The sequence below is a fragment of the Podarcis raffonei genome, chromosome 8, assembly GCF_027172205.1.
Source record: "Podarcis raffonei isolate rPodRaf1 chromosome 8, rPodRaf1.pri, whole genome shotgun sequence".
NCBI classification, from domain to species: Eukaryota; Metazoa; Chordata; class Lepidosauria; order Squamata; family Lacertidae; genus Podarcis; species Podarcis raffonei.
This window is the reverse complement of record NC_070609.1, coordinates 36,212,012-36,282,271: the sequence shown is the minus strand read 5'-3', so window position 1 is coordinate 36,282,271 and position 70,260 is coordinate 36,212,012. Positions and strand designations below refer to the sequence as shown.

Here is a 70,260-nt window from a genome sequence, read left to right as displayed (position 1 = left end):
TTTCCGGACAGTTTTGCCATTTCGGTGTACTCCCAAAGGCTTGGTTTGCCATTCCTCTCCGGTAGGCACTTTGTCTTCTTTCCATCTTGGATCTTTCTTTCTGGAACCCTACAAGTGCCTGGACAATCTCCCCCTCATCCAGGGTCCAGTCCTACTACTCTTGCCAGCCCATGGTTACTCCTCAAGGGCCATCTTGCGCAGTCTTGACCTGTTATCTGCAGATTCAGAAATGAATCCAGAGATTCATGTTTACTGGTCCATCTTTGGAAAATAGATCTTTGCATTCTCACGTCTGAGGCCATTGCAGCATCAGTTCGTTTGGATGTGTGTGTGGAAGAAATGTGACTTGGATGAGCCACTAGTCAGACTCAAGTAATGCCTAGCATAAGGATAGCAAATGCAGGTCATGTTGAGCCGGGGATATAGAACCTGGGAAGGGCAGAGGTCAAATGACCATTTCCCCCCCATAAATGGCATGGTTTCATTTCTTATACAAATACTGTGGTACCTCAGGTTAAGTACTTAATTCGTTCCGGAGATCTGTTCTTAACCTGAAACTGTTCTTAACCTGAAGCACCACTTTAGCTAATGGGGCCTCCTGCTGCTGCCGCGCCACCGGAGCACAATTTCTGTTCTCATCCTGAAGCAAAGTTCTTAACATTTGGGTTAGCGGAGTCTGTAACCTGAAGCGTATGTAACCTGAAGCGTATGTAACCCGAGGTACCACTGTACTGAGGCACTCTGTGTCATCTGTCTATGCAAATATCTGGCCTGTAGAGAACCTTTATTCTAAATAATGTTACAACTCACAGGAGGAGAATAGTTATTAAAACGCAGCAGCACATCCTCCATTTGTGATTCCGGTAACTGGCATGCAGAGACGTTAGCCATCGTAACTAGTAGCTATCAATTGCCGTATCCTCCATGTCTAATCCTTTTTGGTGGTCATTTTTGCCTCCTATGGGAGCAAGTTCCAAAGTTTATTCACTGCATGAAAAAGCACTTTCTGTTGTGTGCCCTGAATCTTTCAACGTTCCGCTAATGCAAGGAAACCTAATACAACTCTCAGGAAAATGAGTGGTGGAGATTCAGCTGCCAACTATACTGTGCTTTAAAAAACAGCCACCACCCTGAGCATTGTAATGCAGGCCTGCCAGAACAGCTACAGCCTTTTGTATGGAAGCCACTCAGTTAATCTGGGAGTGGTAGTTAACTGGCACAAAGTTTATAATCCTCTTTAAGATACATGCTTGGGCCTGGCAAATAATCCTACCTTTATTTATTTAAAAACCTGCCAAAGGCCCCCTTTGCACCACTTTAAACAAGCATGGCTTCCCCCAAAGTATCCTGGGAACAGTAGTTTGTTACAGTGCTACAGTTCCCAGCGTCCTCTAAAGGAAGGATGGATTGTTAAACCACTCTGGGAACTGTAGCTCTGTGAGGAGACGAGGGGTCTTGCCTAACAACTCCCAATACCCTTAACAAACTACGGTTCCCAGGATTCCTTGGGGGAAATCCATGGCTAAAGTAGTGCTTTAAATGTACAGTGCAGACCGGAGTCGTAGTCCAAAAGAAGTGGAGAACCTTGTACCTTGAGTACTTGTGAGTACAGATGGCCTTGCCCCATTTCTATAGGTGGCCTCCCTGAATAAGTCTTTCCCCTGGGGCGCAACGAAACACATTGTGACAGGAGGCACTTAATAAATGAATGTTCAGCTCCCCACCCTTAATGGACCCAGAGGGCATGTTGGTTTCTGCAGATCTAAGATGAAAGAACTGAAATGGAATAAAAGAAAATAAACAAAACGAAAGCCATACCCAGTTGCAGGAGGGGCGGACCTTGGTAATATAGCACCCTGTGCATGCGAGGCCAGAAGTTCACACACACACACACACACACACACAGCTCAAAGCCACCTTCCCAAACCAGCTAAGGGAGGCACAGGCTTTAGGAAGGAGGCACGAGACTCTGGCAGGGTCTTAGAGCCCTCCTTCCCAAAGCTGGGCAAGCCCTAACTAGACTTTGGGAGAGAAGCAGGAAGGGTAGCTACAGACTGCTTATTTGGTGAATGATGGGAAGAAAAAGTAGCGAACACCCAAAATACCTGGGGATTCCTTTTCCCTTTTCAACATGTGGCTCTTAAAACCAGATTAATGTTTTAATCTCATCAGCTATTTGGAAGTGATGCCAACAGAATAAAATATTTAAAGAATTTAAGGGGTAAGGGGTGGTGGAGTAGAAACAAGCAAGCATTTCATGATTAAAGACCAACATTGTTTTCCTGCTACTTAGCCGGTTAATTGGCTGCTATTAAAACTTTCTGTTTGGAAACAGTGCATTAACACATAAGTTTATTTATTAATAATGCATTCTATGCAGAAAAGAAGAGTTATGTTTTCTATAAATACACAAAGTAACTAGGTTCCACGCCAAGGGACCAGCTAAATTAATAAAGACACCAATTTGGATTGGATAGAGAACCAAATTCTAAGAATATGCTGCAGTTAAATCAAAATAACAACACCAAGGACCAGGCCTACCTTGAAATCCCTACATTACCTTAGAACAGGTGTTGGGAATTCAGGCTGGATCCTGGACTGCAGTGAGTCAATTTGACTAGTAGGTGGCGCCACTCACAGTCATCTGATGTCACCGTGTCAGGCAACCTTTTTTCCCTTTGAGGTCAAACTGTGCTGCAGAGGAACTTCCCAGTGAACTGAAGCAGGGGTTGAAATTCAACTGGTCAGCTGGCTGGCTCTGGCTTCAAGCCCTCATTTCAGCAGGTTGTCTGCATTACAGAATTCTGCAACAGGAACTCTGCAGTGCAGTCAATCTCCACACTGAGCAGTGCCGACTTCAAGACCAGCTTTCCACCGGGGTTGCCTGCACTAGTTTTCCATAGGAACCTAGAGAGTCATGTCCCAATTCCAGGACCCAACTTTACCAATCTCTTTGCAGGCCACCCCCCCCCCCCGAACAAGCAATAGTGTTCTTTAGAGTGGTTTTTAAAAAACTCATTCAGTGTTACAAAATTTCTTTACTCGACCTCATTTTAAAACTGTTTTAAGAATCATCACACAATTACCGGTAGTAAGGAAGAAAACCTGAAGAAATGTACCCTAATTTTTATTTTTTTTACAACACTTAAAATTTTATTGGACATGAAATCGTCTACAGAGGTATAATCCTGAACCATGACACCTTGCCCCACCGGGGCATACATTTAAGAAGTCAAAGCTTCATTACAAATCACTGCCGAGGCACCCAGGAAAGTGACGTATTCCTGGAAGTTCACCACTTGGTCCCCATTGCGGTCCAGATTTTTCATTAATGCCTGTATCTCTCCGTCCTGCAGTTTCGGCCCAAAGGTCAACTCGTTCTGGATCAACTCCTTCAACTCCTCCTTACATAGGCTGCTCTTATCACCATGCTTGCAAGCGTATTTGTGGAAGGTGACAAGCAGCAATCCAATAGCTTGGGTCAAGAGGTGCTGCCATGGTGAGAGATCTGAAGTAAGATGGTCTAGTGCCGAGTGGCAGGAAGTGGTCAAATGCACCCTATTTTAACCTCTATTATATGACACCAGTTTATGCACTCAAGTTTCAAAGCATAGGAACTGAAACCTGCAGGAATGAGTTAGCAAGGGTCACCAACCTTTTTTGCACAATTGCAAACCAGAAAAATTGTTGTGGGCACTGCACACAGCCCACAATGCAGGCCACACAGCCACCTATTCCACTGGCTACCATAGAATACCTCTCAAGTTCCAATTCCAGTAGGAGAGCTAGTGAAGGTCTCTGTGGATACATGAGCACTCACAGGTGCTGCAGTAGCAACCTCTGTAGGAGGGATTGATCTGCTGCTCTAAAGCCTTTCGCAATACCAGTGACTGAAATTGATACAGTATGGGTCTGAAAATTCAGCATCTCAGCAGGTGAAACAGCAGGTAATTCCCAGCTCTTTGAAAACATAAGGCATTTAAAGTTATTGCTACTTCTACAAGTTAAATACCATCTGGCTCCTAAAAATGAATAGGTCTCCAATGGGACCAGTTTTCCACATTCTTTTGTTCTTGGGGAAGAAGGTTCAAGAGGCTTTGGACACTGTTGAGCACCCAATAGCAAAGTGAGACGATGGTTGAAAAGTAAGCAAAATGTGAAGGCTAGCCGATTCCTACTTATACTGACACAATGGGCCTATACCACTTGTGAACTGCTTGCCAATTGTCTCAATGATCCCTCTGTTATGTCAAAGGCAGGGAAAGAAACAGCTTAATTTAGCCTCTGCTGTCCTGCACTCATCTTGATAGATCAAAATGGCCCAGTTTGCTTGGCTTAGTGTAAATGAGCAAGTTACCTGGCCTGGTTGAACATGGCCTTGTAGTTAGTCTTGCTCCAGACAAGAGACAAGTGGCAAACCAAGAACAAACCTTGGCAACAACTAATGGTTTGTCTGAAGTGAGACAAAGCACAAGCCTAGGTTCACCTGAAATCCTAAGCCAGACCATGGCTTGGTTCAGTGTTGCGTGTCAATTGAGCCATCATATGGATTTGCATGTCTAAAACAAAACATTTCTTGGTTTAGTCAAAGCTTATTTCTTTTTCAAGAAGCATCCACTGTTACCCTGAAAAGCACTAAATCCATCTCTGTTCAGCCTGCCTTTCAACTTACATGACATAGCACTTTAATCATCAGAGGAACGGTAGAGTATTGCTGGGAATTCTCAATTTGCTGCATGCACAGACATTATTAGAGGATATCATTGTCTCCTATGGAAGTCCAGCAGAACACCCCAAAACAAACAGTTCTCCATCAAACATGCAGTGAACCAGCCCATATAACTGACTCTCCTCCTGCTTTCCCATTCTAAAAGAAGGAAACATTATGAAGAGGGGACGGAAAGCAGGAATGCTTCCTAAAAGCCTCCGTTCAATAAGACTGTCACCAGCTCAAAGTAAAACCCGGCCCCTGCTCAGGTAGCATCTCCCTCTCCTTTACTGAGTCCTCCAACACCCACAATAGAGAAGTTTTCTTGGCAGTGATATACCAGAAGAACCGAAGAAATGAGATAGCTAGTTTCACAGGTTTAATTTCAGAACCTCATACATTTCAGTTGCACAAAACCCTGGAACACATAACTGTGCAACTGGGATTTCACAATCAATCCTTCTCCTCCCATCCCCAAAATGTAATTTTGGTGCTGCGTTTGGCCACAAAAAATATACGTAAAAGGATTCTTGGTAAGACAAGCTAGCACTTGAAGCTGCTTCAGAATTCCCAGGATAATGTGAAGACAATTCCCAGTATAGCCATTTTGTCTATAGAGCATGTTAGGATGGCCAGTCCCTCGATGTTAAATCATACTCATTTTTTTAAAACCCCGATGTCCACTAATCTATGTTAATGAACAGGACACCAAGGAACAAGTAATAGGTCAGCTAGTCAGAGATGAGCCTAGAATGCAGGCCTTTCCCTTTAGCTTACAGCAGCCCATCAGCTTGTCTTCCCTGACCCCAATAAAGTTCCTTTCCCTTTATTAGAGACCTTCCCAGAGTGAGAGTTATGGCAGCAAAACAATGCACAGCCTAAAAAGGCAAAGAACAGCTGTGTATGTGCCCCACAAGGAGGCTTGATTCAGTCCCTCTCTTAGGCATCATGGAGGTTATTCTCATTCAGGAGGATCTTCTCGCCAGGTTTGAAGGCTGGCAAGCCACGGTAAGGGCAGCTGGAACAGCGGAATGCATCCCCCAGGTAACACTGCAGGGAGAAGAGAGGCCAAGTCAGTGCCCTGCCAAGAGGGAACGTTTCACAGTTCCTGTTCATTTTCCAAGTGGGAAGGGGCTGACTTCAAAGTTTGTCTCAAGGGGTGAGGGGAAGAATTTGCCTTAACAAGACAAAGTCAGTCAGTATTGAGGCTCAATGTACCACATTCTCCCCACCCCCAAGTGGAAAAAATATTTTAGTGGCTGCATATAACCTTCCGGATTATTCTCATTCCACCTCAACCATAGCAGTTGAACAAATCTGAACCAAAGGCTATTTAGGGAACAGTCCACATGGCTTGGGGAACAGGCAAGATAGGAGTCACATTTTTACACTCATCTTGCACAATGCTTCTTCACGTGACAAATTATTCTACGGCTTTCTCTTCTGTGTTAGAAACTGTATATACCCTGCACATACACCTATGATGAACACACTTAACTAATTTGCCATGTACACAAGCTATCAGAAATCACTGTGCTTTGCTCTGCATTTGCAAATGGCGGAAAGCACATGTGGGTGCTCTGGAGTGTAGTTGATCTCTGCTGAATGCGGGTCTCGAATACAGCAGCAACCAGCTGACTTGCAGTGGCTTCAAGCCCCACTAGGATCAGCTATAGTCTGGAGCTGGCAGTCAGGGAATCTAGCCGATCCAAGCTGACCATGCTGACTGTCAAGTGACTGGGAGGAGGGCAGCCTGCCAGGATGAAAAGCGGCTGCCATGATGGGGGACCAAAGGATCCAGCACAGCAGAGTGAAAATGTTCCCCACCTCCGACCCAGATATAAATCCAGTGTTTTGATTAGCAAGTAAATGTACATCCTTACATTGCCACATGCGGATTTGGGTTGTATGTTGCTCTTCTTCTGCTCTAGCTCTTCAGCAAGACCACAGGTACTGCAGAAGGGAGAGGCTTTATAAATCTACATATAAATCAATTTATTTAACAAAGAAATCATTATATAACAGTTTGCAAGCAGGCAGTGGGTGGCTTATTCTTCCTTAGAGTGTCTGTATAGCACTCCAGACATGCTAGTTCTTATTTCTCTCCAAGCTGATCACAGCAGTGCTGTGCAGCAGAGAGTATCTAAGCTGCTACAAACAGGACAGAACACTGAGAAATGCAAATTCCAAGATCTTCCCTATTATTTAGGGACCTCCGGGCATAGGGCTGTATATAAATTCAATAAAATAAATTTAGTTGAAGAATTCCAGCTCCTGGCCTAGGTTTCAAACTTAGGAGAAACTACATTTCCAGCAAACTGACCTTATGTACCGTTATTTGGAAGTCCTGGTTTCCATGTGGACTCATTTCCAAGTTGATGTACATAAGCTTGCAGTGCACTCTCTTCATTTCTTACCTGGATTTCCCCCAAGGCTATATTTTGAAGATTCTCCCCCCCCCCCAACTATCTTATTTCAGATGCACGAGTTGCATAACTGATCTCAAACAATAAAGTTCAGAAAGTTTGTAAATAAATAAATAAAACATCACTACTAGTTAATACAAAGCAAATCTTATAAAAACAAAGCAAAAAGAAGAAATTCTTAACCTGAAAAAACCCACATTCAATTCGAGCAGCTTGTTTGCAGTGTCACAAACATTTGTTCATGTCACAAAAAAGTCACTTCTGTTGAAAGTAACAAGCTGCTGGGCCTATGACCATGGAATCAAATTCATCTTAGGGCCAGAATGTCCATGTACCTCGGTTTTCGAATGTCTCAGAAGTGAAACGCTTCAGTTTTCGAATGCCAAAAACTCAGAAGTAAATGCTTTTCGAACAAGCCTCGGAAGTCGAAAATGCTATGCGGCTTCTGCTGCGTGAAAGATCCAGAGGCATAGCTGTGGGCTATTGAGGTTTCGGTTTTCGAACGTTTTGGAATTCGAACTGTCTTCCAGAACCGATTATGTTCGAAAACCGAGCTACCACTGTATTTCAGTACTCACCAGTTCTTACACGCTTTCTTCTTTCCAGAGTCCTTACATGAAGGGGCTTTAAGGGAAGCTGGATCTGGCTTTTTCAAATCCTCAGGGTCCAAAAGCTCGTCTGAATCCAGAAGATCCTGGAAAGAAGAAGAAGACCATGATCCATATGAAACTAAGATGTTTCCCTCTCCATTAAGACAGTCCCCATTTTGGAAGGTTTGTTCCAGGTGTGCTTCTGCACAGTCCTAGAGATATCTCAGAACAAAACAGCAGAAATAATGTGGCACTGGCATAGCCGTCAGAACACAGAGAAATGTATAAAATAAGGGCATTCCTTTGCTTGCATTTGGTGATTTTCATACTCACTGCATCCTCATCGTCCATATCATTGGCAGAAAGAGTCCAGAGCTTTGCAGCCATGGGATCCACAGCTGGCTTTTCTAAGGAGAATAGAATAAGGAATTATAGAGAACAGAACAACAGTGGGGTCCTAGCACATATTTTGTCTAATCCATTCTTGGCACCTTTTAGCTCAAACTTTGTTAGAGAGCACCTCAGTGTATTTTCAGATCTAACTATGGAAAATCTCTTATAATGCATCCAATATAAGGTCTGCTCCCAATATAGATATAAAATCTTTACGTGGCCCTCTAACGTGGTGGCATGACAATGAAAACACATTATACTGTGCTCTGAAGCACATCACTCTGTGAAGTTCTGTGAGACGCTGTCATGATAAAATAGGGCTGCCACAGCTGAGATATTGTACTTTCTGCTTTGATTTTCTTGCAGATCCTCTTACAGAGAAAGGGGGTGCTCAACATAAAGGCTTGTTTTTCCCTTAATTGCTCCCCACTGAACAAATGATGGGCAAGAGACCTAGAAGGCTGGCTGAAATTAAGCCACAAACCACTCTGGCCAATGGAATGTAGATTCCACACCCTAATATAAAGCAATGTGAACATGTTCATCATTAGTTTAGCAATTTGCTTTGGAGGCTGAAATGAAGGCTACCAACAGACATTACGCTTATAAGCTAGAGGGTAAAGAGCATTGCTTTCAAAGACCATGTGTCAGTAACCACCTTGGTTATTATATTGACTTCTAAAGAACAGAGTGAATTCACATTCTATGGACAAGTGAATGTATTTCCTAAGATTACACTGTGAAGAGGAGAGATCCCTATTCACCTCTCTCTTTCTTGACAAAAGAAATTTTGAGTTGACTTGAAGATCCCACTTCAAAGTTGGGTTTCTTGCCTTCCATCTGAACAGAATAAATTTCATTGCACTGGAACCCCAGATGTTCCTGAAGAGATTGGATTTGTTCAGAGGTTAAGGGCTCTTTCTGTAACTAAAAAACAAGACAAAGCAAAGTATTAGCCTGGTGTCAAATCCATGCCAGAGTACCCAGAAGAAATGGCACATTAGCACCATGATACCCACACAATATGTTTCCCCTTTGTAGAAACCTCATCCAAAGAAACCTAATGGTAGTATTCAACTAAGTCCTTCTTAAGTATAGACCCACTGAAATTAATGACCCTTAGTTAGCCATGCCCATTGATTTTACTATGTATACTCTGAGTAGGACTAGCAGTGAATGCCACCCAAAGCAAGCATTTTCAAGGCTACTTTTGCTTGCTCCCTAGGGAAACCCAAAGCTTTGTTGTCTCCAAATATATTGTGCATAGTTAGGTTTTCTGGAATAAATGATCTATAGAAGTCTCAATATCCACATACGTACCTCCTTTATTTCCACCAGCCCTGAGAGTGTCAAAGCTGCAGGTAGCTTGGGGATTGTCTTGAGCCCATTGTTGTTACCTGGGAGGTGTAGGACAAGGAGGAAACAGCATCAATAATCAACTATGTGCAGTGCTCAAAGTATGACTGTCCCACAGAAGAGTGTCCCACAGGCCTCATTCTTTGCATTTCCTGAATCACTTTAGGAACTGCCAGACATCAATTCAATTAATTAGGAAATATAGTGGCCTCTGGCCCTCACTAATATAAATGGGCTATTTCTAGCAATCTCCCAGTAACTGAATCCCTAAAGCCCTCTAGCTGATCTTAATTAGCATAAGGAAGTGATTATTAGGTCAATCACTGAATTAACTTGTTTAAATATCTTGTTCTCTTGCACCACAAGCAGGAATATTGGCCCTGGCTTGAACGTGGTATAACTTAACTCAAGAACGCACAACTTCCAGCAGTGCTTCCACTGATACCCAGTAATATTCAGTTACAGATGCTGTATCAACATCTGGTTAAATCAACTCTGCCGTGACCATCTGACATGCTCAGGTGTAGACAAGCTCTAAGCTATGGCAGCTTAAATTCAACGAAGCCGCGGGCAAAACTAACCAGGAGACTCAGGAATCAAGAGGATAAGGACTTTTAAAAAGAATGGGAAAAATTAATAATTTACCTAAGAGAACATTGTAAGCAAATTAAAACATTAGCTGGACATTAAGAATCACTTGTAAAGCAATGAGGTTTATGCATAACTTATAGTAATGAAAAATATGGAGAATATATTATGTAGATTGGTAAAAAAAATTGTTATTAGGACCCATGTTAGGGATGAGGGGAAGTCACGAGTTTCAGAGAATCTCATGGATTGATTATATAAATAATTCTGTTATTAATATGTATTCACAAAAACCAATAAAAAGCATTTCCAAATAAAAAGTTAAAAGAAAAAATGAATAAAAATAAAAATAAACTCAACAGAGCCCCATCAGTCAAATTAATGTTTGACACCCACGGTCCAGAGGTAAGAGAAAAGGTACCCCCTTACCTGTTTCTGTCGTCACTACTTCCTTCAGAAGGACACGGCCCCCTGGCTTGACTATCCGAGCTATTTCAGCCAATACTTCTGCACTATGCACAGTCAAGCTGCCAGGTAACAGGCCTGACAGAACCACATCAAAACTGGATTCCTTATGGGATGCTGAAGAGTTAAAAGAAGAGCACACATTATCCCTCTACATACATATGCATGCCGTCATAACTGATGGGGTTTTACACCATGACCTCAGCAGAATTTTTTCAAAGCCATTTTAAGTGGTAATCTTGGAAAACTCTTACTGAGTCAGTCACTGAACAGAACTTCTAGATTTCTTGAGATTGCTACACACAAGGCTGCAATGTGTTATTCTGGCTGTCTCCTTGCCTCTGCACGCTGCAGTCAGAATCAGGCCACTTAGGCAATTCACATATTGTATGGCAAAAACCCAGGTACACTAAAAAAAGTATAACATCCTTTGCATGGCCACAAAATCTTCCCATGTTGTACAGGATGTCATTGCTGTGTGTCACAAGCAGCCTGACAGACAGGCAAAGAGACAGCAGTCACTGCCCCATCCCTGTTTAGCAACTTTGCCATGGCACAAGAGTAGTAAGGGCTTTTCTCAGGCTGTTAGTGACTTAACAAGGAGCTCAGTGCTGTTTCCTTCTCTACACACAACACTCTATGATGTCCAACATGTATTGGTTCAGTGCTACGATGAGACCTTAAAACCAAACACAGCAACGAATACTTTTTCAACACTTACATTGGAGCAGCTGGTTGATATTTTCTACGGATACATGACCCTCAACTCCAACAGCAGCCTGGATGTTCTGCACAAAACTTTGCAGAGCTTCAGCAGGAGAGTGCCTATCCCAAATCACTGCCACTTGCTGGCCCACTGAGATCCCATGAGCCGCCATGTCTGAAACAATGCAGAACTTGAAAGAAACAAAAAACAACTGTTGACAAAGTGCAATATATTAAGCGCCAAGGAACAGAGACTTAAATTAACAGGAATTTCTGGAGATTTCCTGGTTGTTAATATTGACAGCATTCTCTAAAGAGAACGTGTCAGCCAGTCTCCCCAAATGGTACAATTCCTTACAAAAGATGGTTTCAGTTTAGGGGACTTTGCTTCTATTTTCAGTTACAGCACTGTTACCAAGATCTAGAGAATACAGGAGTAGCATCATCATCATCATCATAATTTATTATTTATACCCCACACATCTGTCTGGGCTTCCCCAGCCTCTCTGGGAGGCTTCCAACAAAATATTAAAATACAGTAATGCATCAAACATTAAAAGCTTCTCTAAACAGGGCTGCCTTCAGATGTCTTCTAAAAGTCTGGTAGTTGTTGTTCTCTTTGACATCTGGTGGGAGGGCGTTCCACTGGGTGGGTGCCACTACCGGGAAGGCCCTCTGCCTGGTTCAATGTAACTGGGCTTCTCACAGTGAGGGAATCGCCAGAAGGCCCTCGGTGCTGGACCTCAGTGTCCGGGTAGAATGGTGGGGGTGGAGACGCTCCTTCAGATATACTGGACCGAGGCCATTTCTTTATTCTTATCTCATCTGCACACATTTGAACCACAGATCTGTAGAAGGCACTACTCTCCCCCAAATGGTACAGATAAGAGTTTCAAAACATGTGCGTGTACACGAAAGCTCATAACAATAACAAACTTAGTTGGTCTCTAAGGTGCTACTGGAAGGAATTTTTTTTATTTTGTTTTGACAACAGATAAGCAGATCTTAAGCAACCAATGAAAATGGAGTAATAAGAAGTCTAGAATCAGCGGGTAGCAAGTAGTGAGACCATGTCTGCACATCAACTGATCAGGGTCTTCCATTTCCACCAAGGTTCTCCCCTTTTTGCTGAAAGTAATTGGGCCTGGTAAAGAGTTCAATCATACACATCTCTTTAAAGATCCATCTCAAGGCCTTTTGCTCACTTTCTGCACCTTCAGCTGTGGCCAGCTTCAAACGAAGCATCCTTACCACACGGAAACTAAGCTACTCAACTCTCAACTCGAAAAGCAAGAGACTTTTATGCAAACTGGGAAGGTGATGCCTTTTTTCAAAAAGACCTGCAGGGCCTCTCTATGAGGTTCCTCTCTCAGCTATCACCTATCCTCTGCAGTTCTATCAAGGGAGGGCTGCGACTGTAGGGCCTCTCCATTGCTGCTGCAGAAAGACCACCTTTGTGAGGTTTCTCTATTGCCTCTGCTGAAAGACCAGCAACTTTGGGTTCCTTTTCCTCAAATGGCTGCATTCCAGCTGGCCATCGCAAGAACTTTGTAGCCTGGCGCCTGAACTTGAGTATGCTTTGGGCTAAGCAACAATTATTATGGTGAGTAAGGCTGCAATTAAATTCAATGACTAGGTAGGCAGGAGGGGAAAGATATAATCCCAAGAAGAAACTGAAGGACGCTCTCTGGTGAACCAAAGAGGATGGGGATATATGAAGTTACTTAGTGAGGAGGTGACAGCAACTGAAGAGCAGCACAGCTGATAAAAGTATTGGGAGTAGTCCGCCAACCTTGTCCCTTCCAGGCATGTGGGACTATAATACCCATCAGCCTCAGCAGGAGGCCAAAACACCTGGAAGGGGGCCAGCTTGGCAAAGGCTGGACTAGAAGCTGAATGACCCAAATTCATATCCTGACTCTGCCACAGACTGACCTGACCTTGGCACGGCCAATCTCTCAGTTTGGCCTACTTCACAGGGTTGTTTTGGGGATTTTAATGGGGATGGGGGAGAGAGAACCATGTACATGGCACCTCGAGCTCCTTCAAGCCCCCCCCCCGCTTCTTTCCTCCTCCACCAAACGGGGAAGGGCCGAAGTGACGTCACGAGCCGCCCAAGTGCCGGGGAGATGGGCGGCCTCGGGGCAATTCGCGCGTGCGTCTGTGTGGGCCGGGTGGACGGACGACGACGACCCCCGCCTTCCGTTAGGCAAAGGTCTAAAGGCGACCCAAGGGCAGCGAGGAAGACCATCGCCCATTTCAAGCGCAGGAGGGGAAGAGAACGTGCCCAGGCTGCCCCTCCCCGCCCGCGTCTCGTCACGTACCGCCTTTCCCTCTTTCCTTCCCGGAGCCGTGAGCTCAGCAGCAGCGGCCGCCTCCTCTTTCCAGCCGCTCGGGACGGACCTTTCCCGACTCGTCACGAGCTCTCGATCGGCCCTTAGCTAAGCCCGCCCCCCACTCCAGCTGCCCTTTGCAAAGATGGCGATGAGCAATTAAAGAGCGGCTCCTGACGCCCCGTTGCCCGTTCCAAAGATGGCGGCCAAGGGGCGGACATTTGTGAAACATAGAGATAGAAGAGGGGGGGGGCGGGGAATGGAAGAGGAACACAAGACTGAATTTTCCAAAAGCCGCCATTGTCCATGATTCTGAGTCATGAGTGTGGGGTGTTTTTTTTAAATCGCCCCTGGCCATTGATTGGGCTGGGTGATCTGGGAGCTGGAATCCCACAATTATCTGGGGGGGGTAGCAGGTAGCTCCTTGCGTTCTAAGGGAGCATTGTGGTCCCACACTATTCCTAGGCATATTTATTTACTTCATAAATTTATACGCCGCATGATTGTAAAAATAAGAAGCTTCTCAAAGCAATGTGAGTTGCAGCGGAAAGCCAGTAAAGCCCGGAAGTGTGGATTATAAAGACAACTCCAGTTTCTCTCTCTTTGAAGCCTGCCAGCAGGGGCGGTTCCTCCCACTGCCTGTTTGCCCTCCCCAAAGATGGCGACTGGCCCTTCGAGCTTCCCACTCCAAGGCGCTTCTTATTGCTCTCTGGCCCACTGTAAAGATGGCGGCGGCCGCGGCGAGTCTGAGGCGAGCGAGTTGGGGGCTGCTACGCTGCCAGGCGGGTGAGGAGCAGCTCGGGCGGCGCGTGAGGGCGAGAAAGGGAGGGGGCCACCTGCCGACCCCCCACCCCCTCTGCGCCCGGGAAACGGAGCCTGCGGCCGGGGCCTGAGCGGGGTTTGTGGGGCGGGGCGGGGAAAGGTGAGGCGAAGGGCAAGTGGCACCCAAGGGGCAAGGACGCCCCTGAACTCGCCTTGAGGGGCCGGGGAGGCGATTAATTGTGGTTCATTTGCGCAGTTCATGCAATCATTATACGCTGTTGTGTTAAATAACGCTCAGGGAAGGGAAAGAGCCACCGGGGTTTCTGAACCCTCCGAAACTGAACCCTTGTCAGGCTGGTGTTTGTTGCTCATGTATTTATTATTAATCATGTACAATCAAAATGATAAATCATTTATTTAGTTGCTTTCAACCTCTTTACACCTGGTTTGAACGCTAAGTCATAGCTAAGCTTGGGCCGTATAAAATATTATTATTATTACCACTATTATTTGTTTCATTTATTCATATTTATTTGTTGCAATTATATCCCACCTTCCCCTCCCCACAAAGGAGCTTAAGGTGGCATGCATGGTTTTCTTCCCCTCCTCATTTAAATTCCCCACAACAACCCTGTGAGGTAGTGACTGGCCCCCAGGATCACCCAGTGGGCTTCATAGCTGCCTGGGGATTTGAACACAGCTCTAGTCTAACACACCACTTCATCAAGGTGTGCAGGATGCAATTCCCCGAGTTTACTGCAGCCATTCCTCACACGCCTCTTGAATTTGGAGGAAGGGTAAGGTTTTGACTTCCTGGGCAAGTTTAATCCTGAGATTCTAAAGGGTCTATGATGCAAATACCAGCTTTAATTTGATTACTTGGAGTATGGCTTCAGATGAATATCTGTGTCTACATATATGCATTATCCAAATGTCTACTGATCTGTTCACCAAAGAGCAGGAACTTACACTGAAGGAGCCTGATGGACGTGCCAACAAAGCTAACCAACCAACCAAGTTTCTTGCATACTTACAATCAAATGATTATTTGTTTAACCCAGACTTTTGCAGTGGCATAAAGCAGCTCAGCACATTCACTTGTTCAATTTCACTGAACAGAAATATGTCCTTCTGCAACAATAAAAGAACTGGACTGACAAACATATAGATAATTGCCAGTGTAATCTGGGCATGGGGCAATTATTGGCTAACATACCACTTGCATTGGCTAACTTCTTTTGGCATGTTAGGAAAGAGGCTTTCAAAGGTAATACTTGTTTGAAGTATCAGTGATGTGTTGTAAAAACAGAACCCAGCCCTTTTGAGAGGACTAGAGCATATAGGCTTAGTTTAGGTCCAAATCTCTGCTCATCCTTGCAAATTTAGAAGGTAGCCTTGAATAAGCTATTCTCTCTTGGTACCAGGCATTCCTATCTCAATGGCTAGTCTCATTGGGTTGCTTTGATTCTAACTTTTTATAACTGTATGTCAAAATTGAAGTTGATGTGGTTAATAAAGACGATAGTTTGTCTTACTGAACTGGTTTCTGTTTCAGTCTTCAGACGCCAGCTATACCCAGTGCAACGTGCCATTCAGTCTGCAGCTGTGCTGCGGAGAGCGTCAGATGAGCAGAAACAACAGCCCCCACAGTCTTCCACCCAGCAGCATTTGGAGTCAGAGCCAGTGGGGGAGCAGCATGATCAAGAGCATCCACACTTACACCCCAGGTAACCTGCATTCTCCCACCACCACTTAAAGCTCTGAGAGATCTCATTTCCCACAAACTCACAACCAGTTCTGGCGTAATGCTTTGTATTGCAAGCAGGATGTGATATTTCTGCATCCCTGGGGAGGCATGTTCCTATGTGTTCTTTTGAAGCTGGCATCTCCTTCCCATGCCTGTAATCCCAGGATGACGTGAGCAGCATTGCAGTGTGTCTTCTTTTACTGCCCCCACAAAATCCATACTGATCTTGTGATGCGCAGATCCCTGGATTTATCAGAGGAGGCATCAATGCCCTTGTAAATGTTAACAGACTAGCATTGTGTACACTGAACAAGCAAAAGTTTGAGCACAGGAAACTGGGGGCAGCTTTTAAGTTGGCAGGAATTATGAAGGCAATGGAAAAGTGATATGGAAGACCAAAATGGGAGACTCCTTGGTATTTGAGGGTGTGACTTTGTATTTTTATTCTCCTAGTTACACGGATCAGGGAGGTGAAGAATCAGAGGGCTATGAAAGTGAGGAACAGCTGCAGCATCAAATCCTGACAGCAGCTCTGGAGTTTGTCCCCACTCATGGCTGGACAGCAGATGCTATTGCAGAGGGAGCCAAGGTAGCTATCAAGAGGACTGATGTGCTAAGAGGTGCAGGGAGCATCTGCATGAGGTGCTAAACACAGCAATGCTAACCATGTCTACTCAGAAGTAAATTCTGGTGAATTCAGTAGGGCTTAAACTCAAGTAAGAGGAGTTAGAATTACAGCCTTAGTAAGCTTTTAACTGTTGTGGTGGTCCCAGAACAATTCTTATTTTATGTGGGTGCTGAGAGGTTTGCGACAAAGAACTTAAAACTTTGCAGAGTTATAACTCTGAGAGTTGCCTGGTGGGCAGCCACTGCAATTAACGCATATAAAAAGTTTGTTGACCACAATGGGTCTTTACCCACAAAGCACATGCAAGACATGACGTAAATCTTGCCTTGAGGGCTCCTACATTCTAGGAATCTGTTTCTACTTTCTGCAGATGGAAAACAGTAATTTGGAGGATGTCTTTGGATGACATCATTGCAATGCAGAGGGATTAGCTGTAGGATCCTTAAAAACATAGTGTAGAGCAGAACTGCCTGAGTTTTAACAGCAGCATGAAAGCTACTCTGCACATGAGATAGGGCCATAATGTAGAACGACAGTGTTGGCCACAGCATTGTTGCTTTGCTTGGAATGCTTGTACCAAACAGGCTGTAGAACAGTATTGCCTGCTTTCTGGCTCCTGGGTAATTTACCTGTTCAACCTGTTTCCCTTCTTCCTTTTAGTCACTGGGTCTCTCTGTTGCTGCAGCAGGGCTCTTTCACAATGATGGCAGCGAACTGATCCTGCACTTTGTAGCACAGTGTAACTCCAAGCTGACTGAACTTTTAGAGGAGCAACACAAATTGGTGCAGCTCGGTCAAGCAGAGTGAGTACTGGTCACCACAGCTGCTGTGGGAGGTTAGTTATTGTGCCATCATTTCAGGCAGAAACACAACAGGTGACAATTGTATGTTGCCACAGAAAGCCTAACCGTGGAATCTGGTCACAAGGAGGGCACTTGTGAGGTAGTTTCCCTAATGCATCTTGCTACCAATTTTTAATTAAAGAATAAAATCACAATAAATGCTCCTTTCCTTTTAAAGGAAGAAGAAGACAGACCAGTTTCTGAAGGATGCTTTGGAGGCCAGGCTGCGAATGTTGATTCCATATATTGAAAAATGGCCCCAGGTACAAACCTAACATTATTTTTGAAAACATGGGATATCCCTTAGTGTCACCTATGTTCATTGCTTTGTATAGCAGAATTGGTATATTTCTTATAATTCCCTGGGAAGCCAGGTGGTTGACATTAAAGTAGGGATTTCCACATATTAGGGAGGTATTGGAAGAGTGGAGGGGAAAGAATGTGTCTTCCCCCCTTCTCCCTTCCTGAACAGCTGTCCCTCTCCCCCTTGAGGCATGAGTAGCACTACTAGGCTGCTATTCTAGAATGGATGGAACCTTGAACAGAAGCACTTGTTATGGAGGGCAGGGATATGCTACAACATTGAGTTGCAGATCACCCTTGCTGTTGTCATTGTCACCCCAAATTCCTTAAAGGAAGAGTGATTGATTATTTAATTCATGTACCACTTAATATATTTAAAATATTTCTAAGTGGTGTACAGAAAACTGAAGCGACATCATAAACAAAATATTTCAAAAAAATACAGTTACATATAAAAATGTTACATTAATTAAGATTCTAATATATAAAAATCAGTATCAATTCATTTCCCTTCTGACACACTCTCCTCTCTCAGCCTCCGAGTTCTCATCCAAGGACCAAACAAACTCAGCTTACTATGTCCAAAGTCTTACTATGAGAAGAGTTCCTGGAAACAGCAGACATCACCAGGGGTGCCCAAACTTTTTTCAAAGAGGGCCAGATTTGATGAAATGAACATGTGTGAGGGCCGACCAAAGTTGAGCTTTTTTAAGGATTTTACCCCAGGACATATACTGCCATGGGGGCCGGATTAAATCGACCAGCGGGTCAGATTTCTGGGTGGGTCCAAGGTGGATGATACTTCCTCAGGCTGCCCATAGCTGTGTCCCATTCAGCTCCACTCTCCACACTCAATTCCAGGTACAGCAGGTTTATTGAGCTTTCCAGGGGGTCCAGAGGATGGAAAGAGGGCCCCCTCCACTCTCAATGGCTCTTTCTTCACCCTCTGTCCTCATCTCCTTCCCCAGCTGCTTATACCTCTCTCTGTTTATCCAGTCAACAGTGCTGTCATGTTGATTAGGGTGAGAGATGGTAACCTGACCGGAGTGCGGGGTGGGGAAGCAATTCCTTTCACTTTTTCAGATCCTAAGGGCCTATAGTAGCAGTCATCTTCTTGGAATCACAAAATAGCAAACATATCCATAATTTATTTTTCCTATTCAAGTATGATAGGAAACTCAAGCTTGAGTTAGATTGCTCCTGGTATCAAAGTTTGAACTGGATTTCTCTGTGAATTGCTTTAGGGCTCTGGTGGCTGCCATTGCTAGGCTTTTACGGTAATAAAAAGCATTACCAATGTTTTCTGTCCCATAAGATGGGCACAGGCAGTGGAGTTGAAGCTATGATGTATGCAGAAATGGCAAGGAATCAGTACTGGGAAGACTTGTATAGCAGGGATAGCCAACATGGTGCCCTCCAGATGTTGCTCCCCTCACCCCTGACCATTGGCTATGCTATCTAGGGTTGATTAGACTTCCAAAAACATGATGTTGGATTACTCCTGCTGCAGATGAAAACAAGGTGTATAGAAAAGGGGGAGGAAAGTGTGGGTGAAGAGTGTTTCTCCTTGCCTCATTAATTTATCTGGCTGTTCCTCCTCTCTAGGCTATTAGTGTGCTGTTGCTGCCGCACAATATCCCAGCCAGCCTAAACCTCCTGACGAGCATGGTGGATGACATGTGGCACTACGCAGGAGACCAGTCCACCGATGTAAGTCTGAGCAAGACACAGATGTTGATAAGACTTTGGGGAGCAACAGGAAAGCTTGAAATGTTCTGCCTGGCATTCTGGGTTGTGCTTGGGAAAATTATGCAGTTCAAACACTTGCGGTGCTAAAAAGCTTTCAGGATTTTGGTTTCCAAAGAGCTTGTGGGTGTGATGGTCCCTCTTTATTGCATTAGCAACAGTCACTCACTGAAAAAGGAGGACACAAGGAGGATACAACTCTTTAAGTCCCAAGGGTCCAAAAAGCCCTGTGGGTAGGATCAGAACTGTTGTAATACAGGGCCCCCCCATACTCATACCATGGAGCTGATCTAGGATGATACCATGGTCAGTGGTATCAAAAGCTGCAGCAAGATTGAGAAGGAGCAAAGTTGCATTCCCTTTGTTCTGTTCTCGATAAAGATCATCCATCAGGGTGACTAAGGCCAGTTCAGTCCCATGACCAGACCTGAACCCAGATTGAAACAGGACTAGATAATCCATATAAGCCAAGGGTGCCTGCAGCTGCCCTGCCACAACTCTCCACTACCTTCCTTAAAAGTGGGTATTTGTTTTTGGTTGGTAGTTAGCTCAGACTAAACCAGCAGGTTGAGAGCTGGCTTCTTTAGAAGTGGCTGCACTGCTGCTGCTCATTAATCACACCCAGCTAATCAGATCCCCTCTGCTAGTTTTAATAAAGCAACAAGGGCAGGGCTCAAGAGGCCATGCGGTTGAGCATAGAGTTGCAAGCACCTTGTACATATCATCAGTCTGCATAAGCTAAAATTAAATATGCAGCTCATCCAAGTGTGTCTGGGCAGGTAAGGATAATGGGTGGCTGGGCTCTCACTGGCCCTCTGCTTAGTGGTGTGCCCAGTCATGCTGTCAGCAAATTAAAACAAAAACCAGACTTAAGTTACAATGTTTATATATCACTTTTCTTGAAGAATATTAGCTGACAGTACTATGTAAGGTTTTTTAATTATAAAATTGTTTTCCTTTTATAGAAAGAAACAAAGTGGAATGTATTTATTTAAGTGACACACACAGAGAGTTGAACTGGCCATTTGCCACAGTTCTGCTGCTCGGTATCCCACCTCCAGCCGGGACAACAGAAAGTGATGGATGTTCTTTGAAAACTCGTAAGCAGCTCCCTAAAAATACCCAGGGCTTATGAGAGCCATCAACTTTCTGGCAGGAAATAATAGCAAAGTAAATTATATCTTAATTAAAGTAATTAATGAATTACTTGACCTATTGCATTTACATAAGTAAGGGGTAGGAAAAGCTTAGTGGGTCTTGTTAATGAATGACTTTAATAAACTTGTGTTAGGATAAAATAGCAGCCACTGCAGTGACAAATAAGTAGCACACAGACAAATTAAAGGAATAAACCAGAAAGCCAAATAAAAGACAGTGCTCACACCAGGAAACTAAGGTTCTTTTTGGAGTATGCAAATTGTGGATGAACTTGTTAAAATATTCAGCCTTACAAATAGTGCTTAATTTTCTTCCCTCTCCCTCTCCCCCTCCCCCCGAGCTTTCTTGGAAACTGGAATAGTGCCTTTGCGTTGCTAGCAGGACTTCATTGCAACCATTGTAGATGGCACCAGATAATGTTCATTAGGTAGTTGCAAAAGAATTCAGTTTTCCACTTTGGTTAACGACAGTTCGAGAAATGATAAAAAGAAATAGGAGAATGTCGTTTGTTATAATGGATTTTGAGTGACATGTTTTTTGAAGTTTCGACAGGCTGAATGAGATAGTAATTGGTTCTCAGCTGTGGTGTGCCTAACATAGTTTTATGTAACCTGTGAACTGATTAATGCCCCAAACAGATGCTGGTTCAATAATAATCTCTACTTTGCTGATCTGGAGGATCCCGACTGTCCTTTTTGTGTTTTTTTGTGTTAATCCCTGGTTTACATGCTTGATAGACAGGTACTGGGGTGATTTCTTGGGCAAAATTTCTATTCTACTAGAAGGTATGTGCCGAATTATTTTCAGAGGGTTGTTTAATTGTTTAAGTGAAATCCTGAACATATGTATACAAAAGTAAGTACCACCAAGTTCAATGCAATATGCTTCCATATAAATAGACATAGGATTGTAGTCCTTGTATGTTGCAATAAAAAGACAGAATATTGTGACACCTTCAACATTTATTGTCCGTGGGGTTTCATGCGGCTGGTTTACCAGCTAGTTTGACTGAACTTCGTGCTTTGGGGCTAGTTACTAGGCTAACATGGAGCAAGGCCAGTTTGTTTTTCAGCAGTGGTGGTTGGTGGTGTTTTTAAAGCTAGGATGGTGAATAGAGAGATTTTGCACTGGGCTGTGATCCAGTAGTCTGTAGAAATAAATGGGCTGTGCAATAGAGACCCGTGAAAATCTGCTGGGTCCCATTTACATACTAGAATCTTTCATCCATCAGTCCTAGGGAGGAGTGATGCTTCAGCGCAAAATAATCACACAGCTCTACGTTTGCTGAGTTTTAATAATAATAGTAATATGCTGCCCATCTGACAGCTTTGCCTCAGCCGCTCTGGGCAGCTCCCAACAGAATTCATTGCAGAATCCAGCAATTCTTGGTGAATAATTTGGGTTCACTTGTCACAGAAATCTAGGTTTAAAAATAACAATAATGCAGGGTTTAAGTGCTATGTCTACTGGTCATGGATGGGATAGTTTCATATTGGTATAGCCTGTGAAGTCTTAATTTCTTACAGGTACTCATGTAACTTTGTCTCTTGGTTTCTACCCTTACAGATAAACTGGTACACTCGTCGAGCAGTGCTTGCTGGCATTTACAACACTACAGAGCTAGTGATGATTCAGGACTCCTCTCCTGACTTTGAGGAGACTTGGTCCTTCTTACAAAACAGAATAGCTGATGCCATGAACATGGGACACACAGCTAAGCAGGTGATGCCTTAATAATCCATTTATAAACAGCACAGTCTTCTGTGGCACATGTGAACTGTAGCTTTGGTCATACTTTCATATGTGTGTGTTTAAACCCCAGAAGTAACTTCACCTGACTGTTAAAGCCAGCCTTCCTCAACCTGCTGTCCTCCATTTTTTTTTGGACTACAATGCTCATCAGCCCCAGCTAGCTTGGTCATATAATGCTGGAGCTGATGGGAGTTGTAATCCATAACTTGGGGGGAAAGTGGGTAGGGCTTGGGGGGAAAGTGGGGGGGAAAGTGGGTCAGAAGTGGGCTAATGGAAGGCACCTTTTTTTTGCCTCTGCTCCATTCATAAACATCCGTTCATGCATCTCCCCCATTTGCAAACATACAACTATTCACACATCCATCCATTCACATACCTCTAAACATTTATGACGCACATATTTTGCAAATAATTAGGATTTGGGTTCAGAATATCTTTTTAATTGATTGTTACATCTTATGAATGCTAAATTGTATTCTTAGTCTAATTTAGGAGATTTAATGCTTAGCTGCTGTCACACAGTGTTCTGTGTAGAGCTACTGGGAATTCTAGAAGCAAGTTTTCATTGATTCAGATTCGGGGAGATGGGTGTGGGGAAGAGAAGTGTGCCTTTTATAGCCCCAAACCAACCATTTTGTTGGCTATTGGTTCACTCCTCTCTGCCCAGTACACCAATCTAGCCTCCATAATCCTCAATCTTTCCTGGGTGTTCCACAAGAACATGCGCACAGTCCTGAGGTCCTATGACAGGTTTTATCCAATGCTAGTCATACTTTGGGTAGACCCATTGAAATTAATGGAAGTGACAAACTAGAGTCCATTAATTTCAGCTCTAAGTAAAACATAGGTGGATACAACCATTCATGTATATACACTCATAGTGGCAGCTGAAGTGGATGGGCCAAAGCCTACCTGAAGTTTCTCTCTCATTCTCCTCTCCACAATCCATCAGAAAGATGTGTTGGAGGCAGGCAGGCACTTCTCCTCAGATGGCACTGCTTCAATCTCCACATGCTGTTATCTTATGAGAGTTCCCTGTGTACCTATCTGCCTGCCTCCAGCTCTCTCTGCCTTCTCTTTCCATCTCCCTCATTTTTTCTCGTGGCTGCAGTTTGATCATGGTGAGAGCAAGAGAGATGGAGGAGAGAGAGAGAGAGTGGTAGGCATGCATGTGAGGTCAGAGGCATGGCAACAGAGTGCTGTAGCTAGAGTGCCTTTTGGAAAGATGTTCCAGTCTAGTCATTATGCTCAGGTGTCTCATTTTGTTGGTGTGCCTGCCGGCCTGCCTGCCTGCAGTGCTCTTGTCCTGTCTATCTGGTTCACCTTGTGGCTGTGATTACATTGCAGCAAGGGGAATGTGAGAGACTTAAAGTGAGAAGAGACACCCTGGAGTTTGGGATGCACAGATGAAGAAGCTCTGGCAGACCAAGCCCAGTCCACCAGTTCCCCATCCCTTAGTCCAGGGTTAGGGAACCATTATCCTGTTTGCTGAGGGTGCATTTCTTCAGGGCTAGTTTGTTAGGGGCCAGAGCCAAAGTGGGTGGAATTTGCAGCATCACAGGATTTAATAGGTCTCCCCCTTTCTCCTCCATCACTCTGTTTCATCTTTCTTCTGTTTCCCACCCTCTCCATTAACACAGGTTGGAACTAATTGTTTGTCACAGTCTTCCCCCCCCACCCTTTTCATTGCTCATTTTATTTTGGCTCTGCCCCATTTATGGTATTTTCCCCTGGCACACACTGTCTCTTTCTCTCTGTCTCTCTCCCACACACATACACCTGACATATATGGGGAAATGATACCTAGAGGGATGGCAAAGAGAACAAGAGTAGACATGCAGTGCTTGGAGGGTCACATGTAATTAAGCAGCCGCCAGGTCGTAGGTCCCCCTTTGGCTGAGCTGAAACCTGCTTTGCCTTGCCAATTAGGAGTGCATTTTAAGACTCCTTAATGTGCATTGGCAACCAGGTCTCTACCTACCTGCACCTGACATTGCATAGGATATCAGATGTGAGGGGGCATGTGGGTGTAGTTTGGGGGGGAAATGACCAAAGATTCTACACCCCTGCATTAAAAACACGCAGCATTTTGCTGACAAAGTCGGAACCGTTTTTCAGACAGGTACACAGATTGCCGGGCAAAGTCTAGCACTACCCCCATCTGCGCAACATATGAAAAGGGCTCTGGTGGCACATACTAGGCCCTGCCTACGTGCTGTGGTGATAGCATTGGAAAGAACCATTATATTATCACCCACATAGTTGCAGTCAATCCATCTGTGCAGCTTCTCATAACTTTGCAATGCTTCGCTCTCATACAGGCCCTGGTGGAGAATGTAAGTTAATTATTCACATTAAGGAGAAGAAGTGGCACTCAATGCGATACACTTTATTGGTCTCTGAATTAAATTGGACTAATTTGCTTAGAAAATCTTCCTGGAGATTTCTAAGCAAGTCTTTTGTTAGTGTTGGAGCTGCTGCTGTGATGTTAATCAATTGCGTTTGTTCCAATTGTGCCTGGTGTTTGCTGTATACGTGCAGGTCTTTGGATCCCGCTGAGATCCTAAGGTTGCATGTCACTGTAGTGCCGTTTCAGGTTTCTACAGATACTTCCTGCCAAATAGCATGTACTTGCTGTCAGCTCTATCACTGTAGAATAACTCTTAGGAAGCAGCCTTATGCTGAGTCAGACAGGACTCTTTCTCAGCCCTGTCAGAAACTGAACATGGCTCAGTCTACATGCAAAGCAGATGCTCTGCCACTGAGCTACAGCCTTTCCATATTGGGCTGGTCCACCAATGCAAAACCATCACAAAGCAGAATATCTCAGTGCCTGTGTTTGTTTCCTAGGTTCAGGCAACAGGAGAAGCCCTTGTCCAGGGACTGATGGGTGCTGCTGTCACTGTAAGTATTGCCAGACATAGGATTTCCTCAGGTTGTTGCATACCAAACAGCTCCCCCCCGGAAAATTATGGATGCAATAATGGATGTGGAGGAATGCAAAGGGAAATGGTTGCTTGTATGATTTTTTTTTTAAAAAGAGAGGATCTGCGAGGTAGTCTTACTTGCAGAATTTCCCATTTTAATCTGTATGGATGTGTTTGTGCACAATGTTTTTCATTACTCAAGAATCCTTCAAACAGCAGAGGTATATAAAGCCAGCTTGGGATCAAATTACTTGCAGGATCGCCTTACTCATATATGCCTACTCAGCTGCTTCAATCTGCAGAACTGGAGCTGTTACAGAAGCCACATAATACTTGAGCAGCATTTGTAAGAAATTGTTTTTTTTAGTGTGGCAGCACCTAAACTTTGGAATTCCCTGCCTATTTGTATTAGGCAGGCACCTTCCCTATACCCTCAGTGCCTGCGTAGAACATGTTTGTTTAGGTAAGCCTGTTCAGCCATGTAAAATATCGACATGTATTTTTTATTTTTTGCTATAGTTGATTTTAATTCTATTTTAAATAACTTCCTTTACGGATAATTTCAGTGTTTTGTTTTATATATTGTTAAACCGCTTAAGAGGTTTATTACAAATCCTGCAGCATATACATTTTGTTAAATGAATCCAGTTTAAAATGTTGAATTGCTTAATTAGTGAGCAACCACAAGAAGTGTAGGAATTCTCTTTATAATCTGTTGCTGCCTGATGCCCTTCCTTGAAAGCTGTTGCCTTCACATTTTTATCTTCCCAGTCCACTTTCCTGCCAAGCTGTCTGTGTGTGTTATGCAGGGTTCTGGTGTATGTTTTGGGGCAACATGTTCATGTCCTCCAGAGTACTGACCAGGCCTATTTGGGCCTCACTTTCCATCCCAAGTGAATGGGAACATGCCCTGAAACACATGGTGCATGTTTTTAGAAAAATTTTGTTAAGGGGTGGGGGCAAGCTTTTTTCCAGAAAAGGTTGCTCACCTTATTGATCTTATTCTCAATGAGGGACTCCTTCCCTGTAACACCATTTGAAAACCACAGCACGCCAGAGTTACCTTTCCCAGTCATAAGGAGCAGTGGCATATTCCTATGCTGCCTCTTTGCAGCAAGTAATTTTCTCATTTGCCTTATATTTAATGACATATTATTTGTGAACCAAACAGATAAGGAATCTCACAGGACTGAACCAACGTCGATAAGATGGAAGAGTTGGGAGAGGGAGTTCCAAGACCCAAAAAGAGGAGGAATCCCATCGCAAGAAGTTTAAACTGTTTCCACGATTTTTCTAGTACTATTAAAACACACATTAAAGGTTGTCAGCCTAGCGTGAGAACCTTTTTTCCTGGGCTGTGTAAATGTCACAACCTGGTTTTCTGCTGATGATGCCGCTCCTGATGCTTGACCCAGTCAGCAAAAACTAATAATTAGGGAGGGTCCATTTTTAGAAGATTATGTGAATGAAAGTTGGTAACCAAAAGTGTCTTGCTTTCATTCACCCCCACATTTGCTATCTATGTGTCTGACTCAGAGGTTGCTGCATCATTGGGAGACATGGCCAGCACTGTGCCAAATTGTGTGGTTCTGCTCCAACTCTCAATACATTTCTGCTCAGGAAGGATCACATCATCACTGTAGGCTTCTGTTGATGTTTTGTCACTGCTTTCAGTTTTCTTCCAGGACTATTTGCATTAAAGCTGATGGCAACTATAGCTTGAAAGCCCAGCTATTGAATAGCCATCAGAGTTCTATTGCAAATGTATAATTTTCTCTGTTCCTGGACAGCGACATGTCTGTAAATTAATAATAAAAAAATTCAAACTGCCTTCTGTTTGAGAGTTTGCAGCTGCTTCATTCTGAGATTCATTTAGTCTTTTGGCATAAATAGTATCATCTGAGATTTCAGAAGATCCACAGTAATGGTACAACAAATGCAAGTTTTGCTATTTTGGGAAGAACTGAAACATGCATACACATTTTCATGCCCTGTGTGAGTGAATGAGCGGTCACAGAATGTTGCCTCAAGTCACTTTGAACATCAAGGGAGGCAATTCAGCTGCCGGTTATGTTAATCTAGTTGTGTTGGACTCAAGGCTTAATATTACTTGATTCAGTTCTTTTCTTTTTCTACTCTGTCATGAAGCTCATTGGGTGGCCTTTGGCCAGTCACTGTTTCTTGGCCTAGCCTACCTCACAGGGTTGTTGTGGGGGATTTTATAGGGATGTGGGGGAACAATGCCACTTTGAGCTCCTTGGAGGAAGGATGGGATATACATCTAATCAATAAAATAAAATCCCAAGAGTCCTAGAGAGCTCACAGGCTTCTTCATGCCTGGTTAAAAAAACTTCTATCTCCCTGCATTCTGATTCAAACCAAAACTGCTTCTGGTTCTGTGTCCCTTCCCAGCTCTAACGGGTGTCACATTTTTAAGGCTGGAAATTCTAGACAATTAACAATGAAAGCCTTTTGTTGCTTATGGAGCTCATCAAGCAAAACCATCACAGTGATTTCATAGCCAGCTCATAACAGACACACAAGTCAATCGTCTTAGCCAGACATTTAAGAGGGGCTGAGGTGCTAGTGTCTCGGCATCCCTTTGTCCTTGAGAAACTGAAGCAACTGTATGGTTTCAAAGGGTCAACACCCTCTCATTCACACCCCATTGTATCATTCTCTCTAAACTGTTATTGTCTATTGTATAATACAATACGCCATCAAATCTAATACACCCTAATTTTCACGACGTAATCTGGCCAAAAAAGGTGTGCATTACATTCAAGTAAATATGGTATAATTGTATGATGATGATGATGATGATAATAATCTGAGATTGGAATAGGGAGTAATGTTTGTTTATTGACCAAGCAGTTCCATTTTAAAAAACAAAACAACCAAAACATGTTTGGCAACCCCCATGTCCGCACCCCCCCTCCCCACAATCTGTGCATCAAATAATCCTGAGCCAACCTCTTCTCCATTCACAGCCTGTCCAAGCATTTGCATGTCCCAGCCTTCATGCCACATCCTCCTCCATAGGATACTAATTTATGAGATAACTGCACCCCGCCCCCCTACTGACAGTCCATTAACAGAGCTGCCTGGCTCTGCCATTCTTCCCCCTTGGCTCCCTGCTACTCCAGACTCCTCATGCTGGAAAGGTTGGGCTGTTTTGGCTGCCCCTCCCAAGGCTTTTCCAAGAGGAAAAGGGCCAGCAGAGTTGGGTCTTCAGATTTACATGCCCAAATTCTATGGGAGAGGAGTTGCCCAGTAGAGGGCCAATGTGGCCTGTGGCAGGAGGACAGGGCTGTTTCCTAAGTATCTGCAAGGTGCCTCTGTGATACGAACAGCTTGGCAATGAAACAGGCCTGCCTTCGCCAAGCTGCTGCCCCCTGTATGCTTTAGACTGCCATTCCCATCAGCCAGTGTGGTCATATAAAGCTGGAGCTGATGGGAGTTGTAGTCCAAAAAGTCTGGAGTGTTCCGGGTTTGGGAAAGGCTAGTTTAAGCCATGGGTGGGGAACATTTTGGGGGTTAAGGGCTCATTTCTGTGGGGAATAATTGGGACACACACACACACACTGGTAGTGGGCAGGACAAGAGCCAAAAGTGGGCTGGTTGGGGGCAGACATTTTCTCTCCCCCCCCCATTCATAAACATGCATCCATGCATCTCCTCAACTTGTAATGTGTGTATTTTGCTAATAATTAGGATCTGGGTTCTGTATAGCTCCATGATCATCACATCTCTCTACCTGGCCTTCTGGACTCTCCCCAGCCCACTTCCCTCATTGGACTCTGCATCTCACCCTGAGTGTTTTTGCCTCGCTGGAATGTCCCCTTGAACATTGATGGTGTCTTTTATTTATCAGAATGGAAGACAGACTGTGTAGAAACTAGTGTTCTTTATTAAGGTAAACTTTTTCATTCGTTGCTCTATTTTGCCTCTGGTCCTGCCCAGTGTTGGCATGTGGCCCTCAGGATGGTTGCCCAGAACGGAATGTGGCCCTTGGGGTAAAAAAAGAGAAAAAAAGTTCCCCACTTCTGAACTCAGTAGTTCCTCTGCACACATGGCACACATTCTCTATGCTGGCAATGTTTTTTTTGCAAAGCACTTTCTCAGCATGAAGAGAGGGATGCTATTTTGGAAGCAGGTTTGGAAGAAGTGAGCAGACGTAAAAGAGAGCAGGAGACAGATAAAAGCAGGGAGGTGAGTGAGAGGCTCTGGATTGGGGTTCAGAATATCTAAATGGCTGTCCCACGGAAGACAGAACAAGCTTGTTTTCTGCTGCTCCAGAGAGGAGGACCCAAACCACTGGAATCAAATGAAAATTGCATTCTCATCAGAGAAAGGACCCCAAACTGTGCTGAGGTTAGGAATCTAGCAAATCTCAAGGAGAACTTTGCTTAGAAAAAAGCTACAGACTGGGAGCCTCCTACTGTTACTCTGTCTCCCATCAGCCTCAGCCAGCTTGACCAAGGAGTTTTAGTCCAGAAGTACCTGATAGGCTTGGAATGTCTCCCACCTGAAAGCTTAGAGTGCTGCTGCCAGCCAGTGTTGTCAATACTGAGCTAGATGGACTCAGTAAAAAGGCAGTTTCCTATGTAATGGGCCAGTCACTGGGAATAGCTTTTATCAACAAAACTGAGCTCTCGGTTAGAAGGCTTCCAGGACATATCGATACTACGGACGAATATCTCCAGTGATCCCAAGTTTTGTGGGTCTCTCATCCAACTTCCCCACCCTACTGGTACTTTGGCCTACTTTGAATTGGGAGTGCTGTTGAAGCAAGGCTGCTTGGACATTTGCTGGTCCAATTCACAGGTGTCCTGGGAGATCTCTCCCGCTTTCAGGTACAGACAAGATCCAAAAATACAGTTATTTACACACGCAGAGCACAAGATTGTAAGATGTTAACTCCAGTGCTATTTAAACAGGGTGACGGGTGGGGGGGAGGGGAACCCAACAACAACACAAAACAACACAATACCAAGGTTTGTACTACAATAAAAAGAAGATAGCCCTTCTCAAAGTTATTCAATAAATAGTAAAACTAGAAAATCAATTGCTTCTTTAAAAAATTTCAGCATAGGAATAAAACCAGCCACTCTGTGAAAGTGTTTCACTAATTCCGCTTAAAATTTCTAACTGGGCCAGGGTGGGTAGGTGGTTTTTTTGAGGGATATTGGGGTAGTTGGGAAATACTAGGGACAAAAGAGGTGGGGAGGTAAAGAATAAACTCTGTTCCAGAGGTTGGCATTGGGCCTTTTGAACGGCAGGATTGGAGGACGGGAAACTGGGTTGCCAACTGACCTGGTGTGCTCCTGTCAGCAGCCTGCTCTAGAGATGTCAGCAAGTGAAGCACTTTAAAGCTTTGATGGAAGCACCATCACGAGCTAAGGCCTGCAGATCAAGTTGCTATCCAGGGCAGAACAGCAAGGGCTAGTCGAAAAGTTGGCAACCCCATGGCTGCCCACCTTCAGTGCTACTGCTGCTGTTTCCAGGACAGAGAAAGGAGCTGCTTCCCCCAAGTGGGTGGGTGAGGGGAGCCTTGGGAAAGCAAAGGCCTTGACGACCATTTGATTGTCTGCAGCCAGTCAAGTGAAGATTTGAACTGATTTCCATTTTGTAGAGAACACTGGGTGGGTTGTGTGGAAGGTGGGGCCCTTTAGGATGTAAAACCTACCAGAAAGCTTAACTTTGCTTTGTGGGCAGGCCAGCCTTCACTACAACTTCCATCAGGCCCAGTTAGCACAGCCTGATGGAAGTTGTAGTCCAAATCATCCGGAGGGCACCAGGTTGGTGAAGACTGGGGCAGATCACTGGGGGTGGAACTAAGGGCGAGAGAAGCTTTCCTAGTGGAATGTAGCAAAGACAAGCCAATGGTAAACAAGGCAGCCCCAGATTATTTCATCCCCAACACCCGCAAACATCCATCGGGAACTGCCCTTGTCTGGGGGAGGCTTGTGCGTATAGTTCTATAATCTAGCACCCACGTTGGAAAAGGATGGTGAGCCCACCCCTTGCAGGCAATGAGCTGTCAATAAATATCCACAAGGAACAGCCGACATGTGCACAGACTGAGTGAAACACCATCACTGCCTGCCCAGTGCAGACCTTCCGGGCCTTGCCTGCTTCAAGCAAGCAGCCCACACTGAGATAGAGAGAGAGAGAGCACACCTGTGCCTCCCTCGGAAGGACGCTTGTGCAGAAGTCACAACCTGGAAAGGAAAGTGGCAGCTCCTTCTCATGAGACGTTGCCACAAAGGTCAACTGTGTGTGGTCAGCCTTTCAAAGAAGTGGAAACTAAGCTCTTATTCCTTATAGATCTGCAAATCTTCCCAAAGATCAAAGATGACCCTTGGGGTGATCCCTTCAAACTCCACAATTCTATGAAATCATTATTTTTTCAGGGACAAACACTTCTGTCACCAGCAAAAGGACTGCTGTGGCACGGAAGGGTTGTTTTCTGGCCTCCCGAAGTCCAGCGAGAGAAGGTTTTGCCAGGCTGTTCTGCAGAAAGTCCTGGGTCAGCAGCAACAAGCCCCACCTGCCGCAAGGAGACCCATGTGGCTTTTTTTCTCTGCTGCACAGCCTGGTGCTTTGGCTACCATTCGGGAAGACTTTTTTCCGTCCGCCTGAAAGTTCTCCCCTTTGGACTCATAGCCACGGTCCCAGCGGAAGAGAGGGAAAGGGCAAACGACCTGGCCATCCGTCTAAAAATCTCACCAGGATGGCGAAGAAATGTGCATTCCTGTGGGGGTGGGGGAATCTCTTGATATATAGAATATGCACAAGCAATATTATATATTTAAAATAGTTTTAACAATATATAGCTAGTCCTCCCCCTCACATCCAGGCTCTTCCTTCCATCCCAGGCCTGGTAGGAGTTTGCCTGCTTGGCTGAAGTTCCTTCCAGGCTGACAGGGCTCAGATCCTCTGCTATGAACATCCTCCATGGGGCAGCCTCTGTGCAAACGCCGGACTCTCCCCCCGTAGCTGAAAAGCTGTCCCCAAACCCTTTCCGGAAATGCGGGAGCAGGCACTGGACCACAAAATCTTCGGTGCTGAGCAACAGCACTTGTGGGCTGAGCTGGCCCTCTGCCCGGGTCTCTCCCTCCACCCAGGGCTGCATCACTGTGAAGCCGAGCTGGAGTCTTTGCTGTCGTTCTTCCCGCTTTTGGGAGCATTTGGCTTCAACAAGATGAAACGGTTCAAGAGGTCAGTCTCTGAGCTGGCCTGGGGCCCCGAGTACGAGTCACCTGTGGGCAGAGAGCAGACCTCGTCTCTGTTTGGAGAAATGCATTGGCGTTAAGAAGAAGGACATAAGAAGAGCCTGCTGGATTAGGCCCACAGCCCATCTAGTCCAGCATCCTGTCCTTACAGCGGCTGATCTGTGTGAAGCCAGCAAGCAGGATTCAAAGACAGGAGCACTTTCCTCTCCTGTGGCTTGCAGCAACTGGGATGCAGAAGCATTGCTGCCTCTGACTGGAGGCAGAGCATAGCTATCACAACTAGTACCATCAATAGCCTTCTCCTCCATGAATGTGCCCAGTGCTCCTTTAAAGCCATCTAAGTTGGTGGCCATCACTGCCTCCTGTGGGAGTGAGTTCCATAGGTTAACTATGAGCTATGTGAAGAAGTTCTTTCAACATTCAGTTTCCCTTTGTCCACTTTTTCACACACTTCTATCATGCTCCCTTCGCTACTCATCTTTTGCCTTTACTAAAAGAAAGCCCCAAATATTGTAAACTTTCCTCATAGATGAGTTGCTCCATTCCCTTCATAATGTTAGTTGCCCTTCTCTGTTCATTTTCTAAAACTCTGCAACATCCTCTTTCAGATGAGGCTACCAGAACCGCACAAAGCATTCCAAGTGCAAGTTGTGCCCTAGATTTGTACAGCAAATGATGATGGAAGTGAATCTGATCAACAAACCCATGTATGTTCTGACACAGGGGTTTCAATTTGACTGACAGGTCAGGCTATTTGACATAGCGTAAGCTGTGACCCCGGAAACCCCTGGCTTGAATCTCAGCTCTGCCATGAATATTGGCTTATCTTACAGGCTCATTGCAAAAGTATCTGAGATGCAGATAATGTTAGTCCTATTCAGAGGAGACCCAGTCAAATTAGCAGAGGTGACTTAGGTTCATTCATTTCAGTGGATCTGAGGCATTCAGAATGCTTCTGCATGCACTGTATAACTTTCAATTTTTATGATTACTCATTATATTGTCATTTTAACCAGCCTTAGTCAACCTGGTGCCCTCTGACTGTTTCAGCTATGCTAGCTGGGGCTGATGGGAGTTGCAGTCCAAAGCAGCTGGAGGCAGCCAGGTTTGCAAAGACTGGTTTAAACACAGGCCATCTTTGATGCCTTTTTGTTGGTGTATTCTGATATTCTAAAAGAATTATGGCGTACACTTGTAAAACTGTCTGGGGAATTGTGGGCTAGAGAAGCACTATGTCATAGATGAATCGACCCACAAGATAGAGCACCGTTTTGGCTGAAGGACGGCACAGAAACATCCCAAATAAAGACACAAATCCACTGGGCACAATCTTGCCAAAGTTTAAGCACTTTTTTCCAGTCCCATTGATTTCAAGAGAGAGATAGAGATTTAGAGATGAGCTCAAGGCCCCCTGTGCAAATCAATAGGGCTTAAAAGTGCTTAACTTTCTTTGGATTGTGGCCATGGTGTTTTAAGATGCCAATACAATATCTAACGTAATTGACGGCAGAGCAGCATCAAAACATGACATTAAATGAGGGTTGCCCTGTCAGCTTTCTGATATGTAGAGGCATCCTAAATCCAGAAAAATCTCATTTGACCATGAAGGTCACTGGGTGACCTTGAGCCAGCCACAGTCTTCCCTCAGCCTGACCTACCTCACAGGGTTGTTGTTGGGAGATTAAATGAGGAGGCAGAGAACCATGTATGCCAACCATGAGCAACTCGGAGAAGGTGAGCTACAAATGAAATGACTCAATGAATGGATACTATGCTGTATCGTTTATCTATGCTCTTCAATTATCTTTTTTTCTTAAATTGTTGAAATTGTGTCTGCTTCATACTTATACTTGGAGCTGCTTTCATATCTATCAATACTAAGCAGACTATAAATGACTTAATTAAGAAACATGGCTTAGTGTGCAATCCTACATGTCTCCACTGAGGTGAGCCACTCACAGTCTGGCAGGACTTATTCCCAGGTACACCTGTGTGGCTGGGGTAGCCAGCCTGTGTCTTTTTGGGGGTCGCTGAACTCCCATCAGCCCCCAAAGCCACCATGGCCAATAGTTAGGGATGATGTGTGTTGTATCCTGGGAACATCTGGAAAGCCACAGGTCAACCAAGATTGCAGCCTTATTTTACCTCTCTGCTTTCTTAGCTTCATATCCTGCCCTTCCACCACAACAGAGCCCAGAGTGATTAACATAAAATAACCAAAAAAAACACACAAAAACATTAAAAATGTTAATCAGAGCTAATTTTAAAAATGGCACCAGTTAATACCTTTAAAGTTTTAAAAGGTGCAGGATGATTAAAGCAAAGCTGCCTTTCAGTGAAAACCTATTTACAAAAAGGTCTAAGCTCAGGGTTACAGATTTCAGGATCTACTCCAGATCACCACCAGAAGCAAAATTATTGTGCTGTTTTGCATGATGAAGAGCCCTGGAGGAAAGAAGTTAAGTTCCTTGAAAGCAAGGGAAGCAGGCTTTGATTCAACATGACACATGCAGAGCCCTTTTCAAAAAAGTGAAACTCCAACCACCAGTGATTTTGTAAGATCTCGAGAAAGCGAGATCTTAACTTTTTAAAAAGGGGCAGCTTTAATCCAGGGATCGCCAGTTGGCAGCTGAAAGGCTAGATTTGGCTTGCAAATCCATTTTCTTCTACACACCCACCCACCCAGCAGCAACTGTACCAAATTTGAATCACAAACCCTGAACACCAGCTGCAGCTCTGTTAGCACACCCTGGAAATCTTTAGAACAGAGACGTAATGCAACGAGGTGCTTGTTGGAGCCAATGCAGGAGCTGGATTTTGGGAGATTTTCTTTTGGGGATGGATGGGGGAGAGATAAGGAGAAGTGGCTGACTCCCTGCACTCCCACCCCAAAGCCAGAAACACAAAGTGCCTACAGATTTTGGAGGTGTGGGTGGGAGACAACAGGACAATTGAATTCTGGGGGAAGCTCAGATCCGCTCCACCCCCCTTGCAGAGCAGAAACTCACCACTGTAGTTTGAGGATTCGGCAATGTTCTGTGAGCCGGTGATGTGGTGCCAGTAGGCGCTGCGTGGCAACATGGTGGTTGGTGTGCAGGGGTAGGAGTAATGCTCTGTGCCCTTGTTCAACAGCTGGAAAAGAGGAGGGGGAGTGTAGATTTTAGGAATCAGAGTTGTGCACAGGGGAGAGATAGACTGCCAGGTAAGGAATGCTGCAGTCTGGGAAGAGTTGAGATAACAATAGGGCCAACACTGGCAGAGGGTGGAAGCTGGCACAAATTTCTGGAGTCTGGAAGGTGGTCCAGAACCCAATTATCTTGCATATGTTTTATGCAGGGACAGCCCATCCCGTTTCGCTGCCTGAGGCAAAATGGAAAGGTGCCGCCCCTGTCAAAGCCTCACAAGACCCCAGGGGTGGGGGCACAGTCTTGCCAAGCTGGCCCCTCCAGTTGTTTTGGACTGCAATTCGGACCAACTCATGGGATTTGTAGTCCAGTACATCTGGAGGGCACCAGGTTGGCAAAGTCACCGTACATTTAAGGCACTACGGGACAGCTTTAAACTGCCATGGTTTCCCCCACAAGAATTCTGAGAGCTGTAGTTTGTAAAAAGGGAAGAAAGTTTCTAGGACACCCTTGATCCCCTCCCAGAGCTATAATTCTCAGAGTAGCTTAACAATCAATCCCTGTTCAAAGGAACTGTCTGGGAATTGTAGCTCTGAGAGGGGAATAAGGGTCTCCTAACCATTCTCAGCACCCTCAACAAACGGCAGCTGTTTAGAGAGGCAGGATACTGCTTTAATGCATGGGGTGAATGTGGACTAACTGAACTTAAGTGTTTGGGCTGAGGTTTTAAAGGTGTCACAAGAGTCAAGGAATCTCTCCAGGCATCCCCTCAACTGCCGCCTGGGGGCAACCATTCCTGCAGCAGAGAGCTGGGATGCAGAGCTCACTCTGTCAGCTCTGCTGTGACAGGCTAGCCGCTAGCCCCACCAGGTCTCCTCTCCCTTCAACGGTCACCAGGGGGCAGCCATTCCACCAAGCTGCCTCAGTGGGGAGAGGTGGGAAGAAGGCAGCTTGTTCCATCAGCTTTCATCCAATTCCTGGAACTGTTTAGAAATTGGTGCCTGAGTTTTGATTTGGATTTTCCTCTTCCTCTTCCTTTTCCTTCATTCTTTTAGCTTGTTAAGCACACGGGTAGGGATTGTACAGAAACTGCTCTGGGAGCCTTTGTGGCCGAGGGGCAAGCACAAATGCTCCAAAATAAAATAATCCAACCAACCAACCTCCCTTTCACACTTGCCTCTGTGCTGCAGCATGCTGAATGTGTACAGGTCTGTTCTTGCAAAGCACCAGCTGTTTTGGAGACACCCGCTTCCATATCCCCAGTGCCAAGAGATGGCTAGAGGCGATGAAAGCCCCCGACATCCCACATCCACCTCCCCTCCAGCCATGAGCTCACCCTCACATTCTTCTCCATCTCCAGAAGGACGCGCTTGTGCTGTTCAGCAATGGCTAAGGTGGCGCTGTGGACCCTCTGGTAGATCTGCTCACCCTCCTGGGTCTGAAAGGTATACAGGCCTTCGCCGGCATCACACATCCTGCTAAGCAAAAGGGCGGCGACAGAGAGCAAGAGGTCAAAAGCGGAACCCCAGTGAAGGGGTGCAAAAACCTCATACCGGCTGCTTCCACCCCATTGGTGCTGTTCATACTGTAGTTTTCCCGTCTCCCAAACTCACCCTTGCACCGTTTACACTTCACTCCTGCATGGACTTCACAAACATGTATGCTTACATCCCTTTCTCTCTGCCCCACTTGAAAATCCAGTACAAGAGCTTCACAAATACATTTTGCTTTTTGTTTTGTTTTTGTGTTTGCTTACAGTTTTTTAATCCCACTCTTCAGATGGAAAAGGATTGCGGAGCTGCTTACAAATGCCAGTGCTAAGAGAGGCTCTGTCTTCAGGCTTGCAATCAAAAAGACATGACACAAAAGGAAGAGGGATTGGGAGGGAGGAGGAAAACACTTAGGAGCTATTTCTTAGTTACAGAGTTCTTGTAATGACCAGGCGGAATGGAAAGATTTCAAGTATGGAAGGAGCCAAGGGATGCGCTTCAAGGGCTTGTGAGACTGTGGTAGCTTGCCAGAGCTCTCCTGTGCTCTGCTGACGTCTGGTGCCTGCAACCAAAAGGTCCTTCCTACAAAGTGCCTTCTGAGCCCAAGCAACTGATCCACGCCTGCCTGCTTCCACCAGCTCATCAACTCTGACAGCGCTACAATCCATTCCTTACCCATATGACAAGTGTGTGGAGCATGGAGGTGTGACCCTGTGTAACACACACAGGCTGCAATGAAGTTGCCCACTAATGCACCCCCAGAAAAGAGGCCACAGGAATGGCACATACTAACTTTTACATGCAAAGGTAGAATTAAGCAGAAATACATTTCATCTCACCCTACTGTGGAAGACAGTGACCTGGTGATCTGCTTAATCTGCAGACCAGGGGGCTTACTGGCCTCTCTGGTTCTCTCATCATAAAACTGGACTTGGACCAGGTAGTCATGCAAGTAGAGGATGCCTCCAAACAGAGGACTGTCCTCTAAACTAGGACACAAGGCCACCCTATATCCACTGTAATCCAAACACAATCCCATAGCAAACACTGCTCAGTGCTTTCTGAAACTGTAACTAAAACAATTCATTTGTTGTTACTTCTTAGAACTCGGACTTAGAAGCCAGACGATAGATTGCACAAACGGGCAGGCTCTCAGATAGGAAATTGCACCTACTCAGCTCCTCCTTGGTCATTCTGCTGCCAAGTTAAACTAAGCTAAACCATGGTTTTGCTTAGCATATTGTCTGAATCTGGGCTCAGGTCCAGTTCTCCCCAACAAACGAGCTGTAAACCACATGGCAAACTTTGGTTACAGCTCATAGTTTGGCCAGAGAGAGCTAAACCACAAGTGTGTGTTCAGACAACACAAGCTTGAACTCAGACAGGCTAACCCAACAATGGTTTGGTGCAATGCAGCAGCAGCAAAAATAGCCAGGGAGGAACCAACAATCTGGCTGCAATCTCCTTTGTAGAAGTCCACACCTTTGCCCATCCATACTAAACCGTGGCTTGGCTGAGTGTTTCATGCAAAATGGACCACAGGCTATTTGAAGAACCAAGGACAGCTGAAATTATTTTATGAAGTTGATTTGGGATTGTTTATAGAGACTGGTGATAGAAGAGTCCATCCTCTTTTCGAGCCTGGTGCTGTTTCCACCAAGGCTGGGAGACTGGGAGCATCTTGAAGGCTCACCCCTGCCCCGCCCCCTCTCGTGAAAGCATTGCTCCTCTTCTGTTTTGGAGCTAACTATAGTTAGCACTACATCTGCCCCAGCATCTTCCCTAACCATAATCAGCATCAAACAACCATTTGCAAATATGATTAGAAGCAGATTTGCAAATTGTGTGGCTTGGGCTAAGCATGATTAGCATTGACATCGGCACAGAGTATGGCTTGCTCTGAGGCAAACAGTTCCACTGAGCTGTATGTGCAAAGAACTGCAGCCTAGCATTTGCCCAAAGGTGCCCAGGGAGTCTGAAGGCCTCTCCAGACAACCTCTTTATTGAGCACTCATCCCGATTTGCTTGCACAAAGCTTATTTAGAGATTAGATTATATCAAACCTTTTTTGAGCTTTCCTTCTGATTTGTTTGCGGCGAGGTTATATGAAAATGAATATTCATTCAGATTTGCTTGTGGGGTTTTTACATGCCTTTCCAGTAGTCATCCATTCTCCCCACACTATTCAATGCACTTCCCCATCACTTTCCAAACAGTGCAAAGACTGTTTTTGACCAGACAGACGTTTATAAAATTATGCATGGCATGGAGAAAGCGGGTAGAGAAAGGTTTTCCTTCCTCTCTCATAACACTAGAATTCGTGGACATCCAGATTCACAGCAGATAAAATCAACTACGTCTTCATGCAGCACAGTATTAAACTCTGGAACTCACTCCTGCAGGAGGCAGTAATGGCCACCAATTTGGGTGGCTTTAAAAGAGAATTGGACAAATTCATGGAGGAAAAGGCTATCAGTGGCTACAAGCCACAATGGTGGACTTCCTCCACTGTTAATGGCTGCATGTCTGATACCAGCTGCTGGAAACTTAGGAGGGAAGAGGGCTCTTGTGCACAAATTCTGCTTGTGGGTTTCTCACAGGCATCTGATTGGCCACTGTGGGAACAGGATGCTGGACTAGATGGGCCAATGGCCTGATCCAGCAGGCTGCATTTATTTTCTTAGCGCCCCCCCCCCCGCTTTTTTAGTGGATTTGTTGTGCTAGGGTGATGGAACACTTTAATCCATTTTAAACATGCAAACCTAAAGTTCTGGTATGTGCTTGATTCCTTCCTGCAAAGCAGTTGTGGAGCATGTGCCAGTGCTGCCCTGGGCACAAGGTGTGTCACAGCCGAGGAGGATGGATGGCAACATTGCCACCTATTCTCCTGCTCTCCTCCCCACTGAGCTGCGGCCAGGAATAAGTGCCGCAGCTAAGGCATAGTTCCTTCTCACTCCAAGCCAGGCTTCAATAAAGGAGCCTGCTGTGGGGGAGCCTGTTTGCACCCCCCTCGCAAAACTGTGCCCAGGGCTGCAGCCCCCACCCACGCTATGCCTCTGCTGCAAAGTCCCAACAGTCTGGAGGCACTCTGATGCAATAGTATTGCACCTGGATAAATCTTTTGAATGGGTTGTGAATTATCCCTCTATGGCAAAGATCTGAGATCCTCCCACACTGGGAAAGAAAGAGGTGAATGGGACCTCTGCCTGGCTTGGGAGTTTTTCATCCTTATAGTATAGTGGGTGGGTTATTCCCCTTCTCCCCCACTACCCTGCCAAAGAAACAAACAGCTTTATTGTCAGAACAGGCTGTTCCACAGCCTCAGAGCAGGGTGGGACGGGGCTTGTTGGAAGAGTTCCTCTAATCTCTCTATAAAAGCCAGGCATAATGAGTCAGTGAAGGTCTGGGATAAAAGGGAAAGATCAAATTTCTTTCCTTTGTAGATGGTAATTAGCTGGAGTCGCTAAGAGGTGCAGACTGGGATGGTCTAAATCAATTTGCAAAGTTCACAAGGTAGGGGAAAGTCCGAGTGTTTCTGGGAAAAGGCTTTTTGGGGTTTAAAATCCTGCCATGGAGTGAGATGAGCAAACTACTGGGCTTCATTGCATGGCTGTAGTGGGGACTGCAGGGCTGTTCCTCCTGCCCTGCCCCACCCACCCACAATCACTGCATGTGAAAATCCATCCATATGGATTCCTGTCTGGCTGCACAGAGCACTTCTGGGAAGCAAAGTCCATACAGGGCCTCGGGGACACAGGAATCTGCTTTGCACACTGGCCCTTTCTCGATCAGTATTGCTGGCACTTACTAGCAACACCTCTCTTGTGTTTCAGATCTTTCCCATCCCAACTAGCGATGGACTTAAACCTGAATCTTCTGCCACATCATCCAGTCAATTGGCATGGCTAAGGGAATGAAGGGGCTGTGGAAGAGCAAGTCCTCTCTACATGCATCCAGAAAGCACGTGGGAGGCACAACGTGGGGAGTGGAGTGTGCCCACTGCACCTATGAGCTGAAGCATCAGGAAGTTCTGAAGGGGCTATGTGTGTTTGGATGTAGGTGCTTAGAAGGCTTTTCAAGGTGGGCTTCCAGGTTGTGGTGAGACTTCAGTGTGTTCATCCAAGACCACAGAGAACTTCTCTTCAAACCTTCCTGTTCACCATGGGAAGTCCAGGGTGGATGGTTGCAGTGGGTATGCCCAGCGCACACAGGGGCACAGGGCTGGTGCACATGCCGTCCATCTGTCCATCCTTTAAGGGACCTCTATTCCCCTCACAGAGCTACAGTTCTTGGAATGGATTAATGATCAACCCCTCTTCCCAAGGAACTCTGGAAATTGTAGCTCTGTGTAGTTTAGGAGGCAGGCAGGTGGGGGCTGGCTGAAGGGAGATGGAGGTTGCTGAGGCAATGCCCCATTCATCCAAATGGACCAGCCTCCACTATGCACTTGGGTGGGGTGGGGGGGGAATCCACACAGACTTGACTTTTTCACTTTTTTCCTGCTTTCCTTTTAGTACAGTAAGTCCTGCCAGCCTCTCCCGAGGCTTTATGGAGATCTTGATTATGTGCCTGTAAAATATCCATGTGGAAAACATCAGCTTGGAAAATGGCTTTGGAATAGATTCAGTGTTTTGGGGATTTCCCTCTCAGAAAATCCTTGGGGAAAGCTGAAATCATGGGAAGACCTGACCCACTCCGAATGCTGCCCAACCAGCCCCTCAGTGCCCTCCAGCCTTCCCTGTGGCCCTTCCCTTTCCAGCAGCTGTGACCTAGTGGGCTGAGGCAAGTTGAAGGGAGAGAGGACTGCTCTTTGGGTTTTTCTTAGGCCCCAAAGCAGCCTTGCCCAATCCAGATGTTTTGGACTGCATCTCTCATCTGTCTCATCACTCCCACCCAGTTGCAAAGCCCAGCAACAACACTAACTGAAATAAGCATGCCCTTAGCAGCTCCAGAGAACTACATGTTGTAACAATCCACTATCTGCCTCATTTTTATGACTGCTACCACTTTATATCCATTTCTGACCGGTTTCAGTCTCAGCAGGTCAATATAAGAACATTGTAAGGGGTGATGCCTGGGTTTTCTTTTCCCCTTCTCCCTCCCCAGCCCTCTTTCCTTTCGTATCCTTTCAGATTGCAAAAGCCTTGCATTTTGTTGATCTGCAAGCAATCTGGGAGCCTCTTTTTGCTAAAGCATGGGGTACAAACCTTCAAAAGAAACAAATGAATAAGAAACCCCGCCTCTTTCACAAAAATCTCGAGATCTTTCCTTACAGGTAGGTTAAGCTGAAATACTGTGGATGGCCGAAGGTCATCTAATGTGATGCGCCAATTCTCAGTGGTTATGGCCACTGTGCAGAGCTGGACTGATACTTTAAATTATTCCCAAATTTCAGAACACACACACTCCCACAACCAGCACAGCGCTGCAAGCCCTCTGGGTCACACGTCCCTGCATGCATACCGGCCAGCCTCAAAGGTGAACCGCGTGGCATCTCGTCCGTAGCGTCGCAGCGAGCACAGGGGCCAGGAGACGAGCTTGACACGGGGGTTGTGCATGTCCCAGAGGTAAATGTTCTCGTGTGTGATCTGCAATTTGCACTCGCCGTAGATGTCCAGGTTGGGGCAGGGAAGGAGGAAGACGTTGAAGCGATCTGCGGGGGAGAAAGGGGCGCTGCTGAGCCAGGCTTGCTCCTGCCAATCTAGCAGTTCAAAAGCACGTCCAAGTGCAAATAGATAAATAGGTACCGCTCCGGCGGGAAGGTAAACGGTGTTTCCGTGCGCTGCTCTGGCTCGCCAGAAGCGGCTTAGTCATGCTGGCCACATGACCTGGAAGCTGTATGCCGGCTCCCTCGGCCAATAAAGCGAGATGAGCGCCACAACCCCCGAGTCATCCATGACTGGACCAAACGGTCAAGGGTCCCTTTACCTTTTAAGCCTAATTGTAGCCTCGCCCTGTATTCCTTGGCGCAATCTGCAGCTTAAACCCCAACACCGCCTCTGTCCCACACTTCGACAGAGCTGCTGTTTGCTGCATCCCCATGCCCTGGCTCAGTGTCCAGGGCTTCCTCCAGGTATCGCTGCTCTTGCCCTGGGCAGCAGTGCCTGCAATGTCCATCTCAAGGAGCTGCCCTCTGCACTGCCACACCTGGCTCTCTGCTTGTGGAATGCTCTCCCTAGAGGGGCTCACCTGGTGGCACCATTGCATCTCTTTAGGCACCAGATAAATACATTCCCCCCCCCGACTTTCGGCTATCTGGGGCCTCCTACGGCAGGTGAGATTTTTCAGTCCTGCCTTTAAAAAAATGTGAGTGAGTTTTAGATCTGCCTCTGTTTCATTTTAGGCTGGTTTCAAAGTATGGGTTATGTCTTTATTGCTTCAAGTTACTTTTGGTAAAAAAAAAAAGAGAGAGAAAGAAAGAAGGGCTAATAAGATCAATAAATAATAACAGGCCATTTGTTTCTCCAGTCAGTCCTTCCCCCACCCTCATTCCCCGGCCACCCCACCACCATAGCAAATTCAGGACAGCCTGCCCCCTTACCTGTCTGCTCACACTGCACTCCAGGTGCCAGCAGATCTGGCTCTCCCAGGCTGATGTCGTTGAGCCGTGCCCCCAGGCACTCGATGGACAGAGTTTTGTACCACTCCTCAGCCTCCAGCTCTGCAAGATGGGAAGCACCCTCAGTTAGTGTCCAGCATTCAGCCCCATTACCATTTAGTTCAACACAACACACATACACTTGCCAGTGGACTGCAGCCTCGTAGAATGCGCCTGCACGCTGCAGCTCACAAACACCCCCATAAATCCCACAGCGGGGCTCCTACCAGATTCACAAGTGAACGTCCGAGCCGAGTCGTCGGTGAAGATGATGGCCACGGCCTGCCGCTTAGTCTCCTTTGGTAGCCTCGTGATGCATTTCACGTTGCTGATCTCAGTGACCTGCAGGAGAGCCACACGCCTTAAGGGGAGCACCTCCCTACAGCCCACCTTCGTCTGCAGAGAAGAGGAAAGGGATCCCTGGCTCTCTACCCAAGAACACCGGGGCAGCTCGATGCTGAGCAGGAGGGGGGAAACTTGGTCTCAATGCGACCATCCAGGACTCTTTATAAAGCCTTCAGGAGTCTCCCTAGCCCCCTGCTCCTCCTTCACACCCTCCTAGAGTGATTTTGCCTGGCTGGGAATTTGTTCTTGAACTGTGATAATGCCTCTTCCTTAGCTAGCTGGAGGGTGTGTGTGTGTGTGTGTGCAAGCACATATAGACCTCTGACTTACACAATGCTGGAATGCGTGGTGCACTTTTCAATGCATCTCCCCAGCACTTTCCAAACTGCAAGTTTTGCTTACTCCATCCTATTTTTTTTATCTCTGGCCTCACCACTGACCTGGGGACCCCAAAAGCTTGTCTCCGGCCTGAAAAATGTTGCCCACCCCAATGTTCAAAAGAATACTTCCCAACTCCTGTACAGGGAGTTGTGCAGCAGCCTAGATGGGAGAGCAATAGCTGTTTTGTAGGGAGAAGCCAATGGGGAGGGTGGCTTCGTTCACCAGCAATTCCAGAAGTTACTCATTTATGCTGGTGGTTGGGAAAGAGACTCTCTGGACAGAGGACTCTGAGACAGCAATCCCCCTTAAAGAGGTGGGATATGCCAACTCAGAAGTGTCTCAAGCAGCCTCGACCTCCTAGGGTACCCTGCATAAAGAGAGAAGGATGTCGTTGTTGAGGGGAGGGGCATTCATTGGTCCAGAGGGCTGGGCAGGTGCCCTGGCTGTTCCCCTCCATTTTCCAGGAGCCTGAGAGCATTGAGATGGGCAGCAGGGCATATGAGTGGTAGAACTGGGTCTTGCACTGGGTGACTAAGGTGGTGAGGAGAGGAAGGCCCAGGAGGTTGGGTGAAAGAGTAGAAAGGATGGCCAGCGAGAGAACTCAAGCAGGAGGACTATGTTCTGCTTCTAGAACATAAACAGGTTTATTTTTGCCACAATGACTCCCTTGGGCAGGGACGGTTTTTTCCAGCATGCAATGTCACACAGACCACAAGAGTGCCCTGGGGAAGCATTTAAGGATAATGAGAATGTCGCCGAACTAGGAAACAGTGGCCAATCTTCATCACTAGAGCAGGCAAACTGCAAGCTGGCTCTGCGTAGGAGGTTGCCCACCCCCCAGTCTCCCCAAAGGGGAGGAAAGTACGAGAAGGGAAAGTACAAGATGCTGACCAAGAATCATAGAACTGTAGAGTTGGAAGGGAGCCCAAAGGTCATCCAGTCCAACTCCCTGCAATGCAGAAAGCACAGCTCAAGAATCCCTGTCAGGTGGCCACCTAAACCTCGCTTACAAACTTCCAATGAAAGAGAGTCCACCACCTTCCAAAGCAGTCAATCCCACTGTCAAACAGCTCTTACCGTCAAAAAGTTATTCCTAAAGCATAGTCAGAACCTCATTTTCTTATCATTTGAATCCATTGGTTTGGGTTCTACCCTCTGGAGCAGCAGAAAGCAAGCTTGCTCCATCTTCCATGTGACAGACCTTTAGATGTTTGGTGATGGGCATCCTATCGTCTCTCAGTCTCCACTTCTGCAGGCTAAACATCCCCAGCTCCCTCAACGGCTCCTCCTAAGGCTTGATTTCCAGACCTTTGAGCCTCCTGGTCGCCTTCTTCTGCACATGTTCTAGTTTGCCAATATCCTTCTTAAATTGTGGTGCCCAAAACTGGACACAGAACTTCAGGTGGGGTCTAACCAAGGCAGAATAGAGCAGTACTCTTACTAGACTTGATGCAGTCTAGAATAGATTTTTTTTTGCTGCTGCATCATACTGTTGACTGATGTTAAGCTTGTGCTCTACTAAGACCCCTAGCTCCTTTTCCCATGTACTACTGGCAAGCAGGTGTCCCACACCTTGTATTTGTGCATCTGATTATTTTTGCCCAAGCATAGAACCTCACATTTGCCCTATTGAAATTCATAGTGTTAGTTTGGGCCAATTCTTCAATCCATTAAGGCCACCCTGATTCTATCTTCTGCAGTATTAGCTATACCTCCCCCCACAAGGCTCTATCCAGCCCCTGTCCCCCCACGGAGCAGCAACAGCACCATCACATCAGGAACTGGGGCTAACCTTTGGACATCCTCGCAAACACACCGACTTCTCATCCGGGTATTTCTCCAGCCGCTGAGGGCCTTTGCTGGAAGATTTTCGGAAGACGAGCCAACAACGCCGGTAAATCTGGGAGGGAGAAGGAAGGAAGGAAAGTAAACACCAGGGGAAGGGGGCCTGCTCACCCAAAGGATAGAACACCCACCTACATGAACACAAGTGAATCAGCCCAACCCTCCCTGTGTTGTCAACTTGGTCAGGAAGCTCACTGGGTGACCTTGGGCCAATGACAGTCTCTCAGCCCTAAGCTAACCTACCTCACAGGGTTGTGGTGAGGATAAAATAGGGAGGGAGAGGCATCAGCCTCCCCTCCATTTTATCTCCAAAGGATTGTTAGAGTTGTATTGTGGTTGTGTTCGGCAGCATATTATCAACGCAATAATAGGGCATGTGGTGCATTTATTCTTATCTGTAGACGTTCTGCAATACTTTCCCAGTGCCACTGCATTATTGCCACCCTGAGGGGCTACAGCAGAACAAAAGCAGGACAACCCCCCACCCCCAAACCGAGAACCTCTCTGGTCCAAACGATTATGGGATTTCAGCAGGAAAATACAGCATATGCTCCAATTGGAAATGAAGCAGGATCTTTGCCCCAAAACATTTGCTGGAGCAAAGAATATTGAAAGTGGGGTCACGTGTGACTGCCCTGATAGCATCATGAGCGCAATCATCATGAATGTGCAATAAAAAGGTGCTTTTGGGGGTCCCATGCAATCCATTGATACCCAATAACGTGAATATTGTTGCAATTGCATCTAGTACTAGTTAACTACATAATGAGGAACTAGTCACAGACTGCAGAAGATACAGACGATACATTATGACTGACCACCTCTCTTCTGAGATTGTTCCTGTAAAGAACAGAGCTGGTTTATTGTTGAAGGCATTGCGACAGCCTGAAGGCACCTAAAATCAGTGCTGGCATTTGCTAGATTAAAACTAGTTCACTGATCAGTCAAATATTTCCAAAAGCTGTCAAATATATGAAGCAACAATGCACAGAGAATGAATTATACCAAATCTTCCACACACCCTGCCAAAAAACAACAACAAACAACACAGTGCACTGCACCATCCCCTAGTGGACTCTGGAATTTAATCTCTCCTGAAAATAATGCTCAGAGTGGTTTAACAGTTTTCCTAGGAAACTTTGGGAATTGTAACTTTGGGAGGGAAACAAAGATTTCCCAACAATTTTCAGCACCCTTAACAAATGACAGCTCCCAGAATCATTAGGAGACCCCTATTCCTTTCCACAGAGTTACAGTACAGTGGTACCTCAGGTTACATATGCTTCAGGTTACAGACGCTTCAGGTTACAGACTCTGCTAACCCAGAAATAGTACCTCAGGTTAAGCACTTTGCTTCAGGATGAGAACAGAAATCGTGTTGCGGCGGCACAGCAGCAGCGGGAGGCCCCATTAGCTAAAGTGGTGCTTCAGGTTAAGAACAGTTTCAGGTTAAGAACGGACCTCCAGAACGAATTAAGTACTTAACCGGAGGTACCACTGTACTCAGAATGGTTTAATAATCAATACATCTTCTTCCCAGGAAACTCTAGGAATTGTTGCTCTAGAAAAGGAATAAGGATCTCCTAAGAACTCTCAGCCGCTTAACAAACTACACTTCCCAGAATTCTTTGGGGAGGGAAGCCATGATGGTTTAAAGTGGTATCATAGTGCTTTACCTAATTGGTGCACATGCAGCCTAAGCCTCTGATGCCTGCATTGGAAGCATTACTGTCCATCTGGACAAAGGGGAAGGAGAGATGTTTCAGAGGCAAGGTGGGTGAGGAAGGAAGAGGTGATGCTCAGGCTGGGTGAGTGTGGAGATAAGGACGAAGGCCAGCCAGCGTGGAAGAAGAGGGAAGACAACAAAGGCTCTGGAGGAAGTCATGAGACCAGGAGATGCCTCATTCCCAACAGGAAGGGCTCTGAAGGTTTGTCCTGGGGGACAGCAGACCCTGAGGCAGAGCTCACAACAAAGGACAACCCCGGTGAACGATGGCTGGATACAGATCGCCAGTGGTTCAGGTCTCCAAGTCAGCAGATGGCAGATGCAGACTAATTAGACTGGGGCCTAGGAGCCGGAGGAAGGAATAAAGGGAACAGTCATCCCACACACGAGACAACAGCAAGGAGCTGGACTCAGCAGAGAGAAGACTGAGAGGCACAGCTCTGGAGAGCTGTCCTACCAAAACTGTGTGCGTCTGCAAAGATTCCTCTCAGAGATACACTGAGGTGACTGCTGCAGACTTTGTGAATTTAGTCATAGCATTTATACTTCTTTTAAATACAGAGTCAGGGTCACCTTTGAAACATGCAATAAATGAATATTCAGTAAAATTGTAAAATTATGAAAAAAAAGCAGAAGCAGTGCTCAGCAGAGGCTGAAATCAGATAATATTTGCTTGCTGTCAAAATGCAAAAAGCCACAACAGAGTCAGGCAAGCAGTCCTATGAAAGCTGTTCAAATTATGAACACCAACACCGTCACATCTGATGGGGACTCAGAAAGGGGCCCCTGAAGTGGACTTTGCATGGAGGGAGACATACAATAAAGGTCAAGCCTATAGGATGTAAGCAACCTGGGGTGTTTCAGGGTGTTTTTTGTTTTAAATGGGAAAGCATTTTCAAAACAACAAGAACACAATGGTTATTAATTTGTTTCCCAGGCTCAATTTAATGTAGCTGGTCAGGACTAAGACTGGAATCATAATGTGATTTGATCAACTTGCTATAGCCAGCATCTCTGGCAGCCACACTTTGCCCCCAAATATGTTTCCACTTTCTTCAAAGGCAGCTCCCATGTAAAGTGCATGTCTTAGCATTCACTAAAAATGCCCCTCTAAGATCAGACTCCTGGTTAAGTGTGGATGTAGACATCACCAGATGTTCAGACCTCCCAGTGCCGTCTTTCCTCCCCTCAGTGTCTTCCTTGGACCATCTAATTCAGCCTCTCCCAGCCTGGTGGCCTCCAGATGTTTTGGACCACAACTCCCGCTGGCTGCGGTTTTGGACCACAACTCCCGCTGGCTGCGGCTGATGGGACCTGTATTAGAACAACATCTGGAAGCATCGAGGTTGGGAAAAGCATGCCATGACATCACTGCTCCGTACAATGCTCTGCCTCACTGACTAAATAGTAGTAGTAATTATTATAATTAATTAATTAATTAATTAATGTCAAAATAGCTTCCAATGGTGGGAGGTGGCTTGAAATTATTGGATAGTGGAATTCAGTGGCCACCATCCCATTCTGCATTTATTATGTGCAATTTTCCCAAGATGGTTGTCACCAATGGAAGCGAAGGCTCAGAAAAAACTCAATATGGAGGCCAAATGGCCGAAATATTGGGAAATTCTGGAACAAGAGGGAGACAGAATAAAACTGCAGAGCTTTGAAAAATTAAAAAACAAAGTGTGAGACTGGCTCCATTACTACCAAATAATGGAGGCATATAATTTGGATAAAAAACTTGGCTTCCAGGTGGAAAAATCAAAATTGGAAACAGAATTGTTAGACCCCAAAATTAAGAATTTATCAAGAATGTATAACTTGCTGTTGAAATGGAACACTCAGGATGAAACGGTGAAATCTGCTATGATTAAATGGGCACAAGATGTTGGACACAACATCATGATGGCTGACTGGGAACAGTTATGGACCACAGGTATGAAGTTTACGGCATGTAATGCCTTAAGAGAGAATTTAATGAAAATGATTTACAGGTGGTACGTGACACCAGTCAAGCTTGCAAAAAAATTTACCATCTGCCCGATAATAAATGTTGGAAATGTAATGAGACTGAAGGTACTTTCTTTCACCTTTGGTGGACGTGCCCAAGGATTAAGACATTCTGGGAGATGATCTATAATGAAATGAAAAAGGTATTTAAATATACCTTCCTGAAGAAACCAGAGGCCTTTCTCCTGGGCATGGTCGGCCAATTGGTGACAAAGAAGGATAGAACTTTCTTTATGTATGCTACAACAGCAGCAAGAATACTTATCGCAAAGTATTGGAAGACACAAGATTTACCCACCCGGGAAGAATGGCAGATGAAGTTGATGGACTATATGGAACTGGCAGAAATGACTGGCAGAATCCGAGACCAGGGAGAAGAGTCGGTGGAAGAAGATTGGAAAAAATTTAAAGATTATTTACAGAAACACTGTAAAATTAATGAATGTTAGAAGGATGCTGGAATGAAGATATATGGCTTTAGCAGAAATGTTATAAAGAATTAAGTAAAAATATACTGTTAATGGGACAAAGGGGGAAAAATAAGGTTAGGCTGTGTTAAGATTATAGGACAAAAACTGAGAAAGATGGAAAGGATTTGCTGAAATAGCTAACTGAACTAGAATACAAAAAAGGGAGGTGTGAGGAGGTCGTTGAAACAAGTAAATGAAAGATAAGATATGGAAATACTGGATGTGTTTTTAATTGTTTCTGTTTTTGTTTTGTTAAGATAAGTAGTGTTTTTTAGTTTTTTATGTATTGTGTTGTTTTGCTTTGTTTAACTCTTTTTCTTCTTTTTGTAATCTTTAAACTCTTAATAAATATTACTTTTTAAAAAAAATTATGTGCAATTTTGCCAAGCTAAGGTAAACCTACAGCCCTGGGCAGAGACTCTGGGGCAGCTCAAGAATCACTGTTTGGCCTCTACTCACACATGACTTTTTCTGGAACCGACACCATGAAGTCAAGCAAGTTAGCCTGCATGGCCACAGTCATGCTGAACAGCAAACGATGCCATCTTTGAGTAAACGGCTGCCCTCCAGGGGAAGGATGTCAGCCTGTACTAGCAACTCTGCCCTGGACAAGGCCTTTGCCTGCTCATCAGTCCACACCACGGAGAGAGCAGTATGATCAGTGGTCAATTTCTAAAAAGGGATGCCAAGGGGCCCATCTCCCCAGTGAACCAACAACCAGAGCCCTGGGGCTGTGGGGTTGGTTGCAGTTGCTCAAGGTTAAGAGAAAGGCTCTCAAAGGTGTGTTGCCTGCTTTTTTAATTACTGTTCTGACTCTGAGTATTCCTGGGCAGAGCATTTGTGGGCTCTGCTGCATTTTACACCTCAGATCTCATTCCACAGAGCAGTGATGTGGCCCAGAGCATGCAGCCAGGGAAGGAGAGTGGCTGGCCAACGATCCAGCGTGTTTGAGAGGCCCTACAAGCAGGTGAAGTCCCCCAAATTGGCCTCCTACGCCATCATCCCCAACAGCTAATGGGAGCCAGGGATGCAAGCAGAGCAAGAAGCCCTTTCCATCTCTGCAACGGCGTATCTGAACGCTGGGGAAATCGCTGCTGTGCCGACGACGAATCCCATTTTCTCTCTGCACCAGCACAGCAATGCTGCTGCTCTTCTGGGAGAGAGAGAGAGAGAGAGGAAGGGGCTGCCTCCAAATGAGCAAGTTTTTCCCAGCAGCTGGGGGGTGGGGGTGGGGAGCAGAGAAGGAAAAACAGCTCCTGCCTAACAGCTCCCTTTCTCCTGCCCTCCTGCCTCCCTTGGGGCTCCCCTACCTGTCACAACGCCAGTGTTAATTACAGCTCCGCCAATTAATTACCAGCAGAAGGAGCAGTGAAGGGCTGCAGCAGTGAAGTGGGCACCTCAGAGGGCCTCGCCCACCCCCTTTCCCATTTCCATCTAGTGGGTCACCTGCCCTGAGCCCTTTGCTGCACACCTGATCCTGCCCAGACTCAGCTCATCACATGATCTGCAGGGTGGGAAAGGCAGTCTGGCCTTGCCTGCCTCCTTGCTCAGTGCTGGCCTCTTTCCTCCCACCTCCCATCTTCCTTCTCTTGTGTTATTAGCATGAATTTATACAGTGCACAGCCCCAGCTCTCCTGCAGTTTAAGAGGCAGGCTAATGGGGATCTGTCTCCTCCAGCAACTGCAGTGCCAGGCAAAAGGGGGTGGAGGGGGGGAACAGGAATGAAGCTCATACCTTGCTTTATACCAAGCAAATATCGGTGATATCTACACTGAGAACATAAGAAGAGCCTGCTGGATCAGACCAATGGCCCACAAAGTCCAGCATCCTGCTCTTACGGTGGCCAACCAGATGCCTGTGGGAAACCTGCGAGCAGGACCTGAGCACAAGAGCCCTCTCCCTGCCTGCAGCTTCCATCAACGGGCATTCAGAAGCACTGCCTCTCTGACTGTGGAGGCAGAGTACAGCCATTGTGGCTAGTAGTTATCGATAGCCCTCTCCTTCATGAATTCTTCTGATCCTCAAAGCCATCTAGGCTGGTGGCAATCACTGCCTCCAGTGGGAGGGAGTTCCGTAGTTTAATGATGCGCCTCATGAAGAAGCATTTTCTCCCAGAAAAGTAACATTACAGTGGTACCTCTGGATATGAACGGGATCTGTTCCGGAGCCCCGTTCGCATCCAGAAACGAACGCACCCCACGTCTGTGTGTGCACGGGTCGCGATGCGTTGCATCTGCGCATGCGCGTGACGCCATTTTGACCATATGTGCATGTGCGGCGGCGAAACCCAGAAGTAACGTGTTCTGTTACTTCCAGGTCACCATGGAGCGCAACCTGAAAGCGCTCAACCTGAAACAACTTCAACCCGAGGTATGACTGTACTACCTTTTTGCGGTGCAGATGAGGGAGCCTCACAATGCTTGGACTGGCCCTCAGGCAGAGGCTACTACTTGAGGCAATTAATTCCATACATTAATTATGCACCACCTCACATTGGCTGGCCTGGATTCTTGACAAGGAAAACGGCTCCGCCCCAACTACTCTCCACAGTGGAGCTGTAGACATTTTGGCTGACCAGCTAGCCCAGCCCACAAGGGTCGTTGTTCCTCCCGCAAAACATTCCGGAGCAGGGGGACCATGGCGGATGTGAGCCAACGGCGTCTTCCGCGGGGAGGAAGCACTGTGCAAAATGGCTGCATTCGATGGGCTGCCTTGAAGAGGGGAGAGCAATGCTCCTCTGCTGTTCTGGCAGATACCTAACGAGCCCCCTGGGAGCCCAGCGCCTGCTCGGCACGTAGCATGGCTTCCTGAATGCACGTTCCATGCGGCCCACCTCCAGCACATCCCTGATGCTTTCAAAGGAGGGCCTGCTCTTCAAAGGAAGCGTCTCCACCACGGAGCGGCCTAAGGGAGGCAGGCCCAGACAGGGGCTTCAAAGCCTATAGCACTTGCCGCCTGTGAGGCTTGGAGGGGCTACAGGCAAAGTCCCCACCCCCCCACAGGTCATCACCACAAAGGAGCATGATGTGGACAGGGCCATGCAGGAAGCTGAGCAGCTCTGGCTATTTCCTGGTCTTTCTCGCCTCAGAATGCAAGACTCTCACACTCAGCCTCCCTGGCAGGTTCGCAGTTTAATATATTTTTTTTTAGTATTTACTGTATTTTTCGCCCTATAGGATGCACCGTCCCATAAGGCGCAACTAGTTTTTAGGGGGGGAAATAAAGGGGGAAAAATTATTTCCCCCCCAGGCGCGGGGCTGGGGCGGGGGAAGCCCGAGCTTCCCCCAACCCCAGCCCCCAAACAGGCAGCTCTCTGCAAGCCGTGGGAGCCCAGCGCCGGCTCCAGCTGCTTGCGGAGAGGTGCGCGAAGCCTGGATGCGCTGAGCTCAGCGTGCGCAGGCTTCAGCATGCAGGCAACTCTCCGCAAGCGGCGGAAGCCCAGCGACGGGCTCCCGCTGCTTGCAGAGAGGTCCGCGAAGCCTGGAGAGCGAGAGGGATCTGTGTGCACCGACCCCTCTCGCTCTCCAGGCTTCAGCGAAAGCCTGCATTCACCCCATAGGACGCACACACATTTCCCCTTCATTTTTGGAGGGGAAAAAGTGTGTCCTATAGGGCGAAAAATACGGTATTTATCGCATTCCCGACCCACCGTTTTCTGCAAGGAACTCGAGGTGCCATACATGGTTCTCCCTGCTCCTCACTTAATCCCCACCACAATGTTGCAAGCAGGGCTTTTTTTCAGCTGGAACTCACTGGAAACTCAGTTCTGTCACCTCTCAGGTGGGCACCATTTGCCATTCTAAGAGAACGAGGAAGGTGTTCACGGTGCTAGTGGTTCCTTTTCACCTGTTATCTAAATAAAGCGAACCCAAAGGGTGCTCATCAATGGTTCCTCTTCATCCTGGAGAAGAGTGACTAGTGGGGTGCCACAGGGTTCTGTCTTGGGCCCGGTCTTATTCAACATCTTTATCAACGACTTGGATGATGGACTCAAGGGCATCCTGATCAAATTTGCAGATGACACCAAACTGGGAGGGGTGGCTAACACCCCAGAGGACAGGAACACACTTCAAAACGACCTTGACAGATTAGAGAACTGGGCCAAAACAAACAAGATGAATTTTAACAGGGAGAAATGTAAAGTATTGCACTTGGGCAAAAAAAATGAGAGGCACAAATACAAGATGGGTGACACCTGGCTTGAGAGCACTACATGTGAAAAGGATCTAGGAGTCTTGGTTGACCACAAACTTGACACGAGCCAACAGTGTGACGCGGCAGCTAAAAAAGCCAATGCAATTCTGGGCTGCATCAATAGGAGTATAGCATCTAGATCAAGGGAAGTAATAGTGCCACTGTATTCTGCTCTGGTCAGACCTCACCTGGAGTACTGTGTCCAGTTCTGGGCACCACAGTTCAAGAAGGACATTGACAAACTGGAACGTGTCCAGAGGAGGGCAACCAAAATGGTCAAAGGCCTGGAAACGATGCCTTATGAGGAACGGCTAAGGGAGCTGGGCATGTTTAGCCTGGAGAAGAGGAGGTTAAGGGGTGATATGATAGCCATGTTCAAATATATAAAAGGATGTCACATAGAGGAGGGAGAAAGGTTGTTTTCTGCTGCTCCAGAGAAGCGGACACGGAGCAATGGATCCAAACTACAAGAAAGAAGATTCCACCTAAACATTAGGAAGAACTTCCTGACAGTAAGAGCTGTTCGACAGTGGAATTTGCTGCCAAGGAGTGTGGTGGAGTCTCCTTCTTTGGAGGTCTTTAAGCAGAGGCTTGACAACCATATGTCAGGAGTGCTCTGATGGTGTTTCCTGCTTGGCAGGGGGTTGGACTCGATGGCCCTTGTGGTCTCTTCCAACTCTATGATTCTATGATTCTATGATTCTATGGAGGGTGGTCCAATATCAGACTCTGCTCTCTCTCTTCCCTACCATCATAGAACCATCCTTATCCTGTGAACCGCCCTGAGGGTATAGAGCGGTATATAAATTCAATAAATAATAATAATAATAATAATAATAATAATAATAATAATAATAATTATTATTATTATTATTATTATTATTAACAACAGCAGCAGCAGCAACAACAATATGATGCCCACTCTTTCTGGAGCATTTGTTCCAATTTGTTTGCAGGGACATCAGACGTCTTCCATGTCCATAATTATCTCCCCCTGCAGCTTTTTTTTAGTGTTTTCCCCTGCCCATTTTCTTCTTCTACTTAAGTGGATTTGTTCCATCAGGAAGCTTTAATCCCCTTTAATTGTGCAAACCTAAATTCCCATTATGCAGCTGAATCCCTCCTGTAAAACAGCACATGCTTAGCTCTCTGTCTTGTTGAAACCAATGAGATTAAATTAAAAAAAAATACTTGATTGGACTGCTATTCATAAAGAAATACAGTTTTTGAGGGTTGCAGCAAGAGATAAAGTTTGGAACACCAAGGGCTATTTTCTTGTCTGCTAGGTGGGCAGAAGAGGATGATATGGGGCTGGAGCCCCATGTTAGGTTTCCTTCCCCTAAAAAAAATAGCTGGATGCAAATAGCTATCTCTGCCAAATGATGCCTTGCAAAAAGAAAACACTGATGCATTCATTTGTGATCAGGGCCAGCCTTACCGTTGGTAAAAAGAAGAAGAAGAGGAGTTTGGATTTGATATCTCGCTTTATTACTACCCAAAGGAGTCTCAAAGTGGCTAACATTCTCCTTTCCCTTTCTCCCCTACAACAAACACTCTGTGAAGTGAGTGGGGCTGAGAGACTTCAAGAAGTGGGACTAGCCCAAGGTCACCCAGCAGCTGCATATGGAGGAGCGGAGATGCGAACGCGGTTCACCAGATTATGAGTCTACTGCTCTTAACCACTACACCACACTGGCTGTGGTAACTTAAGACAGCCAATGCTAGGAGGTCAGGGGGAAGAGCGACCATTTACTGGCCATTCCTCCTGAGCCCCCTTGTTGCTCTCCTCTCCTGGAGGGTGCAGCTGTGTGCGCAACGTAGCCTGCCCTACTGTAGCTCCTAAGCTATACAGTGGTACCCCGGGTTACAGACGCTTCAGGTTACATATGCTTCAGGTTACAGAGTCCAGAAATAGTACCTCGGGTTAGGAACTTTGCTTCAGGGTGAGAACAGAAATTGTGCAGCGGCGGTGCGGCGGCAGCAGGAGGCCCCATTAGCTAAAGTGGTACCTCAGGTTAAGAACAGTTTCAGGTTAAGAATGGACCTCCAGAACAAATTAAGTTCTTAACCAGAGGTACCACTGTATCTGCTTCCCCCTGTACAGTGGAGGAGTCCTACTATACAATCATTCCCTGGACATCAGACACATTGGACACTGGGTCAGTGTCTTCTACACTACAGTGAGATGTACTGCATTACTATTTAAATTATAGACATTATTCCTAAATGTGTATCTATGTCACCTGACCTCTGGGTGGCCATGTCGTGGCTGCTTAAGAGGAGGTAGAGGAAGGGAAGTGCTTGCCTCCCCCTTCTACCTCCCAGGAAGCAGCAGCGACACAACCACCCAGAGGTCAAGCGAGGTCAAGCTGCCCCTCCATGCCATCCGCTATTAATCTGTGCATGCAAGTCAACATATGCAAATGTTATGTAAATCTGATTCCCATTATGCCCTTTTTTGCAGAGAATTATTTCCTCTTTTTTGGCCATTGCACAAGTGAGACATATAGGTGCAATTATGTTTGTTAAGTATAACCATCCAAGTCCCTTCACTAGAGCTGAAATTAATTTTAAAGTGCACAAGTCATTCTAGCTGCCATCAATAATAATTGTATAATCAAGTTTAGGTTAGCCTCCATCAAAAAAGTGCCAATTGGGAGGTTGGAACAACATTAAGATTTTGTTTTACAGTAGTTCCCTAAAATCTACAGGCCAGAATTGTGCTTCAGCACATTCCCCACCAGAGATGTGAATCACCAGGAGGGCCTAAGTAAGAAGGATGATTTTGGTCCGACTTTTAATATCTCTTTCTCAGGTAAGGAGCAATACGGTCAAGAATCTCCTCCTGTTTATGAACGAATGTGGCTAATACATTTAGAGATGGAATGTAACCTGAATGCTGTGATAAATTTCCCTTGGCACGATACAGAGTATCTGATCTGGTTATTATTTATTATTACCGTTTGCTTGTTTGTTTGATAATATGCTGCAACTGAACTTTCTGAAAACTAATAAAAATTAATTGAAATAAATAAGATTTAACAGCCTGTCCAGTGGGCTTCTGTATGTGGAAAGTGGGGCAGAGAGGCATCATGCCCTTTGTCTCAGGCAGAAAAATGCCCGGGGCCAGCTATGGCCTACACAGATATGGATTGCAATAACCAGAACGAAGAGCAGGCATGGCGAGGGCCTCCCTTCCTATCTTGCTGTCCATGCATGCCTGTTCTGTCTCTCCCCCCCCCCCATCCATATGTACATGCACACATTTTCTTTTAATGAATCCCAGCCTTCTTTCCACAGCCATATTCACTGACAAAAAGTTGCATGGAGGAATTGGGGGCGGGGGCGGGGGGGAGGGAACACAGATTTCAAACCCCCAACAAAAGACATTATGTAGATATTTGGACAACAGTCTCCATACATTCCCTCAAAGGCAGCAATGCAGATTTTTTTAGGGGGGGGATTGAATTTAGTAAACACAGCTAAAAGCTTTGAGACTGCAAAGTTTGCCTGTTACCGTATTTCCAGCTGGTATCCATTAATTGTTACCAGTGAACTTATGAACTACCATATTTTTCACCCCATAGGACGCACCGCCCCATAGGACGCACCTAGATTTTTTTTGGGGGAAATAAAGAGCCCGGAGGTCCCACCGGGCGCGAGGCTTGCGGACATCTGCCTGAAGCACGGGGCGTGCTCCACAGCGCACCCCGTGCTTCAGGCTGCCGCCCCAAGCCTTGTGTGCCCGGCGGGACCTCCTGCCGGGTGCGCGAGGCTTGCGGACATCTGCCCGAAGCACGGAGCGTGCTCCGCAGCGCACCCCATGCTTCGGGCTGCCGCCCGCAAGCCTTGCGCGCCTCCGGTGGGACCTCCCGCCGGGCGCGCGAGGCTTGCGGATAGCTTCCTGAAGCCTGGAGAGCGAGAGGGGTCGGTGCGCACCGATGCCTCTCGCTTTCCAGGCTTCAGCGAAAACCTGCATTCGCTGGCCAGTTTTAGCTCTCTATGTTAGAAACCCTGATCTGCAGTGACTCAGATATGGATGCGTACTTGTATATGAAGGTATAGTTCAAGAGGTGCGCTTAAGTATTTGGCTCCAAGTCATAAGCCACCATTTCCCGTCTGGATTTGCTCCTGAACAAGGATTCCACCCACCAGGGCTCTGGCAGGTAAACCAAAAGGCTGTACACTGGTACCTCGGGTTACAGACACTTCAGGTTACATACACTTCAGGTTACAGACTCCGCTAACCCAGAAATATTACCTTGGGTTAAGAACTTTGCTTCAGGATGAGAACAGAAATTGTGTGACAGCAGAGCAGCAGCAGCAGCAGCAGCAGAAGGCCCCATTAGCTAAAGTGGTGCTTCAGGTTAAGAACAGTTTCAGGTTAAGAACAGACCTCCAGAACAAATTAAGTTCTTAACCCGAGGTACCACTGTAATAAGAAATAAAGTAGATATTGCAGTGGATCTTAAGGGCTAGTGCAGCCTTCACCAACCTGGTACCCACTAGCTATTTGAAACTACAATTCCCATCAGCTCCAGGCAGCCAGCACACCAGGGTCAAATAGTTGCTCATGCATGAAGGTTGCCTTGGGCAAGTCAGGCCAATTCATAGGTCTGCAGAGACGAAGAAGAAAAGCCCTGAACTAATATGGCTGTGAGTATCAGGCCTTGACATTTTCATGCATCGTTTCTGAAGAACTTTTCAGTGATCAGCAAAGTGGAAGACTTCCAGACAATCTTTTTATCATGCAGTAAATGCATCATTCTTATTTAGTTCTGGCAGCCAATATAAATGTTTTTCCTAAGAAAATCTCCCCCCCACCCTCTTTACTGTTACTGAGAGATGCAATGTTGAAAGTCAGGCCTCCTAGTCAGCACTTGTAACATCACAGGTGAATATTTAAGGAATTTATTAAATGCTTATTTTAGTTTTAATATATATTTTTCTGTGTGTTTCAGAGGTTCCACTCTCAGACAACAACAACAGGTACTGTGGGATGTGTGTGAAGCTCCAGCAAGGCTATCCATTACACTAGAGTCTCCTCATCATGGTGATAGCCTGAAAGCAAAGATTTAAACCTCTCCACACAGCTAAGCACCACTTCACAGCACTGAGAGGAGAGGTGGCGCATGCCTGCGTGTGGGGTGTGTTATTTATGAGTGAGTGTGTGCTGTGTGCCTGTGCACATGGCTTGCATGTGTAGCCGGTGTGTATGTTATATAGAATAACTTTCTGACAGAATAAACTGACAGTGGAACAGGCTCTCTCGGAAGGTGATGGACTCTCCTTTACTGGAGGTTAAAAAAAAAAAAAAGAGGTTGGAAGGTTTCCTGTCAGAGAATCTTTAGTTGTGACTCCTGCACTGCAGAGGACTGGACTGGACGACTCCTTGGGATCCTTCCAACTCCACGATTCAATGATTCTGTGTGTGCCAAGTGTGTCGGGAAGGCTGCCACCAGTAAGGTGTGTGGCTACCATGCAAGGTGTGCAAGCTAACTGCTGTGAGATTATGTGGATTATTTATGAACAGTGATTTTAATATCATTTTATTTCTTTGTTGGACATTATTCTCTCTCCTATTTAATTTTAAGCTTATAAATTAGGTTAGCTTTTTTGTACGGCTTTACACAATGTTGTTAGGTTGGTTGGCGTATGTCTTGTCTCGGGAGATGACAGAGGAGTACGCCTTTGGGGGTGAGGGCAAGCGGTTAGAAGGCTGTGCATGGCCTGCTGTGGCTTGTAGAGACCGATGCGGGAGAGACATGTTTTGCTGCAGCTGTTGTATAGATTGATTATATATATGATTTAAAGCTCTTTATTAATTCGTTGGAAAGCGGCATACAAATGATGGTGGTGGGGTGAGATTGAGAAGGAGAGAGAGCCTGTCTGATGTGTGCCTGCATACATGTGTGTTGTCTACATGTGTGGAAAGTGGGTGCTGTACATATGAGAGAGAGAGAGAGAGAGAGAGAGAGAGAGAGAGAGAGAGAGAGAGAGAGAGACACTGGCAGCATGCAGCTCTCTCAGAGGGCTGAACACAGAGGGCCTTAAATAATAATAATAATAATAATAATAATAATAATAATAATAATAATAATAATAGACAGGGTGGCGCTGTGGGTTAAACCACAGAGGCTAGGACTTGCCGATCAGAAGGTTGGCGGTTCGAATCCCCGCGACAGGGTGAGCTGCCAACCTAGCAGTTCAAAAGCACGTCAAAGTGCAAGTAGATAAATAGGTACCGCTCCAGGTAAACGGTGCTTCCGTGCGCTGCTCTGGTTCGCCAGAAGCGGCTTAGTCACGCTGGCCACATGACCCGGAAGCTGTACACCGGCTCCCTTGGCCAATAAAACGAGATGAGCGCCGCAATCCCAGAGTCAGTCACAACCGGACCTATTGGTCAGGGGTCCCTTTACCTTTACCCCACCCATCTGGCTGGGTTTCCCCAGCCACTCTGGGCAGCTCACAACAGAATAAACGATAACAATAAAGCGATAAAACATTAGACACTAAAAGCTTCCCTAAACAGGGCTGCCTTCAGATGTCTTCTAAAAGTCAGATAGTTGTTTATTTCCTTGACATCTGATGGAAGGGTGTTCCGCAGGGAGGGCGCCACTACCAATAAGGCCCTCTGCCTGGTTCCTTGTAACCTCACTTCTCACAGCGAGGGAACCATCAGAAGGGCCGCGGTGCTGGACCTCAGTGTCCGGGCTAAATGATGGGGGTGGAGACGTTCCTTCAGGTACACTAGGCCGAAGCCGTTCATGGCTTTCAAGGTCAGCACCAATACTTTGAATTGTGCTCGGAAACATACCGGGAGCCAATGTAGGTCTTTCAGAACCAGTGTTATGTAGTCTCTGCGGCTACTCCCAGTCACCTTCAAGACAAAGATAGCTACTCTAGACCTACAGCAATACCCAATCATTATCCGAAATTCCCCCACTGACCCACTCATTAGTTCTAGGCTGTGAACTCTCCTACAGCCCCCACCTCCTTATTTAATAAGGAAAAAGAAGCCGCTACAGCAGCGAAAAGTAGAGGCAGCGAAACCTCCTCCCCTCTCTGTGCAGTCAACAAACTTCCACGTCCTCTGCCTGAAGCCAGAGCTCCAATTTAAATGTTCTCAAATTGGAGCAGAGCCCTCGGGGGCACGGAGGCTGCTGGAGCAGAGCGGGGCTTTCGGAGAAGTCATGCAAGAGTCAGGGAGGAGGGAGGGTGCTGCTTTGGCAACAGGGCCCTGGGCCATGCCACCGCTCTCAACGGGCTCCCCGGAGAGGAGCTGCGCAAGCCGGAGCTGGGCTGTGATGGAAAACGCTGCGCTCCGATGCCAAGTGAGCCTAACGTAGCCACTTCCAGCTGGTAGGCAAACAGAGTCCTGGCCAACTTGACATCCTTCAAGCAAGGGTGGGGAGAGGAGGGATGTTCAAGCACAAGTACACTGGTCCGCAGACGCTCTTCCAGAGCAGGTGCTCTCCAGAAAGCCTCGCCAAAGCAGGAAAACAGATGGAGGCAAGAGGAGCCGTGTGGAACCAGACCCAAAGGTCCATCTAAGTCCAATGGTGGGACTGGTAGTGCAGAAGGCAGGGAGGCCAAAAGTAGGTGGTGCCGGAGGCAACTGATTCTAGTTTTGTCACCTTCCTGCTGAGTTCTACACGGTTTAACATGGAGACGGAGGAGAAGGAAGAAGTTGGCAGGCACTCTCAAACTGGTTGTAACTGAGACAGCAAGCAGGTGTCAGCTAGCTGTGGTTGGTGGGGTGTTCTAATGGGCCAATCTCCCCTAGAGTGGCCAAGCAGACACCTCCAGGAAGCCCCCACACAAGGTCTGAAGGCAACATCCTTCTCCTTTTGCTGGTTCACGGCAGCTGGTACTAAGAGTCTTCTGAACCTGGAAGTTGAATACAACCATCAGAAGATGTCCCTCCCGCCACTGAGCTGGCTATTTTACTATATTTCTTTCTTAAAATATTTCTGTCCTGCTCTTCTCATGGCAAAGCCACCACTCAGGGCAGCTTGCAACATTTGAGTTGCAGTTTCATTAAAACATACAAACACACCACCACCACCGATATAAAACAAAGCAGCCAAGGAGGCAGTATCAGGACCTGAACATAAAAACCTGATGTGCCACATGCTACAAAAGTCTACCAGAATAAAAGTGTCCTTTGTGGCCCACAAAAAACTTGGCAGGGAGGGGAGGAGAATTAAGACTTCACTAGGCAAGGTGCTCCATAATCTAGGAGCAGCCACTGAGAAGGTCCTTATAGGGCAGTGATGGCAAACCTTTTAGAGACCGAGTGCCCAAACTGCAACCCAAAACCCACTTATTTATCGCAAAGAGCCAACACAACAATTTAACCTGAATACTGAGGTTTTAGTTTAGAAAAAAACAACTCATACATTAACATCTTTTGTCTTAAAAGAAAAACAAAATAACAGAGCTTTCAATGATACAATGAAGCAACTCCAAGCGCTTTCACTGATTTAAAATTATTTGCAGAGAATTCCACACTTTAAGGATTTCATTTTGATTTTCACAAGATCTCCACGTCAGTGGGGATTCCCCGCTTTTAAACTCCAGCCCGGGCAAGCAAACGTTCTTGGCATGGCCCTCTGAGTATGTGCAGAGAGGCGCTCCCCCCATCATGCTGCCATTCCCTGAAAAGGCCCTGGGGGCTGCCCCACATGCTAGCACAGGGTGTCCCGCTGCACTTGGCTGTGGTTGAGTTCGGTGAAGAAATACTTCAGCAAGTGGGAGATGACCATGGCGCGGCGAGGCTGGTGGGGTCCGGAGCCCCAGTGCCATGTGAGGGGCGACGAGGATGGGGTGGAGGCAGCTCTGCCTGGCTACCTGGCACTGGAACCAACGATGCCATCCTCCCCTGCTTGGCACCTTCCATTGGCCCTGGCCGAAGGGTGTGTAAAGCCTCCACCTTGCATCCTGCTCCGGCCTCACAGTTTCCTGCACCGACCTGCCACTCACCTGGCTCTCTGGCTGCCCAAGTTAAGCTGAGAACTCGACGCGCCGCCCTTGCTTTCTGCTGGCTCTGTGCTGGGGCAACAGCGCATGTGCCCACAGAGAGGGCTCTGAGTGCCCCGTCTGGCATGCATGCCATAGTTTGCCACCACTGTTACAGGGCCATCTGAACACAAGAAGAGCCCTGGTGGATTCAGCCAAAGGCTTATCTGGTCCAGCATAATCACAGTGGCCAGCCAGATGCTTATGGGAAGCTCACAAGCAGACCCTGAGGACCCACTTGCTATTCCCAGCATCCTGCCCCTGACAGCAGAGCTAGAACGCAGCCACCATGGCAGGTAGTCACAAATTTTTCTAAGCCCCTTTTAAAGCCAGTAAGAACACAGGAGGCAGCAATAGAGAATAGCTCGGTAGAGCATGAGACTCCTAAAACAGGGTCGTGGGTGTGAGCCCCACGTTGGACAAAAGGAGGCTGCCCTGCAGGAGGCTGGGCTAGATGACACTTGTGGTCCCTTCCAACTCCACAATTCTATGAATATATCTTAAATTTGGTAAGGGGTTGAGTGTGGAATCACACATGGTACTCGCTGGGCTTAAGCCGAGATGGGTATGTACATTAAGGCTTTGTTGCCTCCTTGAGTCTGGTGCCCAGTTTGCATGACACCTTCCTTGCTCTCCTTGCACCTACATGGCAACAAATAATTTCTAAACACAGCTCTCCTGCAATGCATGAAAATGTTCCAAGTGTGGAGAGGGGCAGGGACACATGCACAGCCCTCACACCCTCAGCCCCCCATCAGTCATAGACTTTTCCACGTGTTGCACAGGGAAGGTCTGCAGAGGACTTTTTACTCACTGTGGCTGAGTGCAAGCAGACTCCGCTGTGGGACTGGCAGCCCAGCTTTATCATGGATCTCCAATCTGATTGCTTGCATTCAAGCAAACTCAAGGAAAGCCCCAAACAGACCTTCCCCACTCAATACAGGGGAGCTTAGCATTGATAAATATCCAATGAAGCTGAATGCTGGAAGATTCAGGGCACATAAAAGAAAGTCCTTCACACAGCGCAGAACTAAACCATGGAATTCACCGCCATGAGAAGCAATGATGGCCACAAACTTAGATGGCTTTAAAAGAGGATTGGGCAGATACAAGTAGGAGAAGGCTATCGATGGCTATGAGCCACGATGGCTATGTTCAGCCTCCGCTGTTGGAGGCACTGTGCCTGGGAATACCAGTCGCTGGGAATTGCAGGAGGGCAGAGTACCGTTGTGCTCATGTCCAGCCTGCAGGCTTCCCACAGGCATCTGGTTGGCCACTGTGAGAAGAGGATGCTGGAAGAGATGGGCCTGATCCAGCTGGCTTGTCTTGTGTCCTTATGATGCAAGTGCTGACCTTATTCAAGGCAAGGCTCTCCAAGGGTGCTACAAAAGAACAGGGCTCTCATGTTGCTTCTGCAACGATTAGCCTTAGGCAGAGTCTTCTATATGGAGCAGCAGCTCAGTCTCAAATCTGTTCTTTCTGCCTTTACTGAAAGGTGCCTCTTTATTTTAAGGGACCCAGTCCATTCCAAGATTCAGTTACTCCAACGGAACAGTCATAAGACTCAGGATACACACCCATCCTGGTTCTTTTACCACAACAGCATGCAGAATAAAGGCAAATGAAGAAGAGGAGGAGGGTATCAATGAGATGACAACAGCATGTTTTAAAGCAAGGATGGAGAAGCAGGTCTGAGGGACTCCCAATTCCCATCAGCCATGTTTTATTTATTTTTACATTTCTACCCCAACGTTCCTCTAAGGAGCTCAAGGTGGCATACACAGTTCTCCACCACCACCGTGGTATCTTCACAACAGTCCTGTGAGGTAGGTTAGGCTAAGAGATGATGACCGGCCCACAATCACAGCTGGTGAGCTTCATGGGTGAGTGAGAATTTGAACCCCGGTCTCCTAGGTCATAGTCCAGCACCACTACGCCACACTGGCTCTCATGGTGAGCATGGACAATGGTCAGCGATGATGCAAATTCTACAACATCTGAAGGTACATGCCTACCCCACTTGTTTTAAAAGCTTTGTGGAAGCAAAACATTTACAGACATACATGTACATGCACATCAAAGTTTCACAGGTTCAGCCCCAAGATGCTCCCTGGGAGAGATTGTGATGCAATAGCTGGGACTGGCCAGGACACCCAGTGGAGGCCTACACAGCAATCCTGTCATTAAACAGAAACACACCCATAAGTGGATCATTATCCTCCAAGGCTCACAGCAGGCAACAACTACTATTAACCCTCACAATAACCTTCAGTTGTAGGCTGCCAAAATGAGAGATGGAAAACTTGAAACAGAGAGGCTTGCCCAAGGCCACCAAACCCAGGTGCCTCCTGTCCGACAACTTCTGTCCTTTGGAAATCCACTCCCAGGCTTTCTGCATCCTTGCAGTCTTCTCCCCAGCCTTGGTCTCTACAGATGTTGTTGGGTACCAACTCCCATCATGCCAGCGGTCAGGGATGAGAGGATGCGCACAACATCTGGGGACCCAAGGCTGGAGAAAGGTGCTTCAAAAGAATCCTCGTAACCATATTTCAAAATCCAAGTAAATAAATCCCTTCATGCTGCATACAGAGGATCAGTTCAATGCCCCTTCAGAAAATATTTATTCCGAGGAGGAAATGTGGATTTCTTTTATGTGCAATCCAGAAATCTCTAGCGTGGAGTTTAGTCACCCTGCCAATAGAAGACGGCTGGAAAAGAGAAAGGGGCGATCAATGCTTGTTGTGTGTTCAAGATGCCCCTGTTGCAAGCAGGGATATCTCAGAGGCCCAGGAAAGACACACCCTAGAAGCCAAGATCCATAGATGCAACCGTGCCTGGAGCAAGTCTAGGTCTGCAGCAAGAACCCTTGAGAGAAGGGGAGAGAAATCTTGCTGGGGGTGGCTGTGCTCAAAGGAAGAGCCAGACCCAGTGTCCGAGTTGGTCCTCCTCATATGGGCCAGAGGTGATCATGGAGAAAGTATCCACAACATGACTCTGCAGCTAAGCAGTCCAGATGGAATGAGGAAAACCTCAGTGCCTCTTTCCAACAATTTCCCTCTCCCCACCCCTGCTGAATCCTAGCCCTCCTCTTTCCAAAGGCAGGAGCAAAATGGTTAAAAATGTCAGCTAAAATCACACAGCTTTAAAAAACAACAAACCAAACACCAAAAACAATCAAAGCAAAAAATAAATAATGAAGCCTTGCTGCTGATTGTGCTGATTTTGCCCAGCGACCAAAACCCAGCTGAGAGAAAAAGAATTCTAACTGCACTTGCATAAGCTGCTCAGCCACAGGCTCAGAGGAGTCTCTGGGGAAGGGAGTGCCACAGAAGCATCTGAAACAGGAGAACACAACCTGTCCACTGTAGCCAGGCAGAGTCAATTCATACTATATCCACACACACACAAAGGCAAAGAGTTGCTGTTTCTTTTATTGGCTTCAAGATCAGCAACCAGCTGTCAAGCTGGAAAGGAAATCCCCATGGCACAAAATGCAGACCACCACCCACCCAAGCCCTCACAAAACCCACCCAATCCATCAACTCTGGGGATGCCACGTCCACCAAGGCAATGCCAGAAATGACCAGCAACTGGCACCTCTGTTGCCAGGACTCAGGCAGAGCCTGTGGGGAGGAAGGTCCATGCAGGAGGGATGCCTAGAGGAGAGGCAGAGACAGAGCTATGCTGCTCTAGCCAGAATTCTTCCACACAAAAGCACCGGGGTTTTTTTGCGCTATTTGCACCTGCCCGCATGCCTACAAAGGACGCCAGCCAGCCAGAGCCCACTCGGAAACAACAAGGCGGCATCTGCCGGCACTTACCCCCAATTTCCTGCTCTTCATTTTCACGTATCCCTGTTTGACAATGTCGTTGAAATTCGTAGCCATGGCTCAGCTGCTGCCCAGCCAGGATCCACCTCCGCGCAGCCGAGAGGAGGAGGAGGAGGAGGAGGAGGAGGAGGCTCTTCCCGGTGGGGCTGGCTCGCCTCCCCCGCAGCAGCGGTGACAAATCTCTTCCTTCCCCTCCACTCTTCCTCCGCTGCTGCTGCCGCCACTGCTGTTCACCTGTTTTCAGACTTTGGCTGCCACTCCGGCCCTCTCCCCTCCCTTCCTCTCCAGCATTGTTCTAGTCGGGAGCTCCTCTCCGGCTGCTGAAAAATAAAAATGACAGATAGATTAGAGATTGTGACATCTTTCTCTTGCTCCGCTTCCCCCCTCCCTCTTTCCTGTCCTCTCCCCTCCTCCCCCCTCCCCCCCTCGGCTAAACCATTCAGGAGAATCCAAGGTGGCTTGTGCAGTCAATTGAGAAAAAAAAATTGGAACGGTCCAGCTTTTAACCTACTAGATACTTTGATCCTAAATTCACAAAGGAGATGCTTGCACTGAGCTTGGGAATCAGGCAAGAATGCATTTTCAGAGAGAGAGAGAGAGAGAGAGAGAGAGAGAGAGAGAGAGAGAGAGAGAAGTCTATAATTTCAAAAGGTGCAATTAAAAGGGATTCTTCTACTTGTTTTGAGTTTTTAATTCTGCCTGACCAGACGAGCCTTTGAATGTGAATTGGGAAGCAGGTTCCAGCAGAATGCTGCTGTCTTCTGTAGCCACATTCACACAAGACAGCTGCTTCGTAGGGGCAAACCTATTTTGCTTGCTCCACTGCTGCTTTCTACTCTCCTGGGACCCAGGTCTCCCATGGCCAGGTTGCCAACAGCAATCTGAAGCACAGACACTGCTCAGTTCTCACCCGCCTGAGCTGTCAGTTGGGGTGAAGTCCTCCCAAGTGCCTCCCCTCCCCTGCCCCAAATTATACCATTAAAAAAAATCCAGAATTCCAGATGCTGTTGGACTACAACTCCCATCCTTCCTTATGATTGGTCTTGCTGGTCCAGGCTAATGGGTGGGTGTTAGAGTCTAGCAGCACCTGGGAGGCCACAGGTTCCCCATCCCTGGTATGGGCTAGACCCAATTTGAAGCAGGTTATAAGCAGGGACGTGGGTGGCGCTGTGGGTTAAACCACAGAGCCTAGGACTTGCTGATCAGAAGGTCAGCAGTTCGAATCCCCCCGACAGGGTGAGCTCCTGTTGCTCGGTCCCTGCTCCTGCCAACCTAGCAGTTCAAAAGCACGTCAAAGTGCAAGTAGATAAATAGGTACCGCTCCGGCGTTTCCGTGCGCTGCTCTGGTTCGCCAGAAGCGGCTTAGTCATGCTGGCCACATGACCCGGAAGCTGTACGCCGGCTCCCTCGGCCAGTAAAGCGAGATGAGTGCCGCAACCCCAGAGTCAGTCACGACTGGACTTAATGGTCAGGGGTCCCTTTACCTTTACCTTTATAAGCAGGGCATTAGAAGGCTTTACAATTGAAAGTTGAAACTCCCACTACTTTTACCGGGCCCATCAACTAAATCCCAGGATGCCCATGTGCTCGAATCCTACTTGCATCTGGTCAGGCACTGTGAGAAAGAATACTGGACTAAATGGGCCTTTCGTCTGATCCTGCAGGGCTTTTTTACGCCTCCAATTCCACCACACACCTTCTCCTCTGAGCAGCAAACTCCAGCAAAAGCTTTGCACTTTGTTGCTGCTCTTTGTTTCCGAACCGCTCAACCTACAGCTGAGTCGGCAGCTAAGCCTTAGGCAGGAAATGCACAGGACTCGCCGGCTTGCTGAGTCAGCCTTCCCATTTCATGGACAGGCACATTGCACAGACACGTTAGGATTCCCGTCTGATAAGCAACGGAAACATTGCTGGCCACTCAGAAAGGTGGGGCTCTGAGGTCACACACAAACACACAGAGAGACCACAATGACCACCCTGAATCGCTAAGCCCCAGGATGTCGCGCTGGGTGCTGGAATTTTATTGCTGGCTCCAGTACAGACACAGTCCTGGACGCCAAGGATGTGTGGGCAGATCTGTGCGGATTGTGCTTGATGTTGGATTTATTTCCTGGCCTGAGCCCACCCACCCCCAGCTCAGAGCAAGCAGCCCTGCTGTTTCTTGTTTGTCCTAACAGTGAACCTACAAGGCAGTGGTGGCTAACCTGGAGCCTTCTAGATGCTGTTGGACTCTGAACTCCCATCAGCCCTGGACAGCAGGGCCAGCGACTAAGAACTGTAATTCAGCAACATGCAGGGTGGCTCCCTGGCTGATTTGTGTTTGTTTTTTAAGAATGTAAATTTACACCAGGAGGCAGCAAGGACCTTAGGGCTCCACCAGAAGGAGCTGAGATGCCTCCGCTTCCTCTCTAGGCCTGCTGACCTTTTCAAGGATCTGCAAGGGCCTTCTTGCCAATCTCATCTCAGCCATGAAACAGTCACTGAGCGGCCTTAGGCAAACCACTCCTGAAATATTGCCATTTGCGAGCAGAAGACAGCATAAATGTGAAACAACAAGG

General features: G+C 46.6%; 3 protein-coding genes and 1 pseudogene across 6 annotated transcripts; 1 reads left to right on the top strand and 3 right to left on the bottom strand.

Annotated features, from left to right (window-relative positions):
* Positions 1-2,330: 2,330 nt before the first annotated feature.
* Positions 2,331-3,706, bottom strand: LOC128419014 (protein S100-A6-like; annotated as a pseudogene).
* A 1,368-nt stretch (positions 3,707-5,074) lies between these two features.
* CIAPIN1 (cytokine induced apoptosis inhibitor 1) lies at positions 5,075-11,442 on the bottom strand. Its single transcript, XM_053399246.1, has 8 exons — positions 11,248-11,442; positions 10,491-10,643; positions 9,438-9,514; positions 8,882-9,044; positions 8,058-8,131; positions 7,713-7,828; positions 6,592-6,661; positions 5,075-5,758 (listed from the first exon to the last, which is right to left on the bottom strand). The coding sequence occupies exons 1-8, from the start codon at positions 11,402-11,404 to the stop codon at positions 5,648-5,650; spliced, it is 921 nt and encodes a 306-aa protein (XP_053255221.1). The 5' UTR covers positions 11,405-11,442; the 3' UTR covers positions 5,075-5,647.
* Positions 11,443-14,209: 2,767 nt separating this feature from the next.
* COQ9 (coenzyme Q9) lies at positions 14,210-27,265 on the top strand. The gene is made up of 9 exons (XM_053399245.1): positions 14,210-14,350; positions 15,882-16,053; positions 16,527-16,662; positions 17,362-17,504; positions 17,722-17,806; positions 19,452-19,556; positions 22,317-22,472; positions 25,353-25,406; positions 26,601-27,265. Exons 1-9 carry the CDS (start codon positions 14,290-14,292, stop codon positions 26,634-26,636), a joined length of 948 nt encoding a protein of 315 aa, XP_053255220.1. The 5' UTR covers positions 14,210-14,289; the 3' UTR covers positions 26,637-27,265.
* A 5,193-nt stretch (positions 27,266-32,458) lies between these two features.
* DOK4 (docking protein 4) lies at positions 32,459-67,816 on the bottom strand. 4 transcript variants are annotated; one of them, XM_053399241.1, is made up of 8 exons: positions 67,694-67,816; positions 46,399-46,506; positions 44,108-44,222; positions 43,824-43,943; positions 42,746-42,935; positions 37,129-37,270; positions 35,676-35,799; positions 32,459-32,694 (listed from the first exon to the last, which is right to left on the bottom strand). In XM_053399241.1, exons 1-8 carry the CDS (start codon positions 67,757-67,759, stop codon positions 32,567-32,569), a joined length of 993 nt encoding a protein of 330 aa, XP_053255216.1. In that variant the 5' UTR covers positions 67,760-67,816; the 3' UTR covers positions 32,459-32,566. The 4 variants fall into 4 exon arrangements, with proteins under 4 accessions (XP_053255216.1, XP_053255218.1, XP_053255217.1 ...); XM_053399243.1 differs by having other exon boundaries at positions 37,135-37,270; XM_053399242.1 differs by having other exon boundaries at positions 37,129-37,267.
* Between the last annotated feature and the right edge of the window lie 2,444 nt (positions 67,817-70,260).

Excerpts from the sequence above, each read along its gene's own strand:
- CIAPIN1 (XM_053399246.1), bottom strand. The coding sequence starts at position 11,404 with ATGGCGGCTCATGGGATCTCAGTGGGCCAGCAAGTGGCAGTGATTTGG. Across the intron at positions 8,132-8,881 it reads TTTTGTCAAGAAAGAGAGAG|AAAAGCCAGCTGTGGATCCC; the intron begins GTGAATAGGGAT and ends TATTCTCCTTAG. Across the intron at positions 7,829-8,057 it reads ATATGGACGATGAGGATGCA|GATCTTCTGGATTCAGACGA; the intron begins GTGAGTATGAAA and ends TCTTCTTTCCAG.
- COQ9 (XM_053399245.1), top strand. The coding sequence starts at position 14,290 with ATGGCGGCGGCCGCGGCGAGTCTGAGGCGAGCGAGTTGGGGGCTGCTA. Across the intron at positions 14,351-15,881 it reads GCTGCTACGCTGCCAGGCGG|TCTTCAGACGCCAGCTATAC; the intron begins GTGAGGAGCAGC and ends TTTCTGTTTCAG. Across the intron at positions 19,557-22,316 it reads CAGGAGACCAGTCCACCGAT|ATAAACTGGTACACTCGTCG; the intron begins GTAAGTCTGAGC and ends CTACCCTTACAG.
- DOK4 (XM_053399241.1), bottom strand. The coding sequence starts at position 67,759 with ATGGCTACGAATTTCAACGACATTGTCAAACAGGGATACGTGAAAATG. Across the intron at positions 35,800-37,128 it reads AGATGGAGAAGAATGTGAGG|CTGTTGAACAAGGGCACAGA; the intron begins GTGAGCTCATGG and ends CCTCTTTTCCAG. Across the intron at positions 32,695-35,675 it reads CGAATCCTCAAACTACAGTG|GTGACTCGTACTCGGGGCCC; the intron begins GTGAGTTTCTGC and ends CTCTGCCCACAG.